Genomic DNA, 70,999 nt, shown 5'->3' with positions numbered 1-70,999 from the left:
GGAAGATGAGTGTGTGTGAGATTAGTGTGTGTGTGAGAGAAAAAGATGAGTGTGTGTGAGAGAGATGAGCATATGTAGGATGAGGGTGTGTAAGAGGTGGGTGTTTGTGAGATGAATGTGTGTGAGAGAGATGAGTGTGTGTGAGAGAGGTGAGTGTGTGAGACAGAAAGATGAGTGTGTGTGAGAGAGGTGAGTGTGTGAGACAGAAAGATGAGTGTGTGTGTCAGAATCCATTATTGCAGCAGCACTTTCCATTTGAACCAAAGGAGCAACACTTCTCCCATTAAAAATGAAAAAAAGTAAGACCCAAGTATGTTTTTTTAATAAGAGAACTTTTTAATTATATACATTGTATATAATGTAATTGTATACATATAAGAAATAGAAAACACTTACAAAAATTTGGGTATTGTGGTGTGTCTCTTCAATACAATAAGAATGTGTCTCAAGATTCCTTGGGAGGTCAAAGGATCCACGGCTGGAAACATTTGGGAAACCATGATCTAACTGAATGATGGAGTGTAACGCTCTACTTCTATTGCTATGCACCTTCCTATGGTTACACTAAACAGACGTACAGCTCTGGAAATCTCATACTCCCAAATTAAATCAAGTAGTTGCGATTAGGAACTTTATCATACTTTTTTCTCTTGAATATGAATCTATCTGGACAACATTAGTTCTTCAAGCAATGTCTATTGCGTCCAATGACTCAGAGCAAGTGGACTCAATGGAGAATCTTTTCAGTAAGTGGAGTAATCAACTTCTTTGTTTTATGGGTGAAAAGGTACCTATGGTAAACCTCCAAAGTAAGAAGTCTCACAACACCAGGTAAAGTCCAACAGGTTTATTTGGTAGCAAAAGCCACTAGCTTTCAGAGCGCTGCTCCTTCATCAGGTGAGTTCTGTTCACAAACAGGGCATATAAAGACACAAACTCAATTTACAAAATAATGTTTGGAATGCGAGTCTTTACAGGTAATCAAGTCTTAAAGGTACAGACAATGTGAATGGAGAGAGAGTTAAGCACAGGTTAAAAAGATGTGTATTGTCTCCAGCCAGGACAGTTAGTGAGATTTTGCAAGCCCAGGCAAGTTGTGGGGGTTACAGGTAGTGTGACATGAACCCAAGATCCTGGTTGAGGCCGTCCTCATGAGTGCGGGACTTGGCTATCAGTCTCTGCTCAGCGATTCTGCGTTGTCGTGTGTTGTGAAGGCCGCCTTGGAGAATGCTTACCCGAAGATCAGAGGCTGAATGCCCGTGACTGCTCAAGTGGTCCCCAACAGGAAGAGAACACTCTTGCCTGGTGATTGTCGAGCGGTGTTCATTCATCCGTTGTCGTAGCGTCTGCATTGTCTCCCCAATGTACCATGCCTCGGGACATCCTTTCCTGCAGCGTATCAGGGAGACAACGTTGGCTGAATTGCAAGAGTATGTACCGTGTACCTGGTGGATGGTGTTCTCACGTGAGATGATGGCATCCGTGTCGATGATCCGGCACGTCTTGCAGAGGTTGCTGTGGCAGGGTTTATGGTGTCGTGGTCACTGTTCTCTTGAAGGCTGGGTAGTTTGCTGTGGACAATGGTCTGTTTAAGGTTGTGCGGTTGTTTGAAAACAAAACGTGGGGGTGTGGGGATGGCCTTGGCGAGATGTTCGTCTTCATCGATGACATGTTGAAGGCTCCGGAGGAGATGCCGTAGCTTCTCAGCTCCGGGGAAGTACTGGACGACGAAGGGTACTCTGTCCGCTGTGTCCCGTGTTTGTCTTCTGAGGAGGTCGGTGTGGTTTGTCGCTGTGGCGCGTTGGAATTGTCGATCGGTGAGTCGAGCGCCATATCCTGTTCTTATGAGGGCATCTTTCAGCGTCTGGAGGTGTCTGTTGCGATCCTCCTCCCCATCTGAGCAGACCCTGTGTATACGGAGGGCTTGTCCATAGGGGATGGCTTCTTTCACATGGTTAGGGTGGAAGCTGGAGAAGTGGAGCATGGTGAGGTTATCCGTGGGCTTGCGGTACAGTGAGGTGCTGTGGTGACCGTCCTTGGTGGAGATGCGTGTGTCCAAGAATGCAACCGATTCCGGAGAGTAGTCCATGGTGAGTCTGATGGTGGGATGGAACTTGTTGATGTCATCATATAGTTGTTTCAGTGATTGTTCACCATGAGTCCAAAGGAAGAAAATGTCATCGATGTATCTAGTGTATAGCATCGGTTGAAGGTCCTGTGCGGTGAAGAGGTCTTGTTCGAACCTGTGCATGAAGATGTTGGCATATTGAGGTGCGAATTCGGTCCCCATGGCTGTTCCGTGTGTCTGGATGAAGAACTGGTTGTTGAAGGTGAAGACATTGTGGTCCAGGATGAAGCGGATGAGTTGTAAAATTGCATCTGGAGATTGGCAGTTGTTGGCGTTGAGTACTGAGACAGTTGCAGCAATGCCATCATCATTAGGGATGCTGGTGTAGAGTGCCGAGACATCCATTGTGACGAGGAGTGCTCCTGGTTCAACTGCTCCATGTGTGAAACTGAAACAACTATATGATGACATCAACAAGTTCCATCCCACCATCAGAATCACCATGGACTACTCTCCGGAATCGATTGCATTCTTGGACACACGCATCTCCATCAAGGACGGTCACCTCAGCACTTCACTGTACCGCAAGCCCATGGATAACCTCACCATGCTCCACTTCTCCAGCTTCCACCCTAAAACGTTAAAGAAGCCATCCCCTACAGACAAGCCCTCCGTATACACAGGATCTGCTCAGATGAGGAGGATCGCAACAGACACCTCCAGACGCTGAAAGATGCCCTCACAAGAACAGGATATGGCGCTCAACACATCGATCGACAGTTCCAACACGCCACAGCAACAAACACGGGACAGAGTACCCTTCATCGTCCAGCACTTCCCCGGAGCGGAGAAGCTACGACATCTTCTCCGGAGCCTTCAACATGTCATCGATGAAGACAAACATCACGCCAAGGCCATCCCCACACCCCCACTTCTTGCCTTTAAACAACTGCACAACCTCAAACAGAACATTGTCCACAGCAAACTACCCAGCCTTCAAGAGAGCAGTAACCACGAGACCACACAACCCTGCCACAGCAACCTCTGCAGGACGTGCCGGATCATCGACACGGATGCCATAATCTCACGTGAGAACACCATCCACCAGGTACACGGTACATACTCTTGCAATTCAGCCAATGTTGTCTACCTGATACATAAGAACATAAGAACATAAGAAATAGGAGCAGGAGTAGGCCATCTAGCCCCTCGAGCCTGCCCCGCCATTCAATAAGATCATGGCTGATCTGACGTGGATCAGTACCACTTACCCGCCTGATCCCCATAACCCTTAATTCCCTTACCGATCAGAATTCCATCCATCCGTGCTTTAAACATATTCAGCGAGGTAGCCTCCACCACCTCAGTGGGCAGAGAATTCCAGAGATTCACCACCCTCTGGGAGAAGAAGTTCCTCCTCAACTCTGTCTTAAACCGACCCCCCTTTATTTTGAGGCTGTGTCCTCTAGTTTTAACTTCCTTACTAAGTGGAAAGAATCTCTCCGCCTCCACCCTATCCAGCCCCCGCATTATCTTATAAGTCTCCATAAGATCCCCCCTCATCCTTCTAAACTCCAACGAGTACAAACCCAATCTCCTCAGCCTCTCCTCATAATCCAAACCCCTCATCTCCGGTATCAACCTGGTGAACCTTCTCTGCACTCCCTCCAATGCCAATATATCCTTCCTCATATAAGGGGACCAATACTGCACACAGTATTCCAGCTGCGGCCTCACCAATGCCCTGTACAGGTGCATCAAGACATCCCTGCTTTTATATTCTATCCCCCTCGCAATATAGGCCAACATCCCATTTGCCTTCTTGATCACCTGTTGTACCTGCAGACTGGGCTTTTGCGTCTCATGCACAAGGACCCCCAGGTCCCTTTGCACGGTAGCATGTTTTAATTTGTTTCCATTGAGATAGTAATCCCATTTGTTATTATTTCCTCCAAAGTGTATAACCTCGCATTTCTCAACGTTATACTCCATTTGCCATATCCTCGCCCACTCACTCAGCCTGTCCAAATCTCTCTGCAGATCTTCTCCGTCCTCCACACGATTCACTTTTCCACTTATCTTTGTGTCGTCTGCAAACTTCGTTACCCTACACTCCGTCCCCTCCTCCAGATCATCTATATAAATGGTAAATAGTTGCGGCCCGAGTACCGATCCCTGCGGCACGCCACTAGTTACCTTCCTCCAACCGGAAAAACACCCATTTATTCCGACTCTTTGCTTCCTGTCGGATAGCCAGTCCCCAATCCACTTTAACACACTACCCCCAACTCCGTGTGCCCTAATCTTCTTCAGTAGCCTTTTATGGGGCACCTTATCAAACGCCTTTTGGAAATCCAAAAACACCGCATCCACCGGTTCTCCTCCATCAACCGCCCTAGTCACATCTTCATAAAAATCCAACATGTTCGTCAAGCACGACTTTCCCCTCATGAATCCATGCTGCGTCTGATTGATCGAACCATTTCTATCCAGATGCCCTGCTATCTCCTCTTTAATAATGGATTCCAGCATTTTCCCTACTACAGACGTTAAGCTGACCGGCCTATAGTTACCCGCCTTTTGTCTCCTTCCTTTTTTAAACAGCGGCGTAACATTAGCCGTTTTCCAATCAACCGGCACTACCCCAGAATGCAACGAGTTTTGATAAATAATCACTAACGCATCCACTATTACCTCTGACATTTCTTTCAATACCCTGGGATGCATTCCATCCGGACCCGGGGACTTATCCACCTTCAGTCCCATTAGTCTACCCAGCACTGCCTCTCTGGTAACATTAATTGTATTAAGTATTTCTCCTGCTGCCAACCCTCTATCGTTAATATTTGGCAAACTATTTGTGACCTCCACCGTGAAGACCGACACAAAAAACTTATTTAAAGACTCAGCCATATCCTCATTTCCCACTATTAACTCCCCCCTCTCGTCCTCCAAGGGTCCAACATTCACTCTAGCCACTCTATTCCTTTTTATATATTTATAAAAACTTTTACTATCATTTTTTATATTAATTGCTAGCCTAGCTTCATAGTCTATCCTTCCTTTCTTTATCGCTTTCTTAGTCTCTCTTTGTTGTTTCTTAAATTTTTCCCAATCACTTGTTTCTCCACTATTTTTGGCCACTCTGTACGCAGCTGTTTTTATTTTAATACTCTCCTTTATTTCCTTCGTTATCCACGGCTGGTTCTCCCTTTTCTTACAATCCTTGTTTTTTGCTGGAATATATTTTTGCTGAGAACTGAAAAGGATCTCCTTAAAAATCCTCCACTGTTCCTCAGCTATCCTACCTGCCAGCCTGCTCTCCCAGTCTACCTTAGCCAATTCATCCCTCATCCTATCATATTTCCCTCTGTTCAAACAGAGGATACTGGTTTGGGACCAAACTTTCTCCTCTTCCATCTGAATCAGAAATTCGACCATATTGTGGTCACTAGACCCAAGAGGGTCCTTCACAATAAGATCCTTAATTCTACCTACCTCGTTACACAATACCAGATCCAAAATAGCTCGTTCCCTCGTCGGTTCCGTAACATGCTGTTCAAGGAAACTATCCCGACAGCATTCTAAGAACTCTTCCTCCATTCCACCCTTACCGACTTGAGTCTGCCAGTCAATGTGCATGTTGAAGTCCCCCATGATTATTGCCGTTCCGTTTTTACACGCATCCCTTATCTGCTTGTTTATAGCCCTCCCTACCTCAACATTATTATTTGGGGGCCTATATACCACACCTACTAGTGTCTTTCTCCCTCTACTATTCCTCATCTCTACCCATAATGATTCCACGTTTTGTTCCTCAGAGCCTATGTCATCCCTCAGTACTACCCTGATATTATCTCTTATTAATAGCGCGACCCCACCACCTTTTCCTTCCTGTCTATTCTTCCTAAACGCCTGATACCCCTGGATATTCATCTCCCAGTCCTGGTCACCTTTCAGCCACGTTTCTGTAATGGCCACTAGATCGTACCCACTCGTGCTGATTTGCACCATCAACTCATTTACCTTGTTCCGAATGCTTCGTGCATTCAGGCAAAGTGTCCTTATTCCAGCTTTTATCTGGACCCGCTTTGATGAGTCGCGAACACCCTCTCCCTCTACTCCCTTATCTAAATTACCGCCTTCATTCACTTGCACCCTCTCCTCTACCATTAATTTTGTAATTCCCCTTACCCCTGCATCCTCCCCCCCATCAATTAGTTCCTTGATCCTAGTCAACTCTTCTAGCTCCCCTCCCCCCAACCTATCTAGTTTAAATTCTCCCCAGTAGCCTTAGCCAACCTACCGGCCAGGATATTGGTCCCCCTGTGATTCAAGTTCCACCCGTTTTTTGTATACAGATCACCCCTGCCCCTAAAGAGGTCCCAATGGTCCAGGAACCTGAATCCCTGCCCCCTGCACCAGTCCCTCAGCCACACATTCATCTTCCACCTCACTCCATTCCTGCCCTCACCTTCCCGTGGCACAGGCAGTAATCCTGAGATTACCACCTTTGCTTTCCTCTTTCTCAGCTGTCTCCCTAATTCCCTGTACTCCCTTTTCATGACCCCTTCTCCCTTCCTACCAATATGTACCGCTACCTCAGGCTCCTCTCCCTCCCACCTCAGGATTTCCGGGACGCGACTAGCGACATCCTGGATCCCGGCCCCAGGGAGGCAGACCACCATGCGAGAATCCCGCCTACCTCCGCAGATACGCTGCAGGAAAGGATGTCCCGAGGCATGGTACATTGGGGAGACCATGCAGACGCTATGACAACGGATGAATGAAAACCGCTCGACAATCACCAGGCAAGAGTGTTCTCTTCCTGTTGGGGAACACTTGAGTAGTCACGGGCATTCAGCCTCTGATCTTCGGGTAAGCGTTCTCCAAGGCGGCCTTCACGACACACAACGCAGAATCGCTGAGCAGAAACTGATAGCCAAGTTCCGCACACATGAGAACGGCCTCAATAGGGATCTTGGGTTCATGTCACACTATCTGTAACCCCGACGACTTGCCTGGGCTCGCACAATCTCACTAACTGTCCTGTCTGGAGACAATACACATCTCTTTAACCTGTGCTTAACGCTCTCTCCATTCACATTATCTGTAACTTTAAGACTTGATTACCTGTAAAAACTCGCATTCCAACCATTATTTTGTAAATTGTGTTTGTATCTTTATATGCCCTGTTTGTGAACAGAACTTCTACTCACCTGATGAAGGAGCAGCGCTCTGAAAGCTTGTGGCTTGTGCTACCAAATAAATCTGTTGGACTTGAACCTGGTGTTGTGAGACTTCTTACTGTGCTTACCCCAGTCCAACGCCGGCATCTCCACATCATGGAAACCTCCAAAGCCATAGACAAATTTTAAATACATTTACCTGATTGGGGTACTGGCAGCCAGCTAGGTCCAGACCGGACCCGGCCTGTGGGGTTGGTCATACTTGTTCCCCACATTTCTTCCACAACTTTATCCACACCCTTGAAAAGGAGCATGAAGTGCCAACAGCTTGAGGTCTTCCGTGAGTGGGCTGTACAAGGACTGTAATGTGTAGTGGATACAGGGAATAAGATTGTTTAATTTGATAAGTTTCCTTCATCTCATTAAGACTTCAGCTTCATTTGTTTCCCCCTTTTTAAAAAGAGGGGTATTTTAACTAGTTTTATATTATTAGGATTGGTGACATTGAGGATATTCACTGCCTTGTTAATAGTTAGAGTCATAGAGTCATAGAGGTTTACAACATGGAAACAGGCCCTTCGGCCCAACTTGTCCATGCCGCCCTTTTTTTTAAAACCCCTAAGCTAATCCCAATTGCCCGCATTTGGCCCATATCCCTCTATACCCATTGTACCCATGTAACTATCTAAATGCTTTTTAAAAGATAAAATTGTACCCGCCTCTACTATTACCTCTGGCAGCTTGTTCCAGACACTCACCACCCTCTGTGTGAAAAAATTGCCCCTCTGGACACTTTTGTATCTCTCCCCTCTCACCTTAAACCTATGCCCTCTAGTTTTAGACTCCCCTACCTTTGGGAAAAGATATTGATTATCTACCTTGTCTATGCCCCTCATTATTTTATAGACCTCTATAAGGTCACCCCTCAGCCTCCTACGCTCCAGAGAAAAAAGTCCCAGTCTATTCAGCCTCTCCTTATAACTCAATCCATCAAGTCCCGGTAGCATCCTAGTAAATCTTTTCGGCACTCTTTCTAGTTTAATAATATCCTTTTTATAGTAGGGTGACCAGAACTGTACACAGTATTCCAAGTGTGGCCTTATCAATGTCTTGTACAACTTTAACAAGACGTCCCAACTCCTGTATTCAATGTTCTGACCGATGAAACCAAGCATGCCGAATGCCTTCTTCACCACTCTGTCCACCTGTGACTCCACTTTCAAGGAGCTATGAACGTGTACCCCTAGATCTCTTTGTTCTGTAACTCTCCCCAATGCCTTACAATTAACTGAGTAAGTCCTGCCCTGGTTCAATCTACCAAAATGCATCACCTCGCATTTGTCTAAATTAAACCCCATCTGCCATTCGTCAGCCCACAAAAAAAGCACGCCACTTAAGTAGTTATAAATACTACCGAATTTCAGTGTTTTGATTCAGCAGCATTCGCAGGACCCCGGAGTTGAAACCCTCGGAAGAGGAAAATACGAAGGGCAAAGCCCTGAAAAGTTTTAGATAGCTTACAATGAACCCCTTTCTTATTGTAAGGGAGTTGTTTGTTATTGGTTAAAGGATGGCGTGTTAGCTGTCGGTACTGTGTCTATATTATAGCTTGCTGGTTTATAGTCTTCATGAGTTGTTTGCAACCTTGGAAGGCCCGTTGTGGACAACACGCGATGCATACTAGCTGTTTGTTACTGTGCTACGTTGTTTGTGCTATTGTATTAAAAATGGCATGCTTATTGTTGATATTGTGTTATATCAGGTTTATTTTATATAATAATATAATTTATTATTGTGGGATGGTATTGTATCCTGGTTTGTAATTTGGAAGTGTAATGTGTTTTATATTTGTAAACTGTTTGATAAATAAAAAGATTGATTCAGGATCAACCAACATTAGGCAAAGCATGCTTTGAAAAGCCCTTTACTAAAATCCAAGTTCACAAATTTCACACAGGGCAAACCAACTAAACAAAAATGTAAATGGTGCTGGTCGTCTGGGCTTTGAAAGTAGGATTACCAGGATTTGAGGATCTTAAGTGACAACATCAATATACAGAACTACACACAAAAAAATCTGCAATGTCTGCAAATGCATAACCCCCTTTTGCTCTCAGCTCCCTGTGCCTCAGGCACATCCAGCAGTTTATAAAGATACACAGACAGACTGGGCGACAGAGTTTGGAGACTGACGGATTATGGTCTTGAAAATTAAGACAGCAGTTAGCCATTAAAGGAACAAAAAGGGCAGTTAAAACCATTGCTTCCCAAGCTGCTGCTGAGTTGCACGAATGGATGGGCATGCAAAATTGGCATAAATATGGAAAGTTGTGTAGCGGGTCAAATCTAAATGAAACAGTACCAAATGCAGACGTAAAAATGTAAGTTTATTTATTAGTGTCACAAGTAGGCTTACATTAACACTGCAATGAAGTTACTGTGAGAATCCCCTCCAGTGTCCGGCTCAGGTACACTGAGGGAGAATTTAGCATGGCCAATGCACCTAACCAGCACGTTGTTCAGACTGTGAAAGGAAACTGGAGCACCCGGTGGAAACCCACACATACATACACTCCGCACAGACTGTGACCCAAGTCAGGAATTGAACCCGGGTCCCTGGTGCTGTGAAGCAGCAGTGCTAACCACTGTGTCACTGTGATTATGAATTACTGAAGTTTTTAAAGTCTGCTGTGGTTGAGACATACATATTTATAGACACACACACATATTTAAAAATTACCCTATGGCTCTAACTCAGAATTGTGCACAGGAGAGACACAAGAACTCGTTGGCAAAAAAAAACAGCATTTCTGCCCAGCAGACACAGATTTGGAGAAAACTTATTTTTATTCACCATGTCAATCTGGGACCGCACAGTGGTTAGCACTGCTGCCTCACAGCGCCAAGGACCTGGGTTCAATTCCCAGCTTGGGTCGCTGTCTGTGCGGAGTTTGCATGTTCTCCCCGTGTCTGCATGGGTTTCCTCCCACAGTCTGAAAGACGTGGGAGGTTAGGTGCATTGGCTATGCTAAATTCTCCCTCAGTGAGGGCGCGCCGGAGTGTGGCAACTGGGGGGGGATTTTTCACAGTAACTTCAATGCAGTGTTAATGTAAGCCTACTTGCCACGCTAATAAATAAACTTTAGCTGGAGCAATCTCCTCCCTCACAAATACCATCTTCAGCCCACCGGAAAACGTGACAGCACTGGGCACGCCGTGGGACGAGAAAGGGAATGTTGACAGATCCATTCGCCCGTGGAAGTTGGGACTGAGCCAGATGCAATGGTTGAGCCTCTCCCGCCCCAGCACAGGGTGGGCTGCGTGTGACAGTAACGGCTACAGATGTACCGCCCGGCCCCTCGAGCGGTTGCTGTGGAAACCGGGTTTGAGGGAGGGCGGGGCCGGGCGGGGGGACAGGAGGCGGAGCCACCAGCATCCGGGTTCCGAACCGAGGCTATAAAAGCTTGCGCCCGGCGGTCGGCTGTTCCTTTCCAACTCTGTCCGCAGCCTGCACTGGAACCTATGTGAGACGCTCCTTCCACCTTCCAAGCGGGACCAGCTTTTTATGGCAGAGAGCGGTCATCGTCTTTCTCTTGTACGTCCCCCTATTACTTTTTAAAAATTCCGCCTAAAAAGAGAAGACGCTTTACCAAATCTTTTGGGCCGTTATCTCACGTAAGTACAATTTCTTCCTTTGGGAGGGGGGGGGTTGCCATGTTTCTGAAATCTGTAAACCTGTCCATTCAATGAGACGAGCGGGTGGTAACAAAAAACAGGCGGCGATCAGATGAACCGACGAGTGGGATTGAGATGTAAATACTGCCAGGGTGATATAAGGAGTGAAACGCTGGTGTTGTTAGAGGAAAATCCGTGTTTGTGTGTGGGGCGACAGCTGACTGGCCCGGCCTTCGTCCTCCCCTCAGCTCGAAGGCGGACTTGTCTATCTCAGCATGCACCGCGCCGGGGACCGCCCCTTTCCTCCTGCCGGCCTTCCCATTGGAGGAAAGGGCGGGCGGTCCCTCGTTCCTGTATGGCCATGGTGGCTGTCAATCAAATGGCGTCAGCACGCTTTTGACGTTGGCCTGGATCTGAATGGAAGTGACGGTTGGGGACGGGGATTTATTCACATATGTTTTGAAATAAAATGTCGTGCGGGCGGGGTGGGTGGGTGTTGAATTTTCATTTTCTGGCGGCGCAGCCTTCACACACTGGAAGGAATGGCGCACCCGCCGCTTTTATATCCCCTCGGTTCAAACTTCTAACCAAAAGGCGCTTTTAAAAACAAACATACATTCAAAATGACCCGTATTTTCAGCTCTATGTTGATACTGTGCCTCGGGTTGCCGGCTGTGTTAGACTCAGCAAGTGGCGCAGTGATGGCCGCCCTGCATGTGGCAGGGGTAGAGAGAGTATGGCAGCACCAGCTTGAAGGGGAAAGACAGTGAGGATTCAATCTCCTTCCCAAAACCCTTTCTCCCAGGCTTTCCGGGCAAGTGGAGCCGGCTCCCTGGGCTGTCAAGCTAGCACAGTTTCCCCCATCACTTCATTTAAAAAATAAAGGAAAAGCCAGATACTGCAAATGTTGAAAATAGAAAGGTATAGCGCGCAAGAAACAATACTTTTCACTGTATGTTAATACATGGAGTCTACAGTGCAGAAGGCCATTTGGTCCATCGAATTTGCATTGACCACAATCCCATCCAGTCCATATCCCTGTAACCCTATGCATTTACCCTAGCTAATCCCCCTGACACTAAGGGGCAATTTAGCATGGCCAGTCCATTTAACCGACACATCTTTGGACTTATATGTGACTATAATAAATTAAATCGAAAATGCTCAATGTCTGGCTCAGCATCAGGGTGTGGAGATGCCGGCGTTGGACTGGGGTAAACACAGTAAGAAGTTTAACAACACCAGGGCTCAGAGAGAAGCTTAAACATGTTTGAAAAGAATTGGACTCGAAATGTTAACTCTTCCATCTTGAATTGATTTATTATTATTTGTCACATGTATTGAGGTATGGGGAGGCATGGCAGCATAGTGGTTAGCACTGCTGCCTCACAGCGCCAGGGACTTGGGTTCGATTCCCAGCTTGTCACTGTGCGGAATTTGCACGTTCTCCCTGTGTCTGCATGGGTTTCCTCTGGGTGCTCCGGTTTCCGACAGTAAGAAAGACGTGCTGGTTAGGTGCATTGACCATGCTAAATTCTCCCTCAGTGTACCCAAACAGGTGCCTGAGTGTGGCGACTGAGGGATTTTCAGTCACTTAATTGCAGTGTTATTGTAAGCCTACTTGTGACACTAATCAACTTTAAACTTTACAGTGAAAAGTATTATTTCCCTCGGTCCAGATTGCCACCAGACCCCGCTGAGCTTTTCCAACACTTTTGTTTTTATCACAAAATCTATTATCCTTGTAATGCAAAGCAATTCTCTTCCCCCCCCCCCCCCCCCAAAGTACTAAAATAACTGGAAACTTTGACGTGGTTCCAAATCAACGACAATGATGGAAAGTTGGCATGTCTTTTTCTTCAGCTATAACTTTCCTGCACTGGTTTTGTTTGTTTTGGCCACAAGAAACTTTCCAAGGATTGCCACTAGATCTTTAATGGGGGGGGGGGGGGAATTAACAGATCATTTCCATCGCCGGCCATTATCAAGCTTTGAATTCCCGACGGTTCCATGCCCATTTATTTGAAAGTAGAACGTGCTTTAATCCCATTAGTCCACTACTTTTTCATCGTGGTTGGCATCGAACACAATGCTGCATTCCCGTGACAAAACCCAGCCAGGCTTTCGGCTCCAGTGGGCTAAAGCAAAACAACATTATGCAGTTTAATTGTCTGTTTTGTTTGGATTGCCCCCTTAACGCCCATCCGTTTCTGGCTTTCAAAAAAAAGGCGCGCCGGGCCGAGGAGAAAGTGGAAGGTGTGTGTGGGTGCCGGTTATTATTGTTTTTAAATAGTCGGTGGTAGTAATGTTCCGGTTGGGGCCGGCACAGGCCAGATTGATGCTATTGTTGCGTGTGGACAATAGCGCCGGCTGCGCCTGTGGCAATAAATAGAGAGTGAAGCGGGGACAGCTGGAGCCGGGCATGCCGGAGTGTGCAGACAGCAAATCACACCACTGCTGATTTTAAACATTGTCAGGGAGTGAAGTCGGTCAGAGCTTTCGTAAATGTTTCAGGTAACATTGTGGACTCTTATTTTGAGGTCCAGAGGAATAAAATCATTGAGACACTGGGCGTGTGGGGGGGGGGGGGGAGACATCCTGTTTGTTTTCAAATCATCTTTCTTTAACCCCCCCCCCCTTAAATTTCTCCCCTTCGGGGAGATTATATTGACTTTGGTCACTGCTAATAAAACTTGCTGAAATTGCATTGAATGTCCAAGTCTCCTCAGCCTGTATGAAAGATGTTAAATGAATGTCAGAACAGAAATGACCTTCAGTAGTGCGTTTAGTATGTGACAGTGAAGAGGTTTGGTCGAGATTGACACAATGTGCTCTCAGTTCACAATTATTTAATTAATGTAATGCAGCAGTTTGTGGTTATTAAACCGAGTGACAAACAGCTGAACAGGTGGGTGGGGTCCACCTGGTGAAATTGGCAGATAATCTGTGCCACCAACACCTAACTGACGCTCAAGCAGCAGCTCAAAAAGACAACAACAAACTCGAATGTCTACCCCGAAAGATTATGTGAGGCATGTTGTATTCATGAGTGAATTTTGTGGTGCAGCAAATGGCCATGAAGTGCTTGGAAGTTTAAAGTGTGTATAATGTCCACCCTGATGTTCCAGACGGTTGAAAGCCCTGACTCACACTGGTCCAGTTCACATATAATTGCAAACACGGTTCAAAGTAAGGCTGATAATTGGGGTTTTATTGCACTTCAAATAGAGTTAATAGCTGTACAGCATTATGCAGTACTTGAATTCCTTTGAACTATTTTCTGACTTTATCACTGGGAATATATATGGACATAGTAAATAAACTTTTGAAGTGATTTTGTGTAATTAGAAACCCGCTGTTTTGAAACCTTTGTTAAAAATAAGCTTACTCTGGAATGGCCTAATTCAAGTGCTGCAATGGGAATTCAATAAATGTCATCTGGTGAGCAAATGAAGTGGTCTGAACATGTCCTTAGAGATGTGGATAATATTCAAAGCTGTAAATGTTGATTGTGTGTATGGAAAAGCATTTGAGCTTTACAATACAATAACAGCTGCTTAATGTTGATGTGGACAAACTGGAATGGTTTCCTTAGCCAATTTTTACCTTTTTTATGGACTCGAGTTTCATCTGATGATCAAACAGTCAAATGTGCATTATTAAAATGGTTGAGTGTTGTATCTGAGTGAAACCAAGACCAAGGAGTGCTGAAGGGTTGCACAAACAGCACGGTCAGTTGTGACATTCACTTGATTGTTGTCCATAACTGTCATAGTGTATTGCATTTCAGTCAGCAGTGAGATCCAGCTGTTTACTGACAAAAATAGATGCATGTCTTTTACTTGGCACGATGAGAAAATTACCCTAATCTTTGTCTTAGCTTCTCTATTGTCTATTCATATGCCCATTTAGTCAAACATTCCGTTAATTATATTATTAAAGTTGACCATAGATGGAGGATACTGCTTAGGGAGGAGGCAAACAGACATTTGTGATATGCTTTGTAAATAAAGCTAGCATTAAGTAAGATTGGCTTTTGGTTTCCTATTTTACCAACTGGCCTCAGAGTGAATTGACACTCTGGCCAATTACTTACATTTTCCTTTTTCTTAATCTTCCTTTTCTCCTCTTTTCATTATTTCCCCTTCTTGGGTACTTCGCTGGCTCCACATCTAATTCCTTACCATTTCTCCTTGAAGTTCCTATTCTTGTGCTGCTCTTCCAGACTTGAATGTCTTGGGTAGTTCCACAACGTTCATTTGAGTCTCACCACCCTCCATAGGACCTGGCTTGTGGTCTCCTTACATGTAGCAACCCCAACCTCCCCTCTCTTTGACCTTTCTCTCACTGGAGGGAGCGAGCACAGACGTGTGGTAATATAAAGGGGTCAGCTGGTGCACAGCCTGTGCGTGCACTTCCAGGCTGCCATGACCTTGTTGCTGATGATTGTATCAACGTCATGGCCTTGATGAAACCTTTGTAATGCTACCGTCCTCTTTACTGAATCCCTGCTGCCTGGCTACAGCTTTCACAACTTTGCCATTCTGCATTGGTGATGGTGTGATCTCCATCACCAAACCTCAACTTGTTCTCTGCCTTTACTCAGCACTTTGCCACCATTGAAAATCTCGCCCCAACTTTTCAAATGCTTATTATTTACTGCTCACCCATGGAGCACACCAGCTTTTGCACAGAAATCCTCCATGCCTCAGCACAATTTCATTCATTGCGTTAACCTCTTTTCTTTTTATTCTCTGTCCTTAATCTCTCCCTTCATATAAACTTCCACAATTCTGTTTGGTGATGACTTCTAGAATTGTGAATGGCTTACGTACCCAAATCAGAATGGTGTGTGATTTACAATTGGTGGTTGCCCTTGTTCTTTCTAGGTGATCAAGGCAAGGTTTTGGGAGGGGCTGCTGAAGAAACTTTGTTGAGTTTCTGCAGCCTATCCAATAGTAAGGACACACTGCAACCGTATATTTGCAGCAGAGGATGGACTGCTTTGCATTGGCTGAAGTTTGTATTCTTGAGAGTTGTTGTAGCTGTCCCACTCAAGCAAGCGGAGGGTATTCCGTCACAATTCTGACTTTTGCCTTGTAAGTCGTGGCGAGGCTTTGGGAAGTCAGAAGTTCAGCCATGGGTTGTAAAATATGCAGCCTCTGACCTGATCTAGTAGCCACAACATTTATGTGATTTGTTTTTCTAGTCAGTAGCAATGCCCAAGCTGATGTTTGGTGGAAGATTGTGTGATAATGCCATCGAATGCCATGTAGAGGTAATTGGACTCTGTTGGGAATGCCATTGTCTGGTCCTTGTGTGACACAGATGCTACTTGGCATTCATCAGCCCGGGCCTCGTATAAGTTTAGGCTTTCTGGATACAGGCATGGGCTGCTTCATTATCTAAGGAATGGCAAGTGAATCCGAGTTCTGAAATCACCAGTAAACAATCCTCACTTTTGACCTTGTGTTCGGAGAGTCAGTGCAAATAATTGGGCCTATGATGCACCCTGAAGAGCTGCAGTGATATCCAAAACTGGGGTAATTAGCCTCCAAAAACCACTGCCACCATTCTTTATGCTAATTATGACTCCAATCACTGAAGAGTTACTTCCTGATCATCATTGACTTAATTTTAATGAAACTCCCTGGTGCTACACTCAATTGAATCTTGCCTCTATGTCTAGAGCACTCGCCTTAGTTTGAATTTAACTCTGCCTGTATTTGGATTAAGGCTGTAATGGTATCTAAGCTAAATAATCCTGGCAGAACCCAAAGTGAGCAAGTGCCATTTGATAGCAGCAACTCCTTTCACAATTTTGAGAACAAACTGCTGGAATGAAGAGATTATAGTTGACCAATGAGCCCTTCAAGACTTTTCTGCAAGGCACATTAACAGTCTAGCTATTTGTGAAAAAACATTGATGAGCAATTTTAGACATTAATTGAGTAGCTGATGATGTTGTTGCTGCACTAGTACAGCACAAATATTCAGGATTGTAATCAGGATGTTATTGGGGTTTGTATCCTTTGCTGTGTGTAGTCACATACTGACATCTCTGATGAGGATATCAGGAAGTGGTCAAGAAAGAACACCCATTCAGCACTTTTAGCTGAAGATGGTTGTTAACACTCAACCTTGTCTGTTACACTGATGTGCTAAATTTTGGCAGCATTGCAGATGGGAATGTTCATTTAGTTACCTCCAGAAGCTCGTTGCTTGATTCTCCCTCTAGTTCCATCAGGTTTGTGCATCATTTTCAGGCATACCTAATCCTGCTCCTGTGTGCTCTTCTACCCTCCTTATTGAACCAGGATTGGTCATTTTGTTTGGTGATGCAAGAGTGAGGAGCCATGAGATGCTGCATTGTAATGTACTGTTAAAGGCCTTCTGCCTCATGTGTGTCCAGTTTTGACTGGTAAATTTGTCTTAATCTGTAGTGCTTCACAAAAAAGATAGAATCTTACAAGATAGAAGAACCCACACTGCTTGTTCTACCTGTGATGTGGAGATGCCGGCTTTGGACTGGGGTAAACACAGTAAGAAGTCTCACAACACCAGGTTAAAGTCCAACAGGTTTATTTGGTAGCACAAGCCACAAGCTTTCGGAGCGCTACCCCTTCATCAGGTGAGTGGGAGTTCTGTTCACAAACAGGGCATATAAAGACACAAACTCAATTTGCAAAATAATGGTTGGAATGCGAGTCTTTACAGGTAATCAAGTCTTAAAGGTACAGACAATGTGAATGGAGGGAGGGTTAAGCACAGGTTAAAGAGGGTTAAGCACAGGTTAAAGTGTTCTACTTGTGCCAGTTCTTTAAAAGAGAGTTATCCAATTTGCTTCCTTGCTCCAGATTTTCCCCTGTATTCCTACAAATTAGCCCACTTTAAGTATACATTCAGTTGCCTTTTGAAAACTTCTAAGGGATTTTATTGTCGAGGGCCAAAAAATGATGGCCAGCAGGAGCATATTTGTGATATATTTGAGCTGAAGCCATGAGTCTTTATAGTTCCGAGTTAATTTTGAGGCCGTCCTGACCTGATTTTATCACTGTGACTGTACCTGAGGCGGGATAGGACAATAAATATTTGCTGATTTTGTATTGTTGAGTGTAAAGCCACTCTTAACTAGTCTGTGGGCCAGCCCTTCAAATTTTGCCACCAGTTCTCAGATGTTTGCGAGGAGGACTTGGCAGATTGACCGGCTGGATTTGCTTTGTCAAGCCCTTACCTTGCTCACACATCAGATTTTATTATCTTTTTGCCGGCTCTGAGATTGGCTCTCAGATAGGCAACAACGCCTCCTCCATGATTATCCTCAACATTGGTGCCCCACAGAGCTGTGTCTTCAGCCCCATACTATATTCCTTGGGTACCTCTGACTGTGTGGCCAAATTCCACTCCAACTCAATTTTCAAGTATGCTGATGGCACCTCGTAGTGGGTTGGACCTCAAACAATGATGAGACAGAGTACAGGGAACAGATAGAGAATCTCGTGAACAAGTGCAACGACAATAATCTCTCCTTTCAGTAAAATAAAGGAAATAGTCATCGAATTCAGGATGCATAGTGGAGGACATGCCCCTGTCTACATGAATGGGGATGAAGTGGAAATGGTTGAGAGCTGAGAGCTTCAAGGTTTCCTGGTCCCTCCAAGCTGATGCTATAGCTAAGAAAGCTCACTAAATGCTCTACTTTCTCAGAAGGCTAAGGAAATTTGGCATGTCTGCTACAACACTCAAACTTTGAGACAATAGAAAGCATTCTTTCACAGCTTGGTATGGCTCCTGCTCTGTCCAAGACTGCAACAAACTAAAAAGGATCATGAATGAAGCCCAGTCCATCATGCAAACTTCCCATCCATTGATTCTGTCTACACTTTTCGCTGCCTCAGAAAAGCAGCCAGCAAATTCAAGGACCCGCACCCCGGACATAGTCTCTTCTACCTTCAGTTGGGAAAAGATACAAAAGTCTGAGGTCACAAACCAATCAACTCAAGAACAGCTTCTTTCCTGTTGCCATCAGACTTTTGAATGGACCTATCTCGCATTAAACTGATTTTTCTCTACACCCTAGTTATGACTGTAACATTGCATTCTGCACTCTCTCTGTTCCTTCTCTATGAACGGTATGCTTTATCTGTACAGCGTGGAACAAACAATACTTTTCACGGTATACTAATACATGTGACAATAATAAATCTAATCAAATCAGCTTGAAATTCCAGATTTATTTTGTTTTTGTTTAACTGAATTTGACTTTGTAAACTACTCTGCAGGGATTTGAATTTATATTGTCTAGATTATTGGTCAAGGCTTCTGGATCACTAAGTCACATGATCACTGCCCTACTGAGAGACACCAAGTTGAAGACGTAGTGAATAAACTTTTGATTTTGATTTATTATTGTCACATGTATTAACATACAGTGACAAGTATTGTTTCTTGCGCGCTATACTGACAAAACATACCGCTCATAGAGAAGGAAACGAGAATGTAGTGTTACAGTCCACAAGACTGTAATGGATAATAAAGAAATGTCTGACTTGTCAAATGACTATTTTGTAACTTTTTTCATTGTTAAAGTATAAAGAAACCAAAAAATAAGAATTCAGAGAAAGAATTTGGTGAATTTCATAGTTTACAAGTAGTAATTGGAAAAATAATAGGTCTTAAGGTATCTTATAGTTTTCACCCCAGGTTATTAAGAAAAAAATAGATAAAGAAATTGCAGATTTGTTGGTCATAATTTTACCAAGTGTAGTAGATTATGGGATAGATCCTTTGGATTGGAAAACTGCATAATTCACTCCATTATTCAATAAGGGAGAGAGAAATCGGGTAACTACAGACCTGTCGTTTTAACACCAATTATGGGGAAATTAACTGGAATTCATTTCAGAGGCAGTGACTGCACATCTGGATAAACAATAACTGATCACAATCAGTAGAGATTTGTGAAGTTTAGATCGTGTCTAATTAATCTAGTGAATTTTTTTGTGGTCATGGGCATGGTGGAAAGTCAAGTCTCTGAATATTGCTGATATGGATTTCCAGATGGTATTTGCACAATGCAGCACAAGAGGTTATTGGAAAACGTGTGTGGACTTGGGTGCCAAAGAAACATATGGGACAAAGGGAACCTTCTCTCGTTGATCGATGTGATTTGTTGTGTTCTCCATCAATCTCTATGGGATTTGAGTTTCTCACGATATATATGAATTATTTGGATGAAGGAATAAATAGTCTTATATCCAAGTTTGCAGATGACACCAGTTAGGAGGTTCCGCAAGTGGGTGCAGGAAGATAGAAAGGGAGAGAGACAGACTTAAGCATGGGGGCAAAACTACAGCAGATGTTGAAAATATTAGAAGGTAGGAGGTTATCTATTTGAGATCTGAAGATGACAAATTAGAATATGTTTTCGCGGTGAGACAGAGCAGCAGAGTTCAGGCATCATGATTAGAGCTAGGCCATTTAGGAATATAATCGTGATACATTTTTTCACTCAACAGGCCGTGGAAAGTTTGAATTCTCTCAAGATTGGTGGATGCTGTGCCAGTTAACATTTTCAAGCCTGTGTTTCATGGATTTTTCTTTGGTAAGGGTAGCAAAGGATATAATATAGAAGGCTGATAATTGGAATACATGCACTAATCAGTCATGATCTAAGTGAATGGTAGAGCAGACCTAAGGGGATGAATGGAAACACTGTCAAGAAGACTTTGGGAAGTTTCTTTTTTGGCCAGCACTAATTATACCTGAGAGTTTCTGGTTCTCGTGGATATCTCTAAATACAATATTGGAACAATCCTAATTTGGGTAAATGTCCCAGTGATCGCTTACCTGACCGAGAAGCTACTGCCAATAGAAGTGAAATGTCCTCTGAATATGTCCATGTTTGGGCAATGCAAAGGGTCCCCTTCTACTCGTATGGTTTACGTTTATAGTATATTCTTGTTACAATTCTCTTGTATGGCTCAGCTGGATGGTAAATAGCTGCTATGGTGGTGGTTTCAGATTGTAGGTGTATAACACTGTGTGGCACATTATGTAGACAGGCTAACTCATAATGAAACTAGCAGCTATAATAAATTTAGTGGTGAAACAAAATGTTGAAATATCTTGTCATGTATTTTAATTTTCAATAGAAAGTGAAGGAGTAGACCTAAGATCATCCTCATTTGCCCTTAATTTGTTGAGTATAAGTTGCTGATACATGCATAATGTAGGTTACCTGTTTTCCATAAATCTAAAATGATTAATAACTGAGCTAAGAATAGGGTTGGCCTAGACAGTTGTGTATTTAGACTTTGGAGATAGGAGTGAGTATTTAATTGTGTGGATATTGCCACCTGCAGAACCAAATCATAGGAACATTGTGTCTCCAGTGTAGCAAAGTAATAAATCAGTTCATAAAGAAATTGTTTGATTTAACAACAGTGAAACTTTCTGATTGTTCCTTTTCATTCCTTCAGGGAATGAGTGTTGCTGGCAAGGCCAGCGTTTATTGCCCATTTCTAATTGTCCTTGAAAAACGAGTGAGTTGTCTCTTTAAACCACTGTTGTTCATGTAATGTAGGTGTGTGTGCAGTTCAAGGATTTTGACCCAGCAACAGTGAAGGAAATGGCTATATAGTTCCAAGACAAGTTGTATGATTTGGAGCAGAACTTGCAGGTCGTGGTGTTCCCATGACCTTTTTGCCCTTGTCCTAGGGTAGGGGTTTGGGTGATCCTGGAGTCTTGGTTGCTGAAGTGCATCTTATGGGTGATGTACACTGCAATCACAGTGTGATAATGGTAGAGGAAGTGCATGTTTCAGGTGGTGGATAGAGTGTCAGTCAAGCAGGCTGCTTTGTCCTGGATGGTGTTGAACCTCTTGGAATGTTTTTGAAGCCAGGCAAGTGGAGAGTATTCAGTCAGACTTTTGATTTTGAGCCTGCAGATGGTGGAAAGGTTTTTTGGAGGCAGGCAATGCACATAAGAGCATAAGGAATAGGAGCACGAGTAGGCCACTCAGTCCCTTCAGTTTGTTCTGCAATTTAATAATGATGATGCTGATCGACCTCAGCTACACCATCCCACATCCCGTGATTCCTTTAGTATCCAAAATCTGTTGATCTGCCCAAGGTACTCAATGACTGAGCATCCACAACACTGGTGGAGAATTCCAAAAGTTTATAAACCTTTAAGTGAAGAATATGTAAATGAGATCATCTCTTCTTCTACTAATCTCTAGGGAATGCTTACCTAGCCTACTGAATATCTCTCCTTCATACAATAATCCCCTCATTCCAGGAATCGGTCTAGTCAATCCTTATTGCATCCCTGCTAAGGCAGGAAGAGCAAACTACAATTATGGTTACACCATGGCCCTAAGCAAATTGGAGTAAGACTGTTTTACAATTGCACTCCAATCCATTTGTAATAATGGCTTTCCAAATTGCGTGATTTGCGTACGAGGATATCCAGGTTGCCCTGAATACTAACCTTTTCCAGTCTATTGTGAATGAAATACTCTACTTTTCTGTTTTTCCTACCGAAGTGGATAACTTTATATTCCTTCTCCCTTCCTTTTGCTGCTCATTTAACTTTTCTAAATCCTTTTGCAGCCTCCAGATCTTCCACAGTCTACTTTCCCACCTAACTATAAATTGTCAGCAAACTAGTGTATATCGCACTCAATCCTCTTGTCTAAGTCATTGGTGTAGATTATAAATAGCTTGAGCACTGGTCACTCCAGTACCCCATTCGTTACAGTCTGCATCCTGAAAATGACCTGTATTTTGTTCATTAACCAATCTTTGGTCCATGCTAATATTGCATGAGTCTCAATTTTATGAAAGAACTTCTTGGATGAAACATTATTCAATGCCTCTTGAAGATCCAATGGTTCACCCTTATCTGGTTACAACTGAAAAAATTATTTCCTTTTCATAAATCTGTTTACTTTGCCTAATCGTATTATAATTTTCTTAGTGCCTTGATATAATCTTCCTCATCATGGATATTAGTATTTTCCCTAAATATTGTTGACATAAAGTCAGTATTTGTGATTTGACCAGTTACGAATGTGGTCAATGTTGACAGCTGGGATGGTGATGGTGGAGAATTCAATGGAAATTTTCTTGAATGTCAAGGGGAGGCTATCTTTTTGGCCATTGGCTGAAACCTGTGTGGCACAAAAGTTTCTTTCCACTTGTTGTCCCAAGTCAGCTCTGTTGTTCAGATCATTCTCCTTGCACATAGTGGACTGCTTCTGAAGAAACAAATTCATACAATCATAGAGTCCGTACAGTGCAGAAGAGGCCATTTGACCCATTGAGTCTGCACCGACTCTCCAAAAGAGCATTTTACCCAGGCCCCCTCTTCCCACCCTGTCCCTGTAACCCTACACAGCTCCCATGTCGAATCCATCTCACCTACACATCTTGGGGCAACTTAACGTGGCCAATCCACCTAACTTGCACATCTTTGAACTGCGTGCAAACTTCACACAGTCACCCAAGGCCTAAATCAAACCCAGGTCCATGGAGCTATGAGGTAGCAGTGCTAACCACTATGCCACCCTGTTGCACAGGATTTCTTCAAAATTATTACAGTTACAGATGTACTATTTGAAGAAACCAGAATTGCTCTGTTTTTTTCAAGTGCTTTATGGTCTATTTTACGTCCACCTGAACAGACAGGAGAGTCCTCGGTTTAATGTCTCACCAATAAAATAGCTGCCTCCAACAGAAGTCAGAACTTCTGCAGTCAAGGGCATTCAGCCTCTGATCTTGGGGTAAGCGTTCTCCAAGGTGGCCTACACGACAACGCAGAATCTCAGAGCAGAAACTGATAGCCAAGTTCCGCACACATGAGGATGGCCTCAACCGGGATTTTGGATTCATGTCACACTATCTGTAACCCCCACGACTTGCCCGGGCTTGCAAAACCTCTAGCTGTCCTGGCTGGAGACAATTCACACCTCTTTAACCTGTACTTAACCCTCTCTCCACTCACATTGTCTGCACCTGTAAAGACTTGATTTCCTGTTAAGACTTGCATTCCAAACATTATCTTGTAATTGAGTTTGTGTCTATATATGCCCTGTTTATGAACCAAACTCTTCACTCACTTGATGAAGGGACAATGCTCCGAAAGCTCGTGCTACCAAATGGACTTTAACCTAGTGTTGTGAGACCACTTACTGTGCCTCCAACAGTGCAGCATTCCCACTGTGCTGCCTGGATTGTGGGTTTATGTCTCTACAATAGCATTTGAACTCAACCTTATGACTCAGACAAGGGTGCTACCACTGACTCATAGCTGACACACATGGTTAGTGTGCATTCCTGTTGAGCTAAAATTTGCATCTGAATATTTGAGTTTCAATTTCACCAAATTCTGATGGAATGAAAACAGATGTGAGAAATGCACAGCTATTTCATAAGATTATGTAAAATATAAAGGCACATTTTATTTCAAAGGCACGTTTGTTTCAATATGGACCCTTTATCAGAAGCCTCTAACACCATTTTCTGATATTTCAGGTTTGTATTCCTAGAGTTCAAATGGAAATGTGGCTTCAGTGGAAATTATCTGTGATTCTCCATCTTAACTTTAGAACTGAGGGCTTTAACACGAAGATTGCTTCATGAATGTTATCATTTAAATCACACTGAACACTTAAGACCAAGCGGGTCAATAAAATGTGCAGATTGCCAATGTTGAAGGCTCTGTTAATTTCCAAAGTTATTTTATAATCAGTCAGCCATAGACTCTCTCTTGTGATATGTCACTTGGTTGTTTGCTGAATTGCTTTTCATTTTAATTGTGAATATTTTAATTTAGTGTGTACAAATTATGTTTTTGATTTTGAAGAGTTATATTAAAGCACAAGACTACATCTGATTTAGGAGGCAGATAGTTTCAAACAGGCTAATTGCGAATACCAGACACGCAAATTATAGAAAAGATGGTTTACTGATCACAGGACACAAATGGACATAGAACAGGACTGTTCCGTGGATTGCAGTAAAACTGCTACTGTTGTGTAATCGTCCAAAATTGTAATAATGTGACACAAATATATTTAAGCTTCAGTGGTCTTTGTGAGGAGAATTATCTTTCTTCATTTGGTTAAGGGGACTGCTGTGTAGGTGTAAGTAAGCATGCTATTCAATCGGCTAATGCAAGGTAGAAAACAGTGGCTTTAGTTTCTGTTAAAAATAAGTTTTTGTACTCTAAGCTTTATTGTGCTTGTGTGAATGCAATATTTTCCTTCCATGAGTGTTCAGGATCAGAAGGCAAATATGGTATTAATCTCAAAAGTTGATTGTTCTTGTAGACAGATAAAACAAAGTTTTAAATATTTGTCTATTACTTACCTTATTAACAAAAAATTAACTTTTATTATGGAATGTGTCATTCTAAAATGAATACATTATTTGGCAGAGTTACCTAGCTGAGCAAAGTGACAGGCCATCAAAGGTAAAATGGCAAAAGTAAATGAAATGATTGGCAGTAGAAGTCTGATCAGTACTATTACTTGCAAACTAATTGGTTAACTTATCTTGTACAGTGCTATCTCGGTTAAATGAAAAGAAAAGCTTGCTGTTCTATTCTAGTGGTGGATTTATAAGTAGCATCTGTTGCTGGGTGTTCAGTAATAAATGGTACACTTGGCAAGCACACAACATTGTTGACTTTATCCAGAACTTCAAGTACCAAATTAGCAAGTGGCTCTGGTGTTTTTTTTTAAACAATGAAAAGCCAGTTGAATGGTTATGATACCTTTATGCTGCTCTAATTTTAACCCCTGATCTGTTTTGTTAAACCTGTATCCGGTGTCATTTTTCAATATACTCTGATTACTCATTCAGAAGTCTCTTTTGTAATCGGCATGGGTGATTCACAAAATTGGGCATGGCTGAGTCATGTAAGAGTAATAGAATAGAGTTAGAATGAAGGGTAACTTTAAGAAGTATGCCATGTTCATGCCCACTTATTTCCAGGAAAGATAAAGCATTTGTTGAATGTAAAGTTTTCTGTACCTAATAGTTGCACCTATACCATTTTTGTGATTCTTCTTGAATGAAAGTTTCAGTATATTTACTGGACTGCAAGATGTATTGTGTTGCCAAACATATATTGGGAGTGGGTTGAGACTGCCTAAATTAATTTTGTTCAAGATGAAAATGAGACAGGTGACTTGACTGCCCAAAGATGAAAGCGCAGCAAGTTAAACTACAATGTCACTAATGTGTCATTTTAAACATGTCACAAAGTCTTCCTGGAACCAATCCATATTTTTTCCCGTATAAATTCAATGTTAAATTTTTACTACAAGTAAGACCAATTTTCAAGGCCTCACCCCGATCACCCTTCAATCTGCTAAACTTGAGAAAATGCAAAGCAAGTAATTTAGTTGAATCTGCACTGTGATTCTTCCAATACCAAAACTTACCAAAGTGATAGAATCTCACTAAAGTTTTATACAACTGAACTAACACTTCCTCTCCTCTGAATTCCAAGCCCTTTGAATTAATGGTCAACAATCCCTTACTTTTTTGATTACTTGATGCCTGTGCATGAGCTTTGGACATCCACCTTTGCTCCTCTGCAGCCTAAAATCTTACTCCGAAGAAAATATTCCGTTTTTCTTGGATGAAAATGGCACGGTAGCACAGTGGGGCGGCACGGTAGCACAGTGGTTAGCACTGCTGCTTCACAGCTCCAGGGACCTGGGTTCGATTCCCGGCTTGGGTCACTGTCTGTGTGGAGTTTGCACATTCTCCTCGTGTCTGCGTGGGTTTCCTCCGGGTGCTCCGGTTTCCTCCTACAGTCCAAAGATGTGCGGGTTAGGTTGATTGGCCATGCTAAAATTGCCCCTTAGTGTCCTGGGATGCGTAGATTAGAGGGATTAGTGGGTAAAATATGTAGGGAAAAGGGGGGTAGGACCTGGGTGGGATTGTGATCGGTGCAGACTCGATGGGCCGAATGGCCTCTTTCTGTACTGTAGGGTTTCTATGAACTTCCAGCGCCTCTTAAAAGGGCGGCACGGTAGCACAGTGGTTAGCACTGCTGCTTCACAGCTCCAGGGTCCCGGGTTCGATTCCCGGCTCGGGTCACTGTCTGTGTGGAGTTTGCACATTCTCCTCGTGTCTGCGTGGGTTTCCTCCGGGTGCTCCGGTTTCCTCCCACAGTCCAAAGATGTGCGGGTTAGGTTGATTGGCCAGGTTAAAAATTGCCCCTTAGAGTCCTGAGATGCGTAGGTTAGCGGGTAAATATGTGGGGGTAGGGCCTGGGTGGGATTGTGGTCGGTGCAGACTCGATAGGCCGAATGGCCTCCTTCTGCACTGTAGGGTTTCTATGATTTCTATGGATGGCCTCACTTCCTCACATTTGATCATAGCTTTGCCTACTCAGTGTCACACTTTTATTTGTAATTTTTTGCTCCCATCTACACTAGCTATGGTACTTCCTAACTTCATACCATCTGCAAATGTGTAAGTCTATCGCTCCACCCAAGCCATGAATATGTTGAACTGTTGAGGTTCAAATTCCTGGGAACACCACTGCCATTACTGCCAGTCAGGTCAACATTCTGTAGGTTACATTATAGGTGTCAGCATCTGTATTTTATTTAATCAGTGTGAATAACAGCTGGTAAGACACCAGGAAGATAAACCGCTTTCTTATGCCATAGCTGATTGAGTGAAAATTAGTATTATTAGGTTAAACATAATAAAATTTATCAGCTTGGTGACAGATGTGTGTTTCTCAATCTGACCAACCAACCAAAAATGAATGCGGGAGATAAAATGAAAATTAAAGTACAAAGATTGTTCACTTTGTACTCATTCATCTCTCTTGTTTTTAATTGGGAGAATGTTTAGAGCTTGCGGGCTCTGTTAGGATATTGGTTTTGAACTGTGAAAACATTTATTTTGGCAATTTCATTGAATTTAGTCGATTGCATCAATGTTGACTTTTTTAAACTCACTTTTACAGGGCAGAATTTCTGTTCGGGTGTATAACAATTATCCAGAAGGTCTGGGAGTAACACTCTACAGAGAGCAGTTCGACTTTAACGCCGAGCCACCTTGGGACCCCAGCTGATAGTGGTGGTGTTCCATCTCCCGACTTGTCCATGTAAGGATAATTTGTTGGAAAATGTAGAAATAGTTGTTTTTACTGACTTGCGATTACTGTATTGATTGAATTTAGGATGCAAATGAATTTTGTAAGATGTTTTTTCTGGTCAATTTTTCTGGATCAATAAATAAGCTCCTATAATGGCCTTCCAAAAATAACTGGCTATAATAAGTACTTGCCATGTGATTAGATTGTCATTCAGCGGTGTTCAGAGTGCTTCATAATGTATTCCTCACAGCAAGCAGATTAAAATGGAAATAATGAATCTTCTGAATAAACTATAAGTGTATGTTTACGCTGGTGACACCCAGCCCTGTTTCACCACCACCTCTTTTAGTTTCTCCACTGTTGCTAAATTATCAGACTGCTTGTCGGACATCCAGTACTGGTTGAACAGGAATGTCCTCCAATTAAATATTAGAAAGATTGAAACTATTGTTTTTGGTCCCTGCTCCAGACTCCATTACCATGGCAACAGTCTAATACTAAGCTTGCAACCTGTAAGGTGAGGTGAGTTTTTGGCCACATAAACGCACCATAACTAAAACTTTCAATTTCCACCACTAAGACTTGAGCTGTACGTCAGTTCATTTCTGCTGAACCCCACATTCATGTCATTATTACTCCCAGACTTGACTATTCCAATGCATCTTTGGCTGGTCTCCCACATTCTGTCCTCTAAACCTCAGGTCATCTAAAATTACTGTCCATGTTCTTGCTCATACCAAATCCCATTTGCCTTTTCCCCCTCTGTTCGCTAACCTACATTGACTCCTGGTCAAGCAAACTCCTCCATGGCCTCATTTCCATCTCCAGGCGCATAACCTTCCAAGATAACTGCTTATTTACATTTGACCCCTTGAGCATCCCAATTTTAATAACTCCACTATGGGTGGCCATGCCTTCAGTTGCCTAGTTTCTGGAATACCCTCCCTACACTTATCCACACCTTTTTCACGAAGGCATTGTTGGTCAACTGACCTGGTATCTGCAATATTTTATAATGCTCCTGTGGATGAGACACTTCATATCCTTAAATGGTGCTACATATCATTATTCAGGTTGTTAGAAAATAATTCAAACTTGGTTGCTAAAACAAGTTATTTCTTTTTGGCCAAGAGGTCACGGTAGACATTGTCACTATAGTACTTTGCATACAATTGGCCATCCTGTGCCAGGTGTTGCATCATATTCCTCTTTGAAATTGAAAATAGGAAGTTCTTAAGATCAACTGATTAAGAAAGCACAAGAGCACAGAGTGTGAAGAGGATGTATCAATAGACAAATCAGCTGTGTTTGAATCTTGGGCCAAATTAGAATTTCAGTCATTCAGATCTATTGATCTGCAGGTAGAGAAACTGAGTTGCTATCTAGTGAATTCAATATTGTTAGACTTTCCAGCCTTTGAAAGCTCTTAGTTTGAGGGCAGGAAAGACTTTGTAATTTGGCTTGGTGTGCCAAAGGTAAGAAGGCTGTTGGAGATCAAGAAATATCTGCATCATGGCTGCAAGTTTCAGATGTGTGCATATACGTAAAAACTGGGTCAATTCACATTCCATCTAGCATCTGGCTGAAAACGCACCCTCAACTTGTGCTGTATTTTTACAGAACAATTAAATATGTCACCAATTGTTAAAGATTTGCACTTGTATATGGCAGACCTTGTGCGGGGTAATGTCTCTGAACACTTGCAATACAGAAGGTAAGGATACAGAGGGCAATGGTTTTTGAGGCAAAGGAGAAGCTGTATTTGGGGTGTTTTTAAACAGGGGAATAGGGTGATATACTTGGAAGAACTGGGCGGAGAGCAGGTGCCTGGTGGCTGAGCGAATGGTCAGCACAGATGTGAGGTCTGCTTTTAGAGGCATGCAGGGTCAGTATGGAGCAATTTGAAAACCAGGATAAGAATTTTGGCGTCAGCATGCTGTGCATTGTTAAACTTGAAGCTTGTGAAGTGTTGAGGTGAATGCGCCATTTAGAAGGTTAATAGGATAATCTAGCCTTGAGATGATAAATGCAGTGGGAGTGATATCAGAAAAATTATTTTTTAAATTCACAAGTGTATTTTTCAGATTTTTTTTAATAGCTAAGATTTGTTTGTCAAAGTGAAAGCTATTAATGCTGGTGAAGGGAATGCTGTCAGAATTGTATAAAATGTAGAATAAAAGCTCTTTTGTATACTAAAAATGTCAAGTTCTCAACCTCTGGTCAGAAATGGCTGGGATGGCGGAACTGGGAGGGATCACTTTGGCTTGCCTGGAAGTAGAGAGTCCACAAGAAACTAGTGATGATGAGAAGAGAACACACATCAAGCCTCGAGAAGTATACAACTCCCAATTACTGAAAGCAATTTCTATCATGTTGGACTCCATAGAGAAGTTTAGTGGACAAATTTAAAACTTGTAACTAAATCAATGAAATGATTTGCCATTTGTCATTCATACTAAAGTAATTTTTTTTTTAAATGAACTATAGGCCAGCATACAATTGCAACACCCTTTCTGTTACTACTTGACTCCAGAAAGATCAATTTCTAAATTGAGTTTTTTAATCATTTTGTCTAAATTAATTCAACCTTAATTTTATTTTGCTTTTGAGAGTAGTACACCGCACACCCGAAGATAAATCTATGAATTGCTATAGGAAATATTGCCAGTGGATGGCAGATTAAATTGTACATGTCCACATGAACCAATATCTAGAAAATTGTAATTTACTACGAGTAGATTGTTAACTTGTAATAGGGCATATGTTGCAGGAAATTAATGACACGTACAAGCCCCCTGCCTGGAGAGGATAGAAAATCCTTTTATAATGAATCTGTTTTCTTTTGCAGTTTGTTGCATATTTTAAGAACCCCGATATTGAAGGCTCTGTGAGGACCTTCACTTGGTGTTTGGTTACGAGTGTTGGCTTTGTGGATCACAAAGATGAAAGGTTTTGTTGAACTGGAAGAGAGCTACCCCTTTGACCTTCTGGAAGAAAAAACTACTCTTAACGATGTTATTGACAACCATATCCGTGAACATACGCTTGAGGTAAGCATGTTTTGTTGTACATACTTTAATAACACTAAGGATTGAAAAGATTCATGAAGGTTGATGTTGGACTAATCTATAGTAGTTACATGCAGTGGCAAAACTACATTGCAACGCACAATAACATTTAGACCCTGTCCCAATAACTAATTTTGACATTCAATAGGAAATCATGATTCCGGCAAATGTATATATTAACCAGGATATCAAAGTTAAAATTGCTGTTGACCAAACTGTACAAAGTCTACCAGAGCACTATGCTAGAAAAAATATGAAAAGCCAATTGATAATCCCATTTGCTTTTTAGCTAACTATTTCAAGGTCACTCATGAACTAAAGTTAAGTGTATTTGCTATTTCTTTTGCTATATGAATTTACATATTTATTTATTACATATTTACCTAATATACCTGATTAGTTAGTTGCATCTTTTAGAGCAACCTTGGTGTAAACTTAATATTGAAGGATTTGTATTTAATATTACCTTCATCACATTCCAGTATGTCAAAGTATTTCATTTTGAAATGCATAGTTGTTTATCGACACAACACCAGATTGCAGAACAAGCAATGAGATGAATGGCCAGTTAGTTTGTGTGTGGTAGTGTTGGTTCCTCCCCCGGAGAAGGGTTAGAATGTGGAACATGCTGCCAAATTGATTAGCTAAGATAAATAGCATAAATGCATTTGAAGGAAATCTAGATGACTATATGAAGGAGAAAAGAATAGAAGGGCGTGCTGATAAAGTTAATTAAGTAGGTTGAGAAGCATGAGCACAGCATAGACCAACTGAGCCAAATGGCCTGTTTGTCTTGTATGTTCTCATACTATTGGGAAAAGAGGTTGAGCCCAGAATCGTGTAACTCTTGGGATGGACATGCTACCATAGTGCCAACAAGTGGTTAAACTAGAATTTATAGGAATAATTCTTTCTCAAACAAATGTTCACGAGTGCATTCAAAATAATTTTCTGGAGTGATATGTTTTAGAACAAGGAGGTCAGGCCATGGTCGATTTAATAATGAGCCAGATTTGGATAAATGTTCTATTACTGTTCAGTTATCTCCTAATTGTGATCATAATATCAAATTTAGTGCTAAAATTAAAAAGGAGAAATTTAACAGTTACTCAGATTAACTAACAAGATGGGTTTGAGACTGACAACAGCAAACTGGTCAGAACGATTATTGGGTAAAACTAGAGTGGAAGGTGTTTGGGGAAAAAGATAGTTTAATGCTGTACCATATATAAGGACAGAGTTCTGTTTGCTAAATAAAATTACTGTTATTGATCAAAGGAGACAGGCGATAATGTATAAAATATTGATATTGTGTGTAATTCAGGGAACTGGGGGAGATGTAACAAAAAGCAAAGGTAGACAAACAACATGGTAAGAGTTGAAAATGGGAATGCCAAAAGAAACTTGAGGGCTATCAAGATTAACACTATCTTAGAAAAGGAATCATTCAAGGCTGCATTGGCACCTTTAAAAAGAAATGGGGGCAATATTGCAGGGAAACAAAGGGAATGGTAGACTTGTTGAATAATTAGTGTGTCAATCTTCATGGTAGAGGAAGAGAATAATATACCTGACATTCCAGGGAGCTTCATAATGAATCAAGAGCCAGGACACAAGTTAAACAAGAAAACAGTATAGTGAAATTATAATGGGCAGAATTTTCACGTTCCACCCACCATGGAAATCATAGTGGGCGGGACAGGACCATGCAAAAGTCCAGCCCAATGACACTTAAAAACTGTGGCAGTATAGTAAAAATATAATGGCACTAAAACTAGCCGATCCCAGCTTCTAAAGGAAGTAAGTGGGAAAATTGCATCTGCTTGAGTCATCACCTTCTAAAGCACAGTCCATTCCGGTATTGTCCCATTAAAATAGAAATTGTAATGTAACTCCTTCCTTTTAAGAAAAGTATGAAAGAGGAACTGAGGAAGTACAGACCTGTCAGTTGTGGGAAGTTATTAGAATCTACAATTGATTACGTGCTTGAGAGAAATTTGAGTTGATTCGAGAGAGCCAATGTGGATATGCAAAAAGAATGCTGAAAATACTCAGCAAGTCTAGTAGCATCTGTAGGGCGTGAAACAGTGTTTCGGGCTTGTGACAACAGGAAAGAGTTAGAAATGTAATAGGTTTTGAGCAAGTGAAAGAAGGGAAATGGGAGGATGAGCAAAGAGGAAGAAGGTCTGCGATAAGAGTGGCAAGCAGGAGAGATTACATGACAAAATATCATTATTTTAAAGAAGATGGAGTAGGATAAAATAGGGCGGCACGGTAGCACAGTGGTTAGCACTGCTGCTTCACAGCTCCAGGGTCCCGGGTTCGATTCCCGGCTCGGGTCACTGTCTGTGTGGAGTTTACACATTCTCCTCGTGTCTGCGTGGGTTTCCTCCGGGTGCTCCGGTTTCCTCCCACAGTCCAAAGATGTGTGGGTTAGGTTGATTGGCCAGGTTAAAAAAATTGCCCCTTAGTGTCCTGGGATGCGTAGGTTAGAGGGATTAGCGGGTAAAATATGTGGGGGTGGGATTGTGGTCGGTGCAGACTCGATGGGCCGAATGGCCTCCTTCTGCACTGTAGGCTTTCTCTCTTTCTCTCTCTTCTCTCTATCTCGAGGCACAAGACCAGAGGCTATTTAGCTGCTATCTACAAAAGAAGGAAATGCGAGAAAGGATCAAACTAAAAAGAAAGAGGAAATGGAGGTAGAGGTAACAACCTAAAATAATTGAACTCAATGTTGAGTCCAGAAGGCTGTTAACCCAGGTAAGTGGCACATTTGTAAAGAGGGGATTGTCTGAGTGTAGTTTATGTGGACTTCCAAATACATTCAATAAGGTTTCACATAAAACTGTTAGCTAAAATTAAAGCTCATGGAATTAAAGGCAAATTATTGGCTTGGTTAGGTGGTAGAAGATGGAGTAGGATAAAATGGCTATATACTCAAATTGGAAAGAAGTGATTAGTGAGTGTCCCAAAAAGTCTCAACTATCCACTCATTATTAATGTCTTGGGTATCACAATAGAAAACCACCAATCAAGTTTGGTGATGGTGTAGTGATAGTAGATTAGAACATAAAATTACTGAGATGTTGATTAAGTGAGCACAAAAATATGGCTGATGCATTTTAATGCATGCAAGTGAGACACCATTCATTTTATACTAAAAGGGGATAAGCTTTGAGCATTTACGTGATAAGCTAGGCTCAGTGGAGGCCCAGAGAGATGTAGATCACTAATGCAGTAGTCAGGTATAAAAACAACTCATCGGGCTAATGGAATATTTACTAACTAGAGGGCAAGAATATAAAAGAGAGGAACTTTTGCCACAACTGATCAAATCCCTGGTTAGCACACATCTAGAATACTATGTACAGTGTGAGCGCTACACATTAGAACGGGCATAATGTCCTTGGACTGAGTACAGTGCAAATTAACCAGGATGCTACCAGGGCTCCAAGGGTCAAAATATAAGGAGCATTTAAAAGTGTGGGCTGCACATTTCATTTCATTTCGTACTCCTCTCCTATCTGAAACATTTGTTGATTTTTGAACATATTCTTCTGGTTGTCCATTGAGCTAATATCATCTTTAAAACTTGTACCAAACAAGAGAATGCAGAGACATTTACCTTCTTGTTACTAGGGATGGGGAGTTATGAGGAGAAATCAGAGAAACTGGAATTATTTCGAGTAGAGGTGTTGAAAATTATCATGGGTTTTTAAAAGTAAATGAGAAGAAATTGTTTCCACTGCTGGGTGCATCAGTAACCAGAGAACAAAAGACCAAAGGGGAAATGAGAATTTTTGTGATCTTGAATGCAGTGCCTGAGAGTGATGGAAATAGCTTCAATAGTAACTTTCAGAGAAGAATCAGATATATATTTAAAGGAAAAACATTGCAGAACTGTGGACAAAGAGCAGGGGAGTAAGACTAATTGTATAAATCTTTCAGAGTGAGCATAAGTATGATGGGCTGAATGGCCTCCTAACCTGAGAGTTTGTAACAGTTTGTTGGATCTTCCTGGTTACTGACCGGAATAATATATCCATTTCCTTTCCATTGTGTGCAAACTGCTTAATTTGTTCCCTGGATGGAGTGAAAGCATGTTAGCCCAGAATGGGGTTAAGGATAGTACTCCAACACACTCATGCCCTGCCTAATTTCAGCAGATTCGACAATCTCCTCATTGGCAAATGCGTAGGTCAGACTATTATCAGTTTGCCAAGATCCAGTAATGGTAAATAAACCCTTCAGATGTCACAGCTTTCTTATTGATGCTGGGTTGTGCATTGTAGCCCAGCTGCTGATCATTGTCATCTTATTCACAGGCACATAGAGCTAAGTTAACAAAAGAAGCTCTTTTAGTGCCACAGTCTCCATGGCAAGGGTATCTCTCAATGTGGCAACCTAAAAGCTGACCACTCAGTACTATTGGTGCACTGGAACAAGTATTTACTAAAGATTAGTACTTGTCAAGACCATGTGGATAATTACTACATTCTGTGTTGCAAACAGCAACCATGAATTATTTGTGCATTGAACTGAGGGCCTACAAGTCTGATTAGTCACAAAGCACAATCTCAGTTTTCTTTCTGCTGCCCTAAAGTGGGCATTTGGCAAAGATTGAGGAGAACTGTTTTCAGGAAAACTTACTGTTTTCAGATGAGCAAAATGGAAAGGCAGGAAGCACGTGCAGATTAGTGTGGAAAGCTGAGGTTAAACATTTTGCAAGGAAAAACAAGGAATGATAACAATATTCACTGGATATAAATCATAGGCTGTGCATGAATGTGGGCACCTAAATGTTTAAATATGTCCCAGAAAGTGTGAATGCAGTTACAGAAATCAATAAACAAAAAGACAAACAGCATTAGTTATCAAGTATCAAAACACAAAAATAAAAAATTTGTACAAAACATTGGTCAGCCCACAATTATTTTACTGTGTGAAATTTTGCATATCCCATCATACTGTAATATTGAATCTGAAAGAGTGCTTACTGCATAGATTTAAAGGGTGTCACTGCTGAACAGAAACTGTAGTTATAATGAGACCTGTAATACTTCAGATGATTTTCACAGGAACTGAGAAGGCTGAGGAGATTTGGATGATGGCTTTCAAAATTCTAAGTTTTGGTAGAATGACTAGCCAAGACTATATTCTCTGGTTTAGGAGCCAATAATGAGCGAGAAGAGAGGTTGGAGGAAATGGTTTCATTCAATGTGTTGGCACATGGGATGTTTTGCTACAGTGAATGAGTAAAGCAGAGAGCACTCTTTGAGAAAAAAAATTGAATAATATTTGAACACAAGGCTATGGAGACAAGTGGGATTCAGTTTCACCCCTCTACATCCTTCCCTCTGAATTCTGGGCTCAGCACAATGCCAAACTCCTCTTCCATTGCCTTCATCTCCTCTACCTGGACCCCTTCCTCTGGCCTGTCTGCTCTTGATCTTTTCAATGAGAATTGTCGGCATGACATCGGCTGTCTCAATTTTTCTGTTCTCTTGGGTCCATCCCTGTCCATGTGATCAAACTTGCTGGCAAGGGTGGTGCTGATTTTGTCTGGCATACTGACCTTTTCCTCAGAGGCTGAACGCCAACTCTCACTTCCTCCAACCTCCCCCTAGGCTATGACTCCACCACCAAAGCTATTGTTTCAAGCACTGTCACTGACATCGCATCTGAAGATCTCCCCTTCACAGCTTCCAGCCTCGTAGTCCCCCAACCCCACACAGCACACTTCTACATCCTTCCAAAAATCTACAAACAGGATTGCTCTGGTAAAGCCATCGTGTCAGTCTGCTCCTGTTCCAAATAAATCATTTCTTCCTATCTTGACTCCATCTTCTCTCCTCTTGTCCAGTCTTTTCCCACCTATACTTTGTGATTCCTCTGATACCCTATGTCACATCAACAGTTTCCGGTTCCCTGGCCCTAAACACCTCTTCACTATGGATGTCCAATCCCTCTGCACTTCCATTCCCCCGTCTGGAGGTCTGAGGGCTGTCTGCCCTTGAGTGGAGGCCCGAACAATCCCCATCCACCACCTCTCCTCTGCCTGGTTGAACTTGTTCTGTCAACAATTGCTCCTTTAGCTTACTGCAAATAAATGGTCTGGTTGTGTATCTACCCCAATTATACCTGTGTTTTTATGGGTTATGTGAACATTTCTTGTTTCAGTCCTACTTGGGCCCTCTTACACAACTTTTTTTTCCTGTTACATTGAAGATGCTATTGATGCCTCTTCATGCTCTCATCTGAACCCAGAAAAATTATCAATTTTTTACTTCCAATTTCTACCCCCTCTCACCTTTACATGGTCCACCTCTGACACGTCACTTCCCTTTCTTGAACTCTTTCTTCTTAATTTCTCTTCCTTGACCATTTTTTCTTCGATGAATTTGATTTACTGTGCTCACTGCTCCCAGTGCGGTCTCTACATTGGCGAGACCAAACGCAGACAGGGCGACTGCTTTGTGGTCAGTCCACAACATGATCCCAAACTCCGTCGCTTGCCGATTCAACCCAACCTTTTGTTCTCATGCCTATGTGTCTGTCCTTAGCTTGCTGCACTACTCCAGTGAAGCCCAACGCAAACTGGAGGAGCAGCACCTCATCTTCCGATTAGGCATGTTACAGTCCTCCGGGCTCAACAGTTAGTTCAGCAACTTTAGAATGTGACCTTTCTCCTCCTACAAAACCCTTTGTTTTGTATCCAAAGTATTTTCGTCCCAATGCAAGCAAATCACCCCCAGCTTCTGCACTGAGCCACCTGTCACTTCATAGAATCATCATTGAATCATTACAGTGCAGAAGGAGGCCATTTGGCCCATCGAGTCTGCACTGACTTTCCGATAGAGGATTTTACCTGGGCCCCCTCCCTGAAGAGTCATATGGACTCGAAATATTAACTCTTTCTCTCCACTGATGCTGCCAGACCTGTTGGAGATTTTCCAGCATTTTCTATTCATGTTTGGGATTAGATCTGGATTGTTTAAGGAGCTAACACGAACATGGTGAACTGAATGACTGCCTTATGGTTCTGTGAATGGACATTTAGGGTGGGCCAGTTGTGGGAGGGGAGGGAAGAGAGAAGGATCTGAATTCAGGTTCATAGAACTCCTTGGTCAGATTTTATTGTTTCATCCATTTTAGTGCGCAGCTGACATTGCTTTAAATTCCAAGAAATGTTATGGTCCTTTGCTTGCCCTGTGAAAAAAATCGAATGGTGAATTTATACTGCCAATATGTTTACTGAAACAGATGTGAAATGTTGACTTCCATTGCTGGGGCTTTAGAAACTATACCATTCCTGTTGTCATTATGCTAATTTATAGATGTGCTTTTTTCAAAGCAACACTGTGATGATTAGAACGTTACATACTGCCAGGAGGAGATGAGATATTTCTGAATTTACTGTCTGATTTGAGTGTTTGACATTTGAATAGCAAATAACACTTGCCCTTCATTCCGAGCAACATACTTAGATGAGTAAGTACAAGTTGGACCTCCAGAATCTGGTTGTCTGCAGTGACGAACCAGTCTAGTTCACGTGCTCCAAGTCGGCCCCATCCAACCCTGATATTTAAAATCGACCTTGGTTGGCTGGATTTTGGACATCCAACTTGTACCATTTATTAAAGTAAACATTTGAAATTCTTCACCCATTTAAAGTTGCTTCAATGTAGGATATTTTAATGTAACAGTTACAAAAATACAAAAGTCTGTGCACAAAAACATCCTATATGTCGACAATGTAGAGGCATACTAAATTCATATATCAGCTACTGCATTTGTGAGAATCTTTTCATGGAAAAAGTATGTTTCTGCAACCAGCTTTTAGACATTTCCAATCAAATTATTATTGAACAGTTTTAACGGTAGTTTATTATCTGACAAACAATTGGAAATCTTTAAAGGAACATTTGTATTGCTTATAATTTGAACCATTAAAATATATTAGTGTATGTTGTATTTGTTAAATTCACAAGTGAATTTGGACTTGATTTGATTCTTGAATCAACAAGCTGTGTGCAATAATACATTGTATTCAAACATATTAGTTGAGAAGATTAGTATTGTTCCAGTTTTCTATTCAGTTAGATTGGTTATGTCCAGGTTTGGAGTTCTTAGATAAGCTTCCCATTTCTATTAATTTTCCTTTCCTTTCCATTGACGGTAGAATAAATAACAGGAGACTTTATTCTTTGTACATTATTAATGGATGGAAAATTGGGAGCACCATAAATCTGACACACTGACCACCTGATTGGATATCTGACTTGCACTGCTGTCGAGTGACATTCTATACTGGGTGCAGTGCCTGCTCTTTCAGACTTTGGATTGGAGCAACTTGAATGTGTGAACCACCTCCTGCTTCTCTGTGAATGCACATGTGCTATCTCGCTACATGGAGGATCACAGTTCAGAAGCATCCCATCCTTGTCTAGCTGGCATTCATAGAATCATAGAATGGCTGCAGCGCAGAAGGCCATTTAGCCCATGGAGTCCATGCCACCTCAAGAACAGTCCAGCTCGTTCCATTCCCCAACTTCATCTATATCCGTGCAAATTCTTTTCCTTTGTTTGCTTGTTTCCAAAAGGTTGTTGGTAGTAGTAAATTGGTCAGCTGAAACCAACTAATACAGCAGATTGGCAATCAAACCTATCTATTTACAATCAAGCTGCACATTAGTTGAGCCATCAGACTGTTTTATTTCTGTAGTCACTGTTCTGAACAGTCACCGTGAAGAATGGCGTTTCGCATAACTAAAGCCGGATTAGTGCACAGTACTTTCTCATTTTAATTAGAAACTAATATTTCTCTAATTTCTCAATTATAGCAAACTGAAAGGAATGCCTTCTTTGTTGCTGATCTTGGGAATGTTGTAAAGAAGAACATTCGCTGGAAGAATGTGATGACACATGTGAAACCATTTTACACTGTTAAGTGTAACAGCAGTCAATCAGTAATTGAAGTTCTGGCAGCTCTTGGAACTGGTTTTGCTTGTGCAAACAAGGTGATCATTGCTATGTTCCCTTGCATTAATTTTGGAAAAATTTGAATTCCATGGCTCTTTAAATTCTTAACTAAAATTACGTAGAGAATTGGCAGATATAAAATCATAGTGCAATATACGCTCACATGTCTAATAACTTGTGTATGTCCTCACACAGAACGAAATAACTCTTGTGCAAAGCTTGGGTGTAACATCTGAAAATATCATCTACACAAACCCATGCAAGCAAGTATCCCAGATTAAGTATGCAGCCAAAAAGGGAATAAATGTCATGAGTTGTGATAACAGTGCTGAACTTCTGAAAATTGCACGTAACCATCGCAGTGCCAAGTAAGTGTCAAATGAACCAAAATTTGTGGTATAGATTGTTTCACATTTAACTGGAATGTTTTTTTCCTCCATTGTGGTGCTGCGATTGGACAGTACATTTCATTGCTCAAGTTATCTATTAGATTTTAACCAAAAGTTGGGTCATAACTTGTTCTTTCAAGCCATGGACTTCCTTAGAATTTGGGCATGAATGGATTTATTTGTTATGGGGAAGTGTCAGTTGGAGATATCTCCTTGCTCTCCTCTAGAATTTTGATTTAAGGTGAAAAGCCAATGTTTTTTTAAACTGGACCCTCTAAACATTTGCCTTGCATGGTTTGTTTATAGATGTCTTTCATTTCTTTGTCAGCATTTTATACAAGCGGATAATAAGATCCTTTGCAATAAAATAATTGCCCAGAACCATGTTCCTGTTTCTAAAGTCGAAGTTTATGAATTAATTTGCTGCCTATAGGACCAATAATTTCGCCTTTTACATAGCATAATAAGTAAAAGGATACCTAATCTTATTTGTGCTTTAAATTTTTAAAACCCAAATCTCTTTGATATTCTTGTCTGATATTTAGCAGCAAAAAACATGACTAAGTTGTTAGAAATTGCTGTAATGCTTAGAGTATCCTCTGCAGTAAATTTTTTCTATCTTGCGTAAAAACAAATGTTATCTGGTAAATTAACTAGCCATTTAATGTTCATGAAAGAAAGCCAGAGGAGTGAAACATGTATCACACTAAGACAATGTTTTTGAATGGAAGTGTAGGTTTCCCCATAGAGATTCTATTCTGGTCTATACCAGGATGTTAGCCTGCTTTCATGTTTTTAGTATTTACGGGCAGTAAAAATAATTATGATGTCTAGAATTTGAATCGACATAGAACCTGAACCACATTGTGCAGTACCCAAAAAAACACTGAAGATGCTGAAATAAGGACATAAAATGCCAGAAATGCTCAGCATGTTCAGCTGCATCTGTCGAGAGCAAAACTGTTAACCTTTTAGGTCAATGGTCTTTTTTAGTGCTAGAAGAATTTAGAGATGTAAATGAGTTTTAAACCAGTATGGAGACAGGGAAAGTGGCGTAGGATAGCAAGCCTGCTCCACCATTCAGTATCTAATGAGCCTTCTCTGTGCCACTTCAAATGCAAGTATGTCCTTCCTTAAATATGAAGTCTCAAAGCTGCACTGTTTTCCAGGTGTCTCTCCAGACTTTTTTATTTTTGTACCCCAATCCCTTTGCAATAAAGGCCAACATGCCATTTGCCTTCTCTCCTGCTAGAAGTTCTGAGTAAGAAGTCTCACAACACCAGGTTAAAGTCCAACAGGTTTATTTGGTAGCACAAGCCACTAGCTTTCGGAGCGCTGCTCCTTCATCAGGTGAGTGGGAGTTCTGTTCACAAACAGGGCATATAAAGACACAAACTCAATTTACAAAATAATGGTTGGAATGAGCGTCTCGCATTCGACAAAGCATTCGCATTGGCTTGTGCTACCAAATAAACCTGTTGGACTTTAACCTGGTGTTGTGAGACTTTTACTGTGTTTACCCCAGTCCAACGCCGGCATCTCCACATCAGAAGTTCTGGGGGCAGTTGTTGCACTCTAGCTCGGATTAAATACACAACTATTTATTTTGTATGGCTTAATAGGTGGCATATTTACCTGATAAGCAACTTGGGCATGTTTCCTTGTTTAACTACCTGTGCATATATATTATGTAGTACGCCCTATTGATGAAATGTTGGGTTACAATGATCTTGAGTTCTATTTGCTTTGGCTACATTCATGTTAAAATATGATTTCAACTCTTGAAAGAAGCTGAGTGGATCTGAAAATTATTGGACCAGTACCACAGTGGAGAAGTTAATCAGTGATTGACTATGAAGCCCTTGATAACTTGGAGTATGAACAGATGTTGTGCAATACACAGTGGAACCATTGGCTCTGAATCTTCCTGGAAAGTTCAGTGCCATGGCAGATGTCAAAATCAGCATTGTTTGTTGCATGAATGAGTTCTCCAAACAGTTTGTATGATGTAAAATTCACTCCAGTACAAGGCAAGTTGTCAATTTTTGCCTTTGTTCTTAAGGATGGGATGGAGACTGCTTCTCTTTTTCCCCTATATGGTTATATTCCTTTTCAGAAAAAAATAGGACTATATAATGATTTTGTCTGCTACCTCAGTAACTCTGCGGCTGATAATATAGCCTCTTGTATGAAAATGTGAGTGACTGAGCATTACACAAATCTTAAGTGCAGGCTTTGGAATGCCATAAACACTTTTTCTGAGCTAACACTTGGCAACAGCACATGGGTGTTAAGCATTTGAGGATTGAACTAAGAGGTAACAGATAATGTTACATTATCTAGACAGTCCATATCAAACAGGGAAGACTCCCTACACAGGCCATGAAACTGATTTAGCTTAGACTAAGTTTACCTGTAACCAAATCTTCAAAAATGCTTGCCTGTACATCTGTGCAAGTGAAAGGTCTCCTCAAATTTGGGATTACTTCAAATTTAATTTGGATTTAATTTGAATTTCTAAAATTCCTCTTGACTGCACTTTGTTTAATAATAGGCAGGTAGTGTAGGAAGTCCCTAAGGTTATCTTGCTTTCTAACCGTTTTTCCATTTTGAGTATGATGGTGAGTGAGATGGTTCCTCAGAATTGTAGCAAAAGCCAAGTTTGTGGCCTCATGTGTGGCTCAGCTGTGCAGGAGGGGAGGAGGAGGAAGAGTGGAAGTGCTATAGTGGTAGAGCATTCCATAAGGGAGCAGGCACGCATTTCTGTGGCTGTAGGCCGTAGATGTGACTGCAGGATGATATGTTTCCTCCCTGGTGCCAGGATCAAGGATGTCACAGAGCAGCTGCAGGACATTCTTTTGGGGGTGAGGGGGAGGGTAAACAGTCAAAGATCATGGTTCACATTGGGACCCCGACATAGGCAGGAAAAGGGATGAGGTCCTGAAAGCAGATTTTAGAGAGGAAGGAAATTTAAAAGCAGGATCTCCAGAGCAATGATCACAGGATTACTCCCAGTGCCACATTCTAGTGAGCATAAAAATTGGAAGATTTAGCTGTTCAATATGTGGCTGGAGAAAAGGAGTAAGAGGAAGGGCTTCAGATTTCTACGGCATTGGGACCAGTTCTGGGGCAGGTGGGACCTGTACAAGAAAGACATGTTGCACCTTAACAGGGCTGGGGCTGTTGGAGAGGGTTTAAACTCGATTGGAAAGGGAAGAAGATGCCAAGGTGAGAAAGGAGGTAACTGGTATTCAAAGAATTTGTAATTGAGAAGCAGGTGATAACAAGGTGATAAAATAGGCAGGTACCAGGACTGGATGAGATGCAACCAGTTAGGCCTTATCTGGAGTACTCTATCCAGTTCTGCATACTCTGCTTGAGGAACAATGTGAAGTTACTGAAAGAATAGAGGAGATTTACAAGAATAATTCCAGGGATAAAGGCATGTAGCCAAGAGGATAGATTGGAGAGGTTGGATCTGTTTTCCTTGCAGAAAAGAAGGCTGAGAGGGGACTTAATAGAGGTATTCACGATCCTGAGGGATATGGACAAGGTAAATAGAGAGAAACTGTTTCACTCAGGAGAGCATCAAAAGGGTGCCAATTCAAAATAATTGGAAAAACGTAGAAGTGATGTGAATAAACTTTTTTCGTCTGGGGCGTGCTTTCTGCAAGGGTGATGGAGTCAGTTTTTGAGGTATTCAAAAGGGAATTGTTATCTGGAAAGAGAGAATTTTGTGAGGATAAGGCAAGGGAATGGGACTAAGTAGAATGCTGTTTCAGAGAGCCAGTGCAGACTCGATGGGCCTCATGGCTGGCTTCCTACACTAAAGATTCTGTGGATCGTAGAGCTTAAAAGAAATTGTAAACATTTTTTTGGTACTGATATTTTCTCTTTAAATGCTTAGTATATATTTATCTCTCTGCTCTTCCTCCTTTATGATGTGGAGATGCTGGCATTGGCCTGGGGTGGACACAGTAAGAAGTCTCAACACCAGGTTAAAGTCCAACAGGTTTATTTGGAATCATAAGCTTTCGGAGCACTGCTCCTTCATCACCTGAGGAAGGAGCAGCGCTCCAAAAGCTCATCATTCCAAATAAACCTGTTGGACTCTAACCTGGTGTTGTGAGACTTCTTACTGTATCCTGCTTTATGACATTCCTTAAAGCCTATTGTTTGGTCAACTGTCCTACTATCTCTTTTATGTGGCTCAGTGTCGCGTTTTGTTTAATGTTCTTACGAAGCACCTTGGGACATATCACTGTTCAAGGAGTTACATAGAAAGCTGCTGGTGCAGCGCATTATCTGTTTTTTTATGATTCTGCTATGTATGCCTTGAGTTTTTATCCAACAGAAATTGAAAAATTGAAGCATGTCCATCCCTCAAAAGAACAACACTGAAATGACCTTTTCAATTACAAAACTTGAAATAAAGGTCAAAACAGTTTTTGTGACCCCCTCCACCCAAACCACTGGGTTAAATGGAGCGCTGAAAATAAAGATTGGCCTGTTGAACCTGCAATTATTTTTTCAAAAGATGGCAATTTTTTTTAACATATCTAAGTTCACAACTTCTCTGAAACCACAGACAAACAGAAAACAAAGTCACCATTTGAATCTTAGACTGTGTCGCACAGTCTTGCTATTTATCACTTTTCTTGTTACTATAAGCCTTTATTGAATTGATACAACAGCTTGGGTGCCAGTAAGTAGCTGTTATCACTGTTGTCGAGTCTAGATTCTGTGGTTGAGATTACACAGCCGGACAGGCTGGTCTTTGTGTTCAGTGTTTAGATAACTGTTCATTATAAAAATAATCCAAATGGAGAAAATGTCATGAATATTTTACTTTTAAATCACCATTTACAAAAATTATTTGACCCACAAAACATTCACTCTAGGAAACTCCTGGTGCAGGCTTTGTACAATGAAGGGGGTTACATCCATTTCTTTTTGCTTTTAGTGGATAGATGATCAATCATGGTATGTGAAGTACTGTTCAATTAATAGGATGGGGACTATTATAATTAAACATACAGCACCCCTCAGTGTACCAACTTTTTTACCATTGGGACCATGCATGTGGTATATGTCTCTGCATTTTAATACTTTGCTCTTCATTCATCGCTTCTTCTCAATTCTGCATTTTTAATAAGGACCTGTGTACTCTTGATGGTAATTTAAAACTGCTTAAATTAAAAGAAAATCCTAGATTGTGTTCATTTTAATACAGTTTTTAAAAACGGTCTGCTACAGCATTCCAGATACGATTTAATTTTTTTTTAAAAATACTTTTTAACCTGATTTGTTCCCTACCTGTTGTCACAAGAATCAAATCTCCTGGAATGATAAAGGTGCCAAAATCCCATGCTTTGCTCAAGACTTTGTTATACTACATGGCAACCAATAAGAAAAGGTTTTCAAGTGGACATTTGCCTAAAATGCCATATTAATCACAGACACATTTAAATCTTTAATATTATTGCCACATTCATCCTTGAAGCATGCAAAGTATATATTCATATATATGAATATATATGGTCCAAATTAAAGGAGGAAAAATGTCTGTGGCCTAGGAATTGGATTTGCTTTGCTTGTTTTTCAGGCAGAAAATGGCATTGAAAGTGCCACTACAGCTTGCACAAGCTCCTTTGTGCCAGAAAAGCATTGTATACCAAATTGATTGGAGTACCCAAGAATCATACAAAGTACCTGCTTGAAACTAGAGTTCAGCCCATTGCCTTTAGAGAGCTGAATATTTATTTTAAGTCCCGTTACTGGATCAGGATGTACATGCTGTGATCAGTTTTCTCCAGTTAAAGCAGCCAAACCAGCAATCCTTAAGGGACCTCTGGAGGCTGTCATCAAAAAAGCAGGCAAAAATATTTTTACCTTCTCTGAAGCCAGGGAAGCAGGAGTCTGATTTTCTGACACTAGTTTTATTTGAATATTTTGATTGTACCCCTGTGAAAATGTTCTTTACTTTTTGAATTTGAAGTTAAGCATATTAGTGCTACTCAGCCTGTTTTACGCTGCCCAAAACTCTGAAGTTTTCTAGCTTTGCTGGATGTCCTTGACGCTTCTGAGTAAAACTATTTGTAACTGTGGCCTGTTTGTGGCAGATAAATGTTTCAGAATTGGACAGTGAGTTGCTAGGTAATACTGAAAACCTAATGTGCATTGTAATATTGTAAAATAATTATACTTCCAAAGCCAATGAAAACAATCTTGGGTACGAAGCGATCTGTCAAATTTTCTATTAGAAGTTACATTTTTGCTAAGACTTTCATGCACATTCAATGAAAGCACAATAAAGAAGTGTGCAAAAGAAATTACTTGAAGGTATGGTTTGTGCTGAGATACGGTTGCAGAAGTGAGGTATTGGAGGTCTGTAAACACCCATTCTGCATGTGGAACCTGTGCAATACTGTGGTCGGCATCTCCAAGATCCAATGAAGTTTGGACCTCCTGTGCATGTGCCAGCTTGGAAAGAGCCACACAGGCATGGTTTAAATTTTTTACATTAGTCATGACCAATGGGATTTGGAGCTGAAGACAAAGGTCCCAAATGCCTGCACAAAAAGTGAAAACCGAAAAAGGGCGCACAAACCCTGGGAGAAGCGAGAGATACAGGGAGAGGTTAAAAAAAACACAGGCAAAAGGACAGCCAGAAGTTTAAAAACAAAGCAAAGAGAAGAAGACAGAAAATAGAAGATGTGTTTCAAAAAATGTTTCTAGTATAGAGATGTGCCATGGCGTATAAAAGATTGGGAACTACTGGTGTGTAGAAAGTTGTTCGGTGTGGTGGAACATTCCCTGCCAAAACTGAGGCACGAATGACCTGTTGCCTTGGCTAAAATAAACTGAGATAAGCAGGAGTTTTAATTGCCTTGGGTGGGTGGGGTGAGTAATTAGGTCAGCACTATTGTTGCAGTATTAACAAAAGTTGGACAAAATGAGAAACAATTGTCCAAGTTTTTGTTTTTTAATTGGAAGAACTGTATCTAATTGAATGTCCCAGTGTTATTAAATGGTCTTTTGTTACAGCACCTAGTCAACTCTATTGATGAAACAATTGAGTCTTGGCTTGCTGCATTTTTTTCTTCCCCTCATGTCCTGTACAACATATGTAGCTACACATTTAGGCCCTAATCACCAGTTTTCTCTCCTGTGCAGGATTTTCTTTTTATTTAGGTTCACATTCCGAGCTTGGAAGTGGGAGCTCCTGCCACCATAATCTTCATGCTACTGACAGTCTTCAAGCTGCACATGTGATGATGATGTAAACCAACTGTGCCCCAATCATCTTCCTCTTTTAGGCTCTTGGTAGACATTGCAACTGCTGATTCATGTGAAGAAAATGAGATGAGTCTGAAGTTTGGAGCTACTTTGAAGGACTGCAAACATCTGTTGGAATCTGCAAAAGAACTAGGGGTTCAGGTGGTTGGTGTCAGGTGAGCAGCATAATTATTTTTCTGGTTCAATAATGTCACATTTGGATGGGATGCCATAAGATGTTTCCTTATTGAAAGCTGCAAACTTCTACCATTAAAATTTGGAAAATGCAGATATAATTGGTTATTATGGTATGTGCAACCTGCCCATTGCTGCAATAGTAGCATTTAGCTGGTGTAACGATTCCAGATGGGTTTTTTTTCCATTGAACATCAAGTATCCAGTGCACTTCTTTCGCACAATTCAAATATGACAAATTGGAACAGCAATGTGTGTTAGAGAAGGAGTATACAGGTGGTGACTGCTAAAATTTAAAGTTTATTTATTAGTGTCATAAGTAGCCTTACATTAACATCATAATGAAGTTACTGTGAAAATCTCCTAGTCACCAGGCTCTGGCGCCTGTTCGGGTTTGCTGAGAGAGAATTTAGTATGGCCAATGTACCTAGCCACGTCTTTTGGACTGTGGGAGAAAACTGAAGCACCCGGAGGAGACCCATGTAGGCGCGGGGAGAACGTGCAGAGTCCACACACAGTGACCCAAGCAAGGAATCAAACCCGGATCCCTGGCACTGTGTGGCAGCAGTGCTCACCACCGTGCTGCCTCCGCTAGGCTCCTGTTGAACTATTGTGGGGCTCTGTTTCTGTTTTCTGTTGCCCATGAAGCTCCTGATCCTGGGGGATAAGAGAGGCTGCTCTCTAATTGATCACACACTGCTTTTTCCAGTTCCAGTAACATTGGAGCTTTGTGGTTTAGCTTTATTGGTTTCACAGGTATGGGGATCTCTTGTGTATGTGGATTGGTTTGCGTGTTCATGTATTTTTTCTATGTTTGTGTAGCTCTTGCTATTGGGATTTACTTTTTCTATGGAAGAAATTCTTGTATATCTGTGTAAAGGGCATTGCATTATTGCCCACCCACTCTTGTCTCTTTCTATAAAAGATTGGATTGCCCTGCTGTTTAAAAGGAAAAAAACTTGGTCTTATGACCATGACTTCACTCAGAAGTAATGTAACTTAAGATTGGAAAATACAAAGTGGAAGCCAAATAATTGCCCACACAAATGGAAATGGGGTGTTCTCCTTGGCCCACTCAAAATCCCTTAGGTTCTGGTTTGAAAATCGCATTGGCAGAAAACGAAGAGCCAGTATTCTTGATTTTGTATATAATCACATTTCAACAAAAAAAAAGAAAACGCCGAAAGTGGCGTTCTATCCAAAGTGTGGAGAAAGCACAGGCCCCACATAATATACTGATACTTTAGAACACTCAGCTTTGCTTCTTACGGCCCATAGAAAACATATAATTTAAACTTACTTTTCTGTGCTGGTCAGTTCTAAAAATGTAATCGTAGCGATTTCTATAAACTAAATTGCTGCAACTTCGGTGCAATTTAAATCTTTGGTCTGATGTTAGAAACCTGCCTTTAGCTTGTATATAAAATTAGATGCATTTTACTTGCTGTGTTTTTCCACAAGATAATTTCTTAGGCGGGTGGAGGTTTGTTGAGATAGTCAGGAAGTGATGTTTAATTATATGCCCATTACAGAATTATAGTTGCACAGTGAGGCTCAAATTAATAGTGTGGCCAAATATAATTGTATCCTTCAAACCTAAAATGTTTGTTACTGTGTGCCTTCTATATAAGTGGTATCAAATCTAGGATGGAAGGTTTTGTCAGCAATTATGTGTAATCAATTGGACATGATCTTTGGGGAAATTGATTGCACATGCTCTTTGGGGAGAAAAACAACTTTAGAAATGGTCCCTGAAGGTAATTAAATTGTTCGAGAGATTCAATTAGCTAGCAATTGTTTGTTTGGAGTTTTATATAGGGATTCTTTGCCACTTGGGTCTGTATAACAGCAATTATTTTTACATTTTAGCTTTATTGTCTATTTTTAGAGATAATAGACTCTTATAGTCTAAAGAAGGCCATTCAGCCCATCATACTTATGCTGACTCTTTGAAAGAGCTATATAATTAGTCTCACTCCCCTGCTCTTTGACCATAGTTCTGCAATTGTTTTTCCTTTTAACTATATCCAATTCCTGTTTGAAAATTACTACTGAGGCTGCTTCCACCATCCTTTCGGGCAATGCATTTGAGATCCTGTAAGAAAATTCTCATCTCTCCTTCGGTCTTTTGCCTGTTGCCTTACTGAAAGAGCCCATGAGGTAGGTGTAGACGATACGTCCATCGAGTCTGTTTCATCATTCAAAGCGATTGTGGTGATCTTGCCTTCAACACCACAGCTCTGAGTGAAGAAATGATTTTTTCCTCATCTCAGTCCTAAATAATCATTCCCTTACCCTGAGACTGCACTCAATGTTCTCGACTTCCCTGCCCACAGAGACAATCTCTCAGTATCTAACCTTCTCAAACCACTTCATAAAGATGTCTCTCTTGTGATCTTCCCTCATTCCAATAAGCTTCAGAGAATATCTGTTTGATTTACTCAGCCTCTTATCATAGGACAATCTTGCCATTCCAGGGACCAATCTAATGAACCTTTGTTGTCCTGTCTCCAATGCAAGTATGTTCTTGCTTAGATATGAAGACCAAAGCAGCGCACAATATTATAGGTGTAGTATAGCCAAAGTCTTGTACAATTGTAGCTAGACTTGTTCCTGTTCCTGTACTCCAATCTGTTTGCAATAAAGGCCGATGTGCCATTTATCTTCCTAATTACTTGCTATACCTGCATTCTAACTTTGTGTGCCTTGTACGAGGATACCCAAGTCCCTCCTGAACATCAATATTTTGAAGTTTCGCACCTTTTTAAAAAAAAAAATCTGCTTTTTTTCTACAACCAAAGTGAATAACCTCACATTTCCCACATTATTTCCATCCACCATCTTGTTTCCTAGTTATGTAATCTGTCTGTATCTCTTTGCAGCCTCTATGTTCTCACAGTTTATATTTTTACCCAGTTTTGTACTGTCAGCAAACTTTGATGCGTTACTCAGTCTCTTTGTATAAGTCATTAAGTTGTAACTAGCTGAGGCCTCAGCACTGCCCTGTGGCACTCCACTAATCACATCCTGCTAACTTGAAAATGCCCCATTTATACCTACTTTGCCTCCCTTATGTTTGCACCCTCAGGTTACTGACTCGCCTATCAGTGGAAACAGTTTCTTCTTATTTACTCTTAAAATCCATCCAAATTTTCGACACTTGCGTTACGTCTCCCTTTAATTTCCCCTGCTCTGAATAGTTCCTACCTCTGTGGAAATATAGCTTTGAAACATGTGGACAGCATACAGAATGCTGTTTTTAATCCAGGGTGCCTTTCTCTTTGCATTGACCCCAAAATGTGCTGAAGATAAGAATAAAGGCATGGTAAGGGAAGTTAGAATCATAAAAAGGATATTCAGAGACTGCACAGTTGCTCAGGTTGTTTGCTTTGAGTCTCATGCAGAAAAGTCTAAAGTTGTAGTGGTTAAAAACCTCGCTGTTGATATGCTGGAAAAACAAGGGACCCGTAAACATAGCTACCAATCAATATTAATACCTTGTCTAACAATTAATCGTAGCTTCCATTTAGCACACCCAAATTAAAATTGTAAGCTTGTAAGATTTTGCTGTTGATTCTAGAGACTTAGTTTCATAATATTTGGTTTTGAGGGGAATGGTTTCAGTATCAGCACCAATGTTCCTCCTAAATTGCACATTCCCATGGCAATCCAAAAGTTCTTGTGCAGACCATGTACGAGTCAACCTCTTTAAATTAACAGTGCTTGTGTGGCAACATTAAAGAACATTTAAAAGTGCTGGTCAATTGATGAAGTTGCTCATGCGCTCCAAAATAAATTAGAGGGAACATTACTCAGCGCTGAAATCACTTTTATGCCGATGGCTTATGTTCCGGGTTTCCGATACCTCTTGACCTCACTGTTGCTAGTAATGACAATTATAGTGTGTCTACTCTAATCACTTAATTATTGGAAGAAATTGCTGCAAATATTAAACAATGTTAATATTTGCCTTATTCACCTGGTATATAGCTCAATTTTGTACCTTTTGCCATGCAATCCTAAAATCGCTATAAATTGCATCTTCGGTCTGCCAATCAAATTAGCTGACTTCAGATATTTTTACGATGGAATTAAACCACAATTATTCAAAATTAATAAGTTACTATATTGAATTGTATGGAAAGTTTACAAATATGTAAGCTGATGAGGAAACTTGAATTGTCATTTTGTGAATGCGAGAAGTAGATGTGGATATGATCAAGTTTAGTAAAGGCATGCTTGCAAAATCTTATTGACTACTTACTAAATGACTGATGCTTGGTTATCTCAAATATTTATTCATTTTTTTAAAACCCCTTTCTCAGGTTTCATGTTCCAAGCTCAAACAGTAATATGGAAACATATCTACATGCTCTGGCTGATGCTCGATGTGTCTTTGATATGGCTGTAAGTATCTTAGTGGTTTAATGAAGAAACCTTGTGATTTATTGTAATACAATTTGATGTTAGAAATTTGTTTGCATCACTACATAATTTATCCAATAGAGGGTGCTGCTCTCGTTGATTGCTGTTGATTTACTAAATTGTGAGTGTCAGTTGTGTGTTAATGGATCACCTCACATTGCCCATATTAAGTGCAATACTTAGTAAGAATATAGCAGGCATATCTTGTGATGTGTTGGGGTCCCTGCTTTTGGCAACTGAACATGTGTTTTGAAATTTTTTCACTCCTGTTTATTGTCACAATCTGAACCAAATTGGTCCATGACACTGTAAATGACTCCCAAACAGCCCATGTTAAAATGTCTCTTTTGGTCTTTATCATGTCATAAGATCCTTTTTTCTCCATTTTAATCTTTTATCTTTGCGTGCCACTTTACAGGAAAATACAATTTACAAAGCAAGGTACTGGTTTCAAAGCAAAATTGATTTTTAAAAAATCCCTGATTTCCACTGTTCTCTGTTATAGGCAGAGTTTGGTTTCAACATGAATCTGCTTGACATTGGAGGTGGATTTTCTGGAACAGATGGGGAATTACAGCTTGAAAAGGTATGGAAAAGGCTTTGTTCTAATTTGTTCCAAGTATAGAGCAAAATATTCAGTGTACCATGTCGGGGAATAATGAGATGTGGGAATCTCCCTATGGTGTGAATCTCTACTTTGTGGTAAAGTGGTAAACAAAGAAGAGAAAGTGACCTGCGCTGCTGTTGCACATTTAATGGCTGGTTGTAGAGCTTTATTGGCAAGGACCTGGCGACAGCTTGTCTCTTCTGCATGTCTTCACATCAAATGTTCATCTAGAGCTTTATGATTTCTCTCATAATTAGGAAAAATCCATAAACTGCTTATAAAATAACCTGACCATATTTGAAATCATTCATATTCTTTTCACTATATTCAGACAGTGGTAGGTTTGTTAAATTGAGCTAACTGTTCCAGGTAGACTTCTATTTCATGAGTTTAAAAAGTGTTGCTTTATATGCGTACAAATATTTGAATCTGGTTGGTATTTTAGTAATGAACTTGTCTCCCATTCTAGGTTTGTGATGCCATTAATCCACTGCTTGATATTTACTTCCCTCCTGAAAGTGGCATTAAAATCATTGCTGAACCTGGGAGCTACTATGTGAATTCTGCATTCACTCTTGCAGTTAACATTGTAGCCAAGAAAGCTGTTGCAAGAGATTCACAAGACCAGTCTGAAGGTAATTCCAAAGGTTCGCATTGAGTTTCACTATTAGTAGAATGTTATGTTATTGATATTCATATGATGACTATTTATAAGATATTTATATCGCTAGCCCAGTAATTGTTTCCAGTGCAAAATGTTATTTTTACTTTAAAGTGCCTTTGGTTCTGATGACTTGAAGCATTTTCTAGATCAGATGTAACGAGTAGAATTCTTTGTATTCTTGCTCAGTAACGTATTTTATTATCAACCTTAAAGGAATAACCCTAATCTCTGTTGGTTCAGTTCCCATGTCCTCATCTCCACTATACATTTACATTGTTGTAGTTTCCCTGAATGAAAGTGCTTCATTATATGTGGATTATACTGTGGATTTTTGACACACTTGGAACTGAATTGGCTACTAGCAAGTCACTACAATTTTGCTAATTTGGTTTATCTTTCCAAAGAAACTTACAATTTATTTCCTAACAGCATTCAATATGCATCAGATGAGTTGGGAGTTCTGCTTCTATGCATTAATTAGAAGACAATCTAAGATATTAAGCACTTTGGCAAAAGTAATTCCTGGCCTCATTCCAGAATTCCTCTATTAGCGGTTTGTATCTAATGTGGTCTTATCATTTACGGATATCTTGAAATTGCCTGGGATTAACCTTATTTTTGTCCCATGTAATATCTTGCATATCAGTTTCTTGTACGTTTTTAAGGCTGATGCATTTTCTTCCATAGAATCCTTCAATTGCTCAGCAGAGACTGGTCCCCTGAATCTGGGCTGAATTTGACAATCAGTACAATGTACAAATCCGCTGAGCAATCCGGTCCATTGATGGCCCTTTATATATTTATACTAAACTCTATTTAATGCAGCAAATGTGTGTTTATACTCTAGGAAAGCTGACTATTATCAACAGCACAATGGTGATGAGGACATCCCTCTTAGAAGTAGTATAAATGAATGTGTGTCACAGGATTGGAGAAATGGAGCCAATTGGACAGCTCTCTCAAAAGAGCCAAAATGAGCAAAATAGGTTGAATGGCCGTCTCCTTGCTGCATGATTTTATAAACAGGAATTAACAAAAACTGAACTCTGAAAAGTAATGACTTCCTCATCCCTTACAGTGGTTATGTCCTCCATGAATGGTGAACCGTTCTTCATATATTACATCAGTGATGGCGTTTATGGCTCCTTTGCAAACAATTTGTATGGAAATATGAATGCCATTCCAATTCTTCACAAGGTAAGATTATTACTCTGTGGCAGGCATTAGCGAGAGGAACTCTGTTGTAAAATCAAACTTACTTGGTTTGAAGTTGAGAACTTGCTTAATGCAGTTAAGTATTTACAGCAACTGAAAGTGTGATTTTTGCATGTCGACCTAACAAAACCTGAGCTGACAAATGAGGCCAGTTATGATGAGAAACCTTGGAGAAGTTGTGTTTTATTCCTCAGGCAAGTGAAAATTAACACAAGCCATTTCATTTTTTCTGACGCCAAAATTAATACTTCTGCAGATTACTGCCTATTTGAAACCTAAGAACATCTTTAAAATTCTATTCTTCATGTTACTACTTCCTTAATCATGGTTCCCTACCCACTGTGGTTGACAGAGCTCTCAACCACGTCCAACCCATCTCCTGCACCACTGCCCTCACCTCCTCTCCTCCCTCCCAGAATTAGGATAGGGTCCCCCTTGTCCTCACTTTCCACCCCACCAGCTTCTGCATTTAAAGGATCATCCTCCATCATTTCTGCCAACTCCAGCACGATGCCACCACCAAACACATCTTCCCCTCACTCCCTTTGTCATCATTCCGCAGAGACTATTCCCTCCAGGACTCCACCACACCCAACATCTCACCCCCTGCCCACAGCACTTTCCCATGCAGTCGTAGATGGCGCAATACCTGCCTCCTTTGCCTCCATCCTGCTCACCATCCAAGGGCTCAAACACACTTTTCAGATGAAGCAGCGCTTCACATGCCCCTCCCCCGCCTTTAATCTGGTCTGTTGCATTTGCTGCTCCCAATGCGGCCTACTCTACATCGGAGAGACGAAAAGCAGATTGGATAACCGCTTTGTAGAACACTTTTGGCCTGTCTGCAAGCAGGACCCAGACCTTCCTGTCGCTTGCCACACCACCCTGCTCTCATGTCTAATTGTCCGTCCTTGGCCTGTTGTTCCAGTGAGGCCCAACGCAAACTGGAGGAACAGCATCTCATCTTCCGATTAGGCACCTAACAGCCTTTCGAACTTCACATTAAGTTCAACAACTTCAGAGCGTAATCTCTCTCCTCTACCTCCGCCCCATTTCCATTTTTTGATTTCATTTTGTATTGTCTTATTTATTTTCATTTTCTAAATTTTCATTTCTTCCATCCTTTATTTTGTCCACTGTTTTAAAATCTCGCTTTCCATCTTGTGTCCCCTTGCTCTGGGCCACCTGTTCCATGCCTCAGGTTGTCCTTTGACACTCTGCTTACCTTTGTTCTACTGTTTATGCATTTTGATTTCTTAATGGGCTGCTATTAGCATCATTCTTAGCCGTGGTCACCACCATTTACATTCCCTTTGTCTTTTTGTCTATGACATCTTTGTCAATTACCCCATCACCACCACCCTAACAGTATAAATCCCATCCTGTTTTCTTTGCCTTCAGCTCTGATGAAGGGTCACCCAGACTCAAAATGTTGGCTCTATTCTCTTTCCATAGATGCTGTCAGACCTGCTGCGATTTTCCAGCATTTTCTGTTTGTTTAAAATTGTATAGTTGCTTTTCCTTGTGCAAATGTATGAATGCAGCTGATGAATCATTTTGACTTTTTTCCTTTAGAAACCTAATTCGGGTGAGCCAGTGTTTGCCAGCAGCCTGTGGGGACCATCCTGTGATGGGCTTGATCAAGTTGTGGAACACTGTCTCCTACCTGAACTAAGTGTTGGTGATTGGGTCATCTTTGAAAACATGGGAGCATACACATTGGAGCAGTCTGCTTTCAGTGAGTTCCAGAGGTTACCAGTTTACTGTGTGATGTCAATCAGCGATTGGTAAGTGACCCAAAATATAGTTTTAAGTATGAAGAAAATATCATGACTTGTATAATAATATATAATATATTTTGTAATTAAATACGATTATAGCATAAAATTTGGTATTCATCCATCTGATCAGATGAGTGCAAGACAAAAAGCTTCAACAGTATATCTTTTTAACAATGCTCAGTATAATGGCTTCATTAATACCCAGCTGATTTGACAAAAGTAGGTGAAAAGCTAGATGCCTTTAATACATTCATCTTTAATTTTTTTGTCTCAGGTATTGGATGCAGGAAGTTGGTTTAACCGTGGAAACACCTGTGAAGAACTTCTCTTGTGTGCCTTCTTGTTTTCGGCTGAGCCAAGAAGAAGGCTTTCCAGCTGCGAGTTTGTCTGGCATCAGTGCTTAAGTTACTGAATTTTGCAGTTCTGTTCAATCGCATGTCTGGTTGACATTCCAACATGGAAGAAAACCAGTGGAACAATCCTGCTTTGTTCTTTTTTGTTAAATTTTAACTCGAACACTTGAAATAGTTAATCGGGACCAGGCAGAAATCAGCTAGAATAACTACAAGTGGTCATGTGGAAAAATTAACATTTTAACCATCTGAAATGAAGCCTGCGAGTTGATGTAACTTTTTACTTTCTCTTTCTCCCTCCCCACCCGCCCTGCCCCTACCTTCCCCCACAAACCAACAATAAAATATGCAACAAAATGGATGACTTGGAGAGGTGGAAACCTATCACTGGGTTCCCTGCTTAAACAGTTTACATGTTCACAATTTTTATACAGATATTCTTATTATAGATGTCTTGAGGTTTTTTTGCCCATTTAACAGAATAACCAGAGCAATTTGACTTGATGTGTAAAATGTTTAGGATGTGTAAAATATGTGCTTTGTTCTGTAGTTAATAAATGTAAAATTGCAGCAAACTTTATATGATCTATTGTCCCTGTTTTGATTTCCAATAAAATTATATAGCTTCGTTTTGGCTTTTCACATTAATTGAACATTGCCGTGGATGCAAAATGCAGAACAGACTGGAGCTGGTTAAAAGATGAGATATTACAGAATTACTCCTCCCATTCAATGTAAAATATAGTGCTGTGCAAGATATTACTTGATATTGTTTGAAAATGTCAGTTGCTTTTTGTGAATATTGCTAGTCTCCTGATTTTTTTCTTGTAGACAGTGTCAGTGTAGCTGGCTTCATTTTTAGTTACTACATGGTTTTAATAAATGTTAAAAGTTCAATTGGATAAATTTCAAACAATCTCAAAAGGAAGAACAGAGCACATGTTGGCTAATCCACCCTCCTTATACAATATACTTGCAGTGATAAAGCACCATATCACATCAAAACATCTCAAAAGTGGTCTATTTTTGTAGACAAAATAAGTTCCACTTGGCTTCCGATTGCTTTATCTGAAACTTTGCTTGAACTGCAGTTCTTAAATGCTATAACTTCCATGGCTACTTTTTCATTAAATGAATTGCCCTGTTATTTACACGCACAACTAATGAGTTGGCTGCATGATGAAGAATTGACCCCTCTCAGTGCTAAAATTCCCAGCCTCAAAGTAGTATACATTTCTGTCCTTTCATCCCCCACTAGAAATCTACAGCCACTCTATTTAAATAATCAAACTATTTGTACAAAAATTCTAAGCTTGATTATGCAGTAAAAAACAGTGTACACCAAACTGTACTTCAACTTTTTGCTTTTCTGGGCCTGATCTTAAATGCATCAAGCAAGCAGATCCCCAAGGCTGGAGTGCTTGAACTGCTTGGCATACATAAACAGAATAAAATACATTGTCTTTTGAGAGAATTGTCAGACTGCATCTTGTAAAGCACTGCATTACCCAAATGGAGAAAGAGATAAGTGACCTGTCCGGACTTTTAAGCCATGATACCATTTGGTCTAACTTTTGCAGTAAAAGGCAGCTTTCATAGGAAAGGCTGTACCTCCTATAATCGGGAAGTTAGCACGGTCTATCTGGGTACTTAGCAAGTGGAGTCTCGTATGCTGCAGGCAGGTAATTCTCACTTTATTGTAAATTTACTTTTGGAGTAACATGTCAAAGAAGACATGTAATATCAACTACTAGTACATTTTGCAAGCATTTCAATTTCTTTACAGGCAAATTGTCAGGTCTTGTTTGAGTGAAAATAGCATAGAATCTTCCAGGAAGTATACACAAAGTTGCCTCCTATCTTTGTGCTGTCACATTGCAACTAATTCCCGGCAGTCAATCCTGATCAGATTTACAGGAAGAATAAGATTTGCAAAATAATCTGAGGCAATGAGCTTTTAGTTTAACATTGAGCAACACAATCTGCACCAATAGTTAACGGGAATTGTTCTGGCATAGCATCAGCTCCAACGTCAAATTGATACATTTTTGAAGGTGATGGTTGACAAGAGTATCTATTCATGTGATTTAAGGTTTAAGACAATCCACTATGGCCTTATTATTTGACCCACTAAGAGCAAAGCTGGTTTGTGGAAAAACAAGACCATGCTTTTGAGCCTTGCCTTAAGAAACTTAACCATGAACAATTGTAGAACATTGGTACATTGAAGTACATGCAGTTACTAGAACCACAGAATATACCATAGGCACGTTAAAGCAACATTTTGGATACCTTGCCTGATCTCTCTCACTAACAACTTGTATTTATACAGTGCTCTTAACAGTTTCACAGGAACTTTATCTGACACAGTTTGAGCTGAACTGCACAAGGAATTGGGATAGGTGGTTAGAGGTAGGTTTTAGGAAGTATCTTAAAAGGTCGAGAATTAGTCAACCAAAAGCAGAGCTAGCATAGGTGTACCAAAGGGAATCGGGGTATTTGATGGCCATAATTAGAGGAATGCCAAAAGCTGAGGGTTGTAGGAGATTAGTGGGCTCGGGAGGGGCAGGTCCATGAAGCGATTTGTGGTAACAATACAGTCCAAAGTCTTCAATTTGTTAAAGCATGCTGCTTGACTTTGGCATCCAATGAGATCATTGGTATTGGCAGGAAGACAACCAGCCACAGTAGTTTTTGCAAGGCTCCACTCCTGTAGTGAAGCTATACTTAATGAGATGAAAATTGTGAGAATTGTGCACAGGAATCAGTGCTTCACTTTGCAATGACTTTTGGTGAAAATTGGAATGATGTGCGTTGTGTGTGCTGTTTTTCACATCTGTGCTGCTTTTACAACTGCCAGGAACTTAAACTATCCAACACTGCCAAGAATATGGATATATAGTTGTACTTTAAAACAACCAAATTGCATTCCCCTATGTAATGTACATCTCTAACATTTGTTACCCCAGTGCTTGACCTGCCTGACCATGTATACTTTGGTTGATCTAAAATCTGTCATATATTCCTTCAGGGGAAGTGTTATAGCTGGCTGCTGTGCTGGAGGAAGTGTAGTTCTGCCTCCTTACATCTTCTATCCCTTCTGAGCCACCCTTGCAGCTGCTAGGACAACTGCATTGTATAGTACATCATGATTATTTGGGGATGTTTCTAGGGCTTCAAAGCTCGAACCTGATAGCATTTTATTTCTTGAATTCCACGTTGAGTCATCAGCAATTACTCAAGGTAGGTAACCACCATTATCATGTAAATTGGATATTGATGACCATTCAATTCCCAAACATTTAATTGCTGAAAGTTACCCACATAAACACATGGGGCTTATTAATGGAGTAACTAAAAGAAAAGCTCTCGTGTTGATGATAGTTGTCTACAGGCAAAATGATGTCCTTTACTCTGTAACCTGATGTATGCAAATGTACACAGTTGGATGGCTAACTTAATGGGTGGCACCGAAGATGTCTTGAAAGGAGCCTGTAACAGAAATTGGATGCAGTCATCTCTTTCACCAGGCAGAACCAGCCAAGTTGTGAACAAGGTTTGGAGATCTGTTTGCAAAGTTCTGGGACTACTTAGTGAAGCACAGTGGGAAGAGGACAGTGATTTTCAGACCTGTGACATTGTACATGTGAATATGAGCTGTAACCCATTGTTTATCCCTCTGTGTCTGTAGGACTCTTCATTTCTGAGCTCCCTGAGGGCAAGAGGAATTACTCAGGGCTTGACTATATCTTATTTTGCATGGGCTATTACGGTCAATTCCCTGGAACACTAGAGACAGATACAAAAACAGTTGCAAATAAAACCGATGGAAGTTGCAGAAAGGCAGCAAGAACTAATGCTTTTTGCAAAATACATCCAACTGGCAGAGTTGAACCACAAAGCTCATTTTGCGCACCAAGAAATACAAAAGTAGTCTGTTTTGTAAGGCACACAGCAGTGACATCATGCTGGTGCACTGAGCCAGCAGGAAAGCACCTCCCTCACTCGGTTTTTGAAACTTTAATGAAACCCATGCACTCCAGCAATATGAGCTCTTGTCACCTTCCAATCAGAAAATAATAGCGCACTCCTCTCATTTTTCTGGTGCACCGATTCCACGCCCCATTTTCCATCTCCCCTTTTATTAGCAACAGTGCTTGAGAGCAAAGGTTCACAATTCAAACAAAACAGCTTGGTGATCCGACAAGTCTTCCCTCCCCTTTGCTAAGGGCTCTATAGTCAGTATTGTTACCGAACTATTGAGAGAAACAGCAGCTATGGTTTCTTGTGTTAAAACTGTGGGCGATGCCTGACTGGTGTATCATTGCCTATGTTGAACTTTTGGACTAAGTTTCATATCGTCAGCAGTTATACACGGAGAGGTTTGCTCTTCTCCCAGCTAGCAGACTAAATAGCTGAAGTCTTGCCTTCCTCCCTTGAGCAGGCAAGACGCGTCAGGCATAGATGAATCATCATTATGCTGTATTGACAGATTGGCTGAATCATCTCCCTTTCAACCCCTCAAGCTAATTCGTAACATCACAGAATGGAAGTTACAGTGCAGAATGAGGCCATTCGGCCCATTGTGATTATGCTAAAAAACAGCTACCCAACCTAATCCGACCTTCCAGCTCCTGGTCCATAGCCCTGTACCTTCCAGCTCCTGGTCCATAGCCCTGTACCTTACAGCTCCTGAAGTGCACGTCCAAGTGTTTCTTTTTTTAAAAAAGTTTTAAAGTTTATTTATTCGTGTCACAAGTAGGCTTGCATTAACACTGCAACGAAGTTACTGTGAAAATCCCCTAGTTGCCACACTCCGACATCTGTCCGGGTACGCTGAGGGAGAATAATCAGACCACCTACAGATATCTCTCTACCCACTGCGATTTTCCAAAAGGATATGGTGGCCAATGAAATGCTGAGTACCTTCCAGTCGAAGGAAAGAAGTGTCAGCACACCTCTTATCCCCAGTGTTTCTGGGCAAGGGGTAGGCTTGGGGTGCGGTACGGGAGCTTGAGCGGTCTCCAAGAGATCATACCCCTCTGACCAATCATCGGGCTACCAACACCAAAAAGGGGCTGCATCGTCATACTTCTTTCAAAGCTTAAGTCAGAGTCTGTTATCTCATATTCCTGATCTGGACTCAGTCCTGTTATCTCACTTTTCTTACTAGGTCTCAGGCTAATAGTTCTAAAAATACCATTGTCAGTTAAAACGCTTACTTATCTTGCGACCTCAACTGGATAACTTTGTCAGTGTGGCTGTGGTTGCTGGTAAGTTAATAATCTTACATTTTGTTAATTGCATTAAGGGCAGAGTACTTCTTATACCTAATAGTTTTCTAAAACCTGACAAGTTTTAGGTTGTATGGTGTCAAACATGCTTTTGCAGGTGCATTATTATATTGAAAACAGAAAATGCTGGAAAGCCTCAGCAGATCTGGAAGCATCTTTGGAGAGAGAAGAATTAACTTTTCATTTCAAAAATGACTCTTAATTGACCTAACCTCAATTGGTTTTTGCGGGGGGAATGGACTTCTGGATTTCTACTTCCCTTTGTGTGAAGAAGTGCTTTCAAACACTCTCCTGCCCAATTTTATGGCTATGTCCCCTTCTGTGGACTCCCCTCCAGAGCAAACAGTTTCTCTTTCTCGACCTTATCGCTTCTTCCAATTATCTCCATCATGTCAAATAGATCACACTTTGCTACATTCAAGGGAATACAAGCCTTGTCTCTCTAGCCTTTGTCGTGGTAATTTAACCTTTGTGTCCTTGGTATCATCATTCAGGTGGATTTAAACTGCACAATCTTCAAGGCTAATATATCTTTCCATAGGAACAAGAGGCCTCAAGCTAAACAGCAAAGAACAGTACAGCACAGGAACAGGCCCTTCGGCCCACCAAGTCTGTGCTGACACGCTGATGCCTCTCTAATATTTTCTTGCCTCTATGTGGTCCATATCCCTCCATTCACTGCCTATTCATGTATCTATCCAGACGCGTCTTGAATGTTTCTGTAGAATCTGCTTCCACCTCCGGCAGTGTGTTCCAGGTATTCACCACCCTCTATGTGGAAAGACTTGCCCCTTACATCTTTTTTAACTTTCCTCCTCTCACCCTCAACCTATGCCCCTGACTAATTGACCCTTCGACCCTGGGAAAAAGGCTCTGACTATCCACTCTAGCCAAGCCTGCCATAATCTTGTAAACCTCTATCAAGTCCCCCCTCATCCTCCGATGCTCCAATGAAAACAATCCAAGTTTGTTCAACTTTCTTCATATTCCATATCCTCCAAACCAGATTTACCAGGCAACATCCTGGTAAATCTCTTCTGCACCCTTTCCAGTGCATCAACATCCTTCCGGATCGTGTGGCGCATTGGAACAATACTCCAAATGCGGCCTAACCAAAGTCTTATACAGCTGCAACATGGTTTTCTAATTCCTACACTCAGCTTCCCACCGATGAAGACCAGCACGCCATATTCCTTCTTGACCACCTTTCCCACCTAAGTTGCCACCTTCAGGGAACTGTGGATCTGCACATCTAGATCCCTCTGTATGCTGATATTTCTAAGGGTTCTACCATTTACTGTATACTTTCCTTCTGTAGTAGATCTTCCAAATCGCAGCACCTCACATTTGTCTGGGTTAAATTCCATCTGCCATTTTTTGGCCCAGGTCTCCAGTCAATTGATATCCTGCTGTATCCTCTGACAGTCCTCCTCACTATCTGCTACTCCCCCAATATTTGTATCGCCTGCAAATTTACTAATCAGGCCACCTACATTTCCCTCCAAATCATTTTTACATATTACAAACAACAGAGGCTCCAACACTGATCCTTATGGAACACCGCTTGTCACAGACCTCCAGTTAGAAAAGTACCCTTCCACTGCTACTCTCTGCTTTCTATGTTGTTTTCTTTTATTCATGTACAGGATGTGGAAGCCACAGGCTGGGTCAGCATTTATTGCCCATCCCTAACTGTCCTCCATTTCAGAGGGCATTTAAGAGTAAACCACATTGCTGTGGGTCTGGAGTCACATGCAGACCAGACTGGGTAAGGACAGCAGATTTCCTTCCCTAAAGGAGATTAGTGAACCAGATGGTTTTTTACAACAATCGATAATGGTCATCATTAAGCTTTTAATTCCAGATTTTTTATTGAATTCAAATTTCACCATTTGCCATGGTGGGATTTGAACCTGGGTCCCCAGATCTTGCCCTGGGTCTCTGGATTACGAGTTCAGGGACAATATCACTACGCCAGCACCTCCCCAATGAATCCACATTCAATGAAATTGTGGCTGAGCAACATGCATGTATCTGCATTTGCCGAATATCCTTCAATATGCTTGGGTAACTGTGGTAACATGAGTTGATAAATAAGGTGGTCAAATGCATTGTCAAAGGAAGAAGCTTCTTTATATAAATAAATAACAAAGTTTGACAAAACAGCAGTAATCAAAAGCAACAAAAAGAGGTCTGGACTTGCAGAACTTTCTTACAGACTGAAGTCTTGCCCAAAGCCCACAAGTGTTCAGAAGGGAGAAAGGCTGACAATAACACAAATCATAACAATCTCAGCTTTAAAATGAACAATTGCTGTTGGGGGAAGAGGAACTCTGGGCTTCCCTTGGCATGAGAAAGTGTTTCCTAATTGTAATAAGTCTGCGGAGCCCAAAGTCCCTTCACCAAAATCCCTTTATTTACAACTCTAACAGCAGTACACAGAGTGCTATCAGTCAGCAGTTTACCTCTGGGTGTGCCAGAGGAACTGACACTCCCGGTTAAATACAAGGCAAAGACTCCCTAATTAGTCCATCAATTGGATCCTTAATCAGAGAATTCATACTCCAATAGGCCAACCTCAATGGCCTGATCTGATCTGATTGATCTAATTTCACTCCTGAAAATTCTGGCTCTAATTTTCTGACAGTCCTTGGCCTCTCAGCTAGCAGAAATAGGGTCGGTAGGGAAAAATTATTTGTTACATTTAATATCTTAAAGGCTTCTATCAAGTCACCCCATAACCTTCTAAATTCCAGGCAACAAAACATTAATTTGTTTAACATTTTGTGGGTTGATGGTTTTCGATTGTGATGCATGCGCAATGGAGGGGTGCTGCATAGCTGCCAATAAGGGTCCAAATGTGCGATTTTGGCCAGCCAGGCTGCTGCTTTAACATCCAGGTTCTTCATCCTTATCGAGACGCTGAAATAAGTATTTGAAAGGAATAAGGATGCTGTTAGCAGAAACGGAGAGATCGCAGCAGATTGGTCACGAGTCAAAGGTCCATTAACTGACTGGACATTGTGTTAACAATTGGCAGGCGACAGAGTGTAAACAAAACAACAGTTAGAGCGCAGAATCCACTAGTGAAGATTTGTCGATTCATTACCTTCCCCGAGTCTACTGATTCAGCAATTCTGATAAAGTAGCGAATTTACTCTTGAAGAAATATACATTTTAAATAAACTTGGCTGCAATGTCAGAAGTAGAACACTTCAGTTAACAGACCATCGGCACACTTTGACAGTCTCTACACCAGACTTCGCTTTGTGGAGCAGTTCGATTGCTGAACAATTTAAAGCTGCTCTCCTCGTCCAGAAAGTTCTTTATTCATTTTTTTATTCATTTGTGGGACATGGGCCGTCACTGGCTGGCCAGCATTTATTGCCCATCCCTTGTTGCCTGAAGACAGTTGAGAGTCAACCACATTGCTGTGGCTCTGGAGTCACATGTAGGCCAGACCAGGTAAAGAAGGCAGATTTCCTTCCCTAAAGGATATTAGTGAATCAGATGGGTTTTTCCGACAATCGACAATGATTGTCATGGGATACAAGGAGAAGTGGCTAGATGGGTGGAGAACTGGCTTGGCCATAGGAGACAGAGGGTAGTGGTCAAAGGGTCTTTTTCTGGCTGGAGGTCTGTGACCAGTGGTGTTCCGCAGGGCTCTGTACTGGGACCTCTGCTATTTGTGATATATATAAATGATTTGGAAGAAGGTGTAACTGGTGTAATCAGCAAGTTTGCGGATGACACGAAGATGGCTGGAATTGCGGATAGCGAAGAGCATTGTCGGGCAATACAGCAGGATATAGATAGGCTGGAAAATTGGGCGGAGAGGTGGCAGATGGAATTTAATCCGGATAAATGCGAAGTGATGCATTTTGGAAGAAATAATGTCAGGAGGAGTTATACAATAAATGGCAGAGTCATCAGGAGTATAGAAACACAGAGGGACCTAGGTGTGCAAGTCCACAAATCCTTGAAGGTGGCAACACAGGTGGAGAAGGTGGTGAAGAAGGCATATGGTATGCTTGCCTTTATAGGACGGGGTATAGAGTATAAAAGCTGGAGTCTGATGATGCAGCTGTATAGAACGCTGGTTAGGCCGCATTTGGAGTACTGCGTCCAGTTCTGGTCGCCGCACTACCAGAAGGACGTGGAGGCATTGGAGAGAGTGCAGAGAAGGTTTACCAGGATGTTGCCTGGTATGGAGGGTCTTAGCTATGAGGAGAGATTGGGTAGACAGGGGTTGTTCTCCTTGGAAAGACGGAGAATGAGGGGAGATCTAATAGAGGTATACAAGATTATGAAGGGTATAGATAGGGTGAACAGTGGGAAGCTTTTTCCCAGGTCGGAGGTGACGATCACGAGGGGTCACGGGCTCAAGCTGAGAGGGGCGAAGTATAACTCAGACATCAGAGGGACGTTTTTTACACAGAGGGTGGTGGGGGCCTGGCATGCGCTGCCAAGTAGGGTGGTGGAGGCGGGCACGCTGACATCGTTTAAGACTTACCTGGATAGTCACATGAGCAGCCTGGGAATGGAGGGATACAAACGATTGGTCTAGTTGGACCAAGGAGCGGCACAGGCTTGGAGGGTCGAAGGGCCTGTTTCCTGTGCTGTACTGTTCTTTGTTCTTTGTTCTTTGTATTTCATGGTCAGTAGATTCTTAATTCCGGATGTTTTTTTATTAAATTCATATTCCACCATCTGCCATGGCGGGATTCGAACCCAGGTTCCCAGAAAATTAGCTGAGTTTCTGGATTAATAGTCTAGCGATAATACCACTGGGCCATCGCCTCCCCAAAAGAAAGTGAGTGTGTTGGTCGATTGCTGATGCCAAGCCGAGTCTCAATAGACTACTTATTCACTTCATTAATTTGTATCATGTGGTGAATATGGTGACCTGGTCATAAGTCTGACCAGCATTGAAATACCATTTAGACAACACTGGTCTAACCAAGGTTCTTTACCTGATTTTAAAATAACTTCTCTGCTTTCAAATTCTACTCTATTAAATTGAACTCCAGTGGTCTGTATTTCATATGGCTTTTTAAATCTGATTTGTGTACTGCACCCTGCAATCTCTTTGTTTCCTCCTTTAGACTCTTAGGGCTGCATTTCAGCTCTTCACGTGCAATGAAGTCAATGCTTTTCGTCTATTTTCATGGAGAGTAAGCAGACTGACCCCAATGGAGTTATGTTCAACTCACTGTGTCCAAGCTGTACATGTACTGAGTGAATCTCTACTGGTAGCTTGCTGCCACTCCATGTACCTCTGTGGTTAAATTAGTAGATCAATGAACAGACTGGCCACTTCACACTTGGAAGGTGAGTGAAACATCTGTATAGGTTACTCGTGTTAACCTATATAAATGATACCATATCCTCCACATCCAGAGATACATTGCAGTTTCATTTTGCATGTTGTACACAACCTTCCCCACGGTGCTGCTGGCAGTCATCCAGACCAGCGACATGCCACTGCCTGCTCTATCTTATTATAACACTTCTATCATTTAAGGTCTTGGACTTTGTGTCTATGTGATTCCTCCCCGTGACCCAACCCAAGACTTCAAGTTCCACCTTGCTGCTTATCTCCGTGGCTAATTAATTCCACCCAAAGTGATCATGGGGGGTGCCAAGGAAGTCCAGCCTGCGCCCAGTTTAATTTTTTTGAAATTTATTTATTAGCGTCACAAGTAGGCTTACATTAACACTGCAATGAAGTTACTGCGAAAATCCCCTAGTCGTCACACTCCAGCGCCTGTTCGGGTACACCGAGGGAGAATTTAGCACGGCCAATGCACCTAACCAGCACGTCTTTCGGGCTGTGGGAGGAAACCAGAGTACCCGGAGGAAATCCACGCAGACACGGGGAGAACGTGCAAATTCCACACACTGACCCAAGCCGGGAATCGAACCCTGTAACCTGCACCGGAATACTACCGCCCTAAGCGCCATGGGAATCAGAGTGGGTGAGGGGCAAGCAATGGGAAGGTCTGTTGACCTTGGGCTGTATTTTCCGGTCTCAGGTCGAGCAAGGCCATAAAATCCCGCCCTGATCTCAAAAATGACTTCATCTTCCCTCTGCCCCATGGCAACGTACAACACATTAACCTTGCATCTTGGCAGAAGTGCTGAGTAGCTATTTGTAATCCTAACTCTTTCATCCTCCCAAGTCCAAAGAGGTGCAGGTTAAATGGCTAAATTGCCCCTTAGTGTCCAGGGATGTGTAGGTTAGCGAGATAGTGGGGCAAATATGTGGGATTGCAGGGATGGGATTGTTGTCAGTTCAGGCTCGATGGGCCCAATGGCCTCCTTCTGCACTGTCGGGATTCAATGATTTTTCAGGTAGACATTAGCACTGAGGCCTGAGACACCCTGATACTTACAGTGGAGACGGATTCCTGCAATCTATCTACAATTAGGCACGATGCCTCTGGAAAGGCCGACGGAACCGCATACATTTTCTGCTGCTGCTCTGGAATAGTCTATTTCATCTGAGGCTCGGCAGCTGCACTCAGGTACCTGAGCTGAGTTTGAAGGATCTGCGACCTGAGGTGGGGATTTTCCGCTGCTCCATCTCCCACACCTGCTCACTTGTGCTATCTACCTCACCCGTGAGATAACCCAGCTATCTGCCTTGCTGGTCTCACTGAGGTGTGTACATCTGAGCCGGTAGATAGTGTGCATGAGTCATGTGACAGTGCTTCCTCCACCTCCTCTAAGTTGCTCCTTCATCAAGTGATGCTCCTTCACTCACCTGATGAAGGAGCAGCGCTCTGAAAGCTTGTGAATACAAATAAACCTGTTGGACTTTAACCTGGTTTTGAGACTTCTTACCGTGCCCACCCCAGTCCAATGCCGGCATCTCCACATAATCCTCTGAGTTGGTCATTTTCTTCCCACCGCCCTGTCTCACCTTATTCAAGCCTCTTTCTTCAGGTCTATCACTATTATTCTCTACTCCACCTCTCTGACATGACTGAATTCTCTCATCACCCAGCACAGATTAATCTTACTCCCAATGTACTTGCAGTGACACTCTGCTGGATCTTGATGCATCTCTGCAAACATAGTTCCAACATTTTTGTCCTTTTTATTTTATTGTCCTTTTCCTCCCAAATCCCTTCCATTTTCTCTCTTCAGGGTTTTGACTGCATGTGGGTTCAGTGCCAGTCCCAAGAGCCATCCTCTGGTACTCGCTTTATTGTTATGTGAACCTTGACAGTGTGAATACGGGTGGCAATTCAAGGGCATCGTAGAAAGCCCAATTCAGTTCTTCCCCGATATTCACAAGCGTTCACTTCTACCTGGGCTATTGCCCAGCAGTCAGAAGTGGTAACGCAAGCTGATCTGTAGCTCACTGCCTCAGAGCATTGAAATAAACTTATCCCGGTGTCCACTCTTTCAGCTGGGATCAACATTTCAACAAAAGCTGATGCCCATCCCTGGAAACCAGCTGAGGTACTAGTGAGCACCGCCCATTTTTATTGTTGCTTGAATCTGTAGTTATTATTAACTTCCAATCACATTTTGAATAATGTGCTTGTCCACGGTTTTTGTTAAAAAGGCATTAACAACTTTAACTGGAACTATTTCTATACATCAACAGCTCTGTGAGAGAAAAAAACGATCTTAATCCCAAACCTTTCTTTCGACTGGTTTATATTATGTATAGAAAGCACTGCTTCCATTTCCAACTCCTGCCCAATTTTTATTTCTTTGACATGCTCCCTAACTTCTGTAAAACTACTCCTGCGGTTGTGGACTTGCAAGGTAAATAAACATTGTACAAACCATGGTTACTGGTGCGATTAGTTTTGATCATATTGTACTGGACTGTGGCCATACCTCTATCAGGGAAGCAATTTACTCAAAAGTGTTTTCTTCCGAGCCTGAATCTTTTGTCAGCAGGCTTCATGTTTTCCCGTCTCTCCTGAATCAAATGGACATGGAAATAAAAGGGGGGAGGGGGAGGGGTGGGGGAGGAGAAATGACCAAAAAAATTCGGGATCAGATTTCCCTGGGATTCATCAGACTTCAATATTGGGTGAGGAAGATGCTGAAGAAACTCAGCTGATCTATAGAGAGAGAATAGAGCCAACGTTTCGAGTCAGGATGAATTATAATTCAATTATTTTAGTATTGGTTGTTTTTTTGGAAGGATGTGGATTTTATTATTTGTTGTTTTCCGAGACTGCATCGTGACTGATGAGTCATTGCAAAGTGCGTGAGTGAGGGTGAGGGAGAGGGAGGGAGGATTTCAGCTGAGTGAGGCAGTGGAGTCAGTATACACTGACACACACAGCCCTGCAGTCAGTGCACTCACTCACACACAGTCAGAGTTTTAACAACACCAGGTTAAAGTCCAACAGGTTTATTTGGTAGCAAATGCCATGCCTCGAAAGAGTCCTGGCATGACATTTGCTACCAAATAAACCTGTTGGACTTTAACCTGGTGTTGTTAAAACTCTTACTGTGTTTACCCCAGTCCAACGCCAGCATCTCCACATCATCACTCACTCACACACAGCCCTGGGAGTCAGTGCACTCTCTCACTCACTCTCTCTCTCACACACTCTCTCTCTCTCTCTCACACACAAACACACACACACAGCCCGGGCTCTGGGCGCCCCCCTCCTCACACAGCCCCCTCCTCACACAGCCCCCCCACCTC

General features: G+C 41.5%; 1 protein-coding gene across 2 annotated transcripts; it reads left to right on the top strand.

Annotated features, from left to right (window-relative positions):
• Nucleotides 1–10,521: 10,521 nt before the first annotated feature.
• LOC144495922 (antizyme inhibitor 1-like) lies at nt 10,522–57,650 on the top strand. Of its 2 annotated transcripts, none has more exons than XM_078216743.1 (12): nt 10,522–10,932; nt 27,934–28,074; nt 30,914–31,115; nt 39,977–40,153; nt 40,311–40,483; nt 47,824–47,958; nt 52,303–52,384; nt 52,908–52,988; nt 53,479–53,644; nt 54,752–54,870; nt 56,464–56,675; nt 56,944–57,650. In XM_078216743.1, exons 3-12 carry the CDS (start codon nt 31,008–31,010, stop codon nt 57,071–57,073), a joined length of 1,383 nt encoding a protein of 460 aa, XP_078072869.1. In that variant the 5' UTR covers nt 10,522–10,932; nt 27,934–28,074; nt 30,914–31,007; the 3' UTR covers nt 57,074–57,650. The 2 variants fall into 2 exon arrangements, with proteins under 2 accessions (XP_078072869.1, XP_078072868.1); XM_078216742.1 differs by having other exon boundaries at nt 10,744–10,932; nt 53,479–53,656.
• Nucleotides 57,651–70,999: the final 13,349 nt, after the last annotated feature.

The sequence above is a fragment of the Mustelus asterias genome, chromosome 7 (assembly GCF_964213995.1).
Source record: "Mustelus asterias chromosome 7, sMusAst1.hap1.1, whole genome shotgun sequence".
NCBI classification, from domain to species: Eukaryota; Metazoa; Chordata; class Chondrichthyes; order Carcharhiniformes; family Triakidae; genus Mustelus; species Mustelus asterias.
Note: the sequence above shows the minus strand (reverse complement) of the source record. Positions and strands in the feature narration are given on the sequence as shown.

What these genes read in the sequence shown, in the direction of transcription:
- LOC144495922 (XM_078216742.1), top strand. Translation starts at nt 31,008, where the DNA reads ATGAAAGGTTTTGTTGAACTGGAAGAGAGCTACCCCTTTGACCTTCTG. An exon ending in GATGTGTCTTTGATATGGCT is followed by an intron (nt 52,385 to 52,907) that starts GTAAGTATCTTA and finishes TCTCTGTTATAG; the next exon opens with GCAGAGTTTGGTTTCAACAT. An exon ending in CCATTCCAATTCTTCACAAG is followed by an intron (nt 54,871 to 56,463) that starts GTAAGATTATTA and finishes TTTTTCCTTTAG; the next exon opens with AAACCTAATTCGGGTGAGCC.